This window comes from Lactuca saligna, chromosome 8 (assembly GCF_052625555.1).
Source record: "Lactuca saligna cultivar CGN05327 chromosome 8, ASM5262555v1, whole genome shotgun sequence".
NCBI classification, from domain to species: Eukaryota; Viridiplantae; Streptophyta; class Magnoliopsida; order Asterales; family Asteraceae; genus Lactuca; species Lactuca saligna.
Genome location: NC_136424.1, coordinates 228,627,853 through 228,699,941, shown reverse-complemented (window position 1 = coordinate 228,699,941; position 72,089 = coordinate 228,627,853). Strand labels below are relative to the sequence as shown.

The 72,089-nt window shown below is 39.5% G+C and overlaps 1 protein-coding gene across 6 annotated transcripts; it reads right to left on the bottom strand.

Moving 5' to 3' along the window:
- Nucleotides 1-13,006: 13,006 nt before the first annotated feature.
- LOC145010856 (kinesin-like protein KIN-14K) lies at nt 13,007-41,200 on the bottom strand. Of its 6 annotated transcripts, none has more exons than XM_078969417.1 (26): nt 40,304-41,198; nt 39,438-39,563; nt 38,914-39,071; nt 38,710-38,820; nt 38,397-38,631; nt 38,166-38,293; nt 37,984-38,067; nt 37,793-37,870; nt 37,132-37,224; nt 37,020-37,049; nt 36,249-36,278; nt 35,187-35,234; nt 34,078-34,419; nt 33,910-33,991; nt 33,719-33,814; nt 33,461-33,640; nt 33,193-33,299; nt 32,547-32,722; nt 31,735-31,896; nt 30,421-30,674; nt 17,492-17,655; nt 16,709-17,012; nt 16,550-16,625; nt 13,786-13,856; nt 13,489-13,555; nt 13,007-13,372 (listed from the first exon to the last, which is right to left on the bottom strand). In XM_078969417.1, exons 2-25 carry the CDS (start codon nt 39,526-39,528, stop codon nt 13,527-13,529), a joined length of 3,129 nt encoding a protein of 1,042 aa, XP_078825543.1. In that variant the 5' UTR covers nt 39,529-39,563; nt 40,304-41,198; the 3' UTR covers nt 13,007-13,372; nt 13,489-13,526. The 6 variants fall into 6 exon arrangements, 4 of the variants coding, with proteins under 4 accessions (XP_078825543.1, XP_078825542.1, XP_078825544.1 ...); XR_013663918.1 differs by having other exon boundaries at nt 13,316-13,372; nt 13,489-13,688; XR_013663919.1 differs by having other exon boundaries at nt 13,316-13,372; nt 13,489-13,652.
- Nucleotides 41,201-72,089: the final 30,889 nt, after the last annotated feature.

Sequence of the window (72,089 nt, the reverse complement as noted above, 5' to 3'; positions counted from 1 at the left end):
TTTTAATAGTAATTCAAGCAAACACAACCAACATATATATAATTGAAAAGTTACATCACTTTCATGAATTACATGTTTCAAAATCAATTACAATATGTTGTCAAATATGAAAAGTTTGACACCTCAACGTCCCATCCTCAAAAGCACTTGGTAACACGATTAATGCTTTCCTGTGAATACAAGTTGTTTGAAAAGTGTCAACACAAGGGTTGGTGAGTTCATAAGCTTTTATTAATAATCTTATTAGAAGTCTTTCACATGTAAATGTCGCGTTGTTTCAGAAAAATCCGATATTTTCCTCGAAATCCGAAAAAAATGTAGCCTTACAACCAAAGACTAAAATGTATGAAGAGTCATCGTTTCTTAGTAGGAAAGTTGTGAGTTTAAAATGAATTGGAAAGTAAATTTATTTTATCAACCTAAAACCTACTTTGGTTTTTATGCAACCCCGTAAACTTTATGAATTGTTGTCTCCCTAAGTGAGTCGCTATAATCATACTGTGACTATGTGAACCTGCCACAACGTTTCTCAGGCGTCGCGAAAATGAAATGACATTTGTCACCCGTGGACCTGCAGGTCCCACTGTAGCTAGCAGCGAGGTGTGGGGTGTCAAACCCAATATAGATCTATATACAAGTATCACGTTCTCCCTCAAGGAGATTCTGATTATAACTACCAGGAATTATATCCCGCACTCGGACGTACGGGGAGAGAGAGTCTCACCATAGGTTAACAAGTTTACTTGAAATGTGTGTGAATATAAATCTTTCTTGTATGAATGTACCCTTTTTGTACGAGTGCGTTGAGTGATGTATCATAAACTATACCTATTATAGTTTATCTAAAATGTACGTAATATGTATGAATTCTTTTATGGAAATGTATTAGTATTGTGAATTTATCAAACTATACATTTTATAGTCTAATAATACGTGTTCCAAAATGAATGAATAATATTTAATATTTAATATGAATGTCTTAATTCCAGTTCATAATGATAAACTAACACGGAAACGCATTCAAATATTAGAACTTATGATTATACACTTTGCTCAACATAATACAAAGTGTTATGATATTTACATGCTGTTGGCTAACTTTAGCCATTCTGCCCTGTATTTGGAAAAATCATAGAAAATCATACGAAGTCGAAAACTAGATCCGTAAATTCTGAGAGTTCACAAAATGTGTCTAGTTTGCTCATAAATTTTATCTCAATTTATAATGACCTCTAACTTGGGTGAAAAAGTCCAAAATCACAGACTGGTCCGGATTGTTGTTTGAAATGATAGGCAGTTTTGTAAAAATCGCCATAAATTGTAGAAAAATCGTATGGAGATGTGCAAGTAGCCATTTTAAAGCTAAAAACTTGAACTATTTGCACCTTGTACAGTTTTGAAAACAAAAATGTGTAAGATGCCCAAAACAGTCCGTGAATGGAGTTGAACTTTTCTAATGAAGGCTGTTAGAAAACTTTTGATAGGTTCTTATTGTTTTAACTTGTATTCACCCCCTGAAAACTTGAGAAATCATGAAAATGTAGGGGTATGAACTCACCTTGAGTGATTTCAGTAGATGATTGTTGAAGAATGGAAGTGTTTAATTCAAGAACACTTGGAGATGCCTTGAAGGTTTTCGAGAATCTAACATCATAGTTAGGGAGTTTGTGTAAGCAACCAAAGATTTGAGTAGAATGAAGTGAAATAATAATAGGGAGGATGAATTTTTACTTACTAAGTGTGGAAGAACACTTGAATCCAGCCTTGGATCTCGAAAATTTGAGTAGAAGAGTTTGAGAGAAAAAGTGATGTTTGTTACTTAGTGGAATGAGAGTAATGAGAGAAAAATGAGGAGTGTGGTTGATTGTTCCAGCTCAAAAACGTGGGAGTGAGTGAAATTTGAGTGTAAGGGAACATTGAAGTGACATAGGTAAGGTGGGGAGGTATGGCTGGTCATAGAGTGGGTGTGGGGTGGTTGCTTGTGATCATACGTCTTTGGACTCAAAAGTCAAGAACAATGTCTTATAATAGTTTATATCCCATTTTTAGTTTAATTTTCTAAATATATGTGTGGTTGTCTATGTGTGTGCATCTCTTTAAAAATTCTGCAATTTCATCATTATATGACCCCCATTTGCGAAGTTGAGTATTTATTTCCAAAAATGCGAAACTCCAGGGACAATATTTGAAATCTTCTGTTTTCTTCCCCAATTCGCATTCTACTGTGAAATACTTCGCATCTTCATTCTTACACCCTTCGCATCCCTTCGCATTAATCACCTTCGCATTTTCATTCTTACACCCTTCGCATTCCCTTCGCATTAATCACCTTCGCATTTTCATTCTTACACCCTTCGCATCCCTTCGCATTAATCACCTTCGCATTTTCATTCTTACACCCTTCGCATTCCCTTCGCATTAATCACCTTCGCATTTTCATTCTTACACCCTTCGCATTCCCTTCGCATTAATCACCTTCGCATTTTCATTCTTGCACCCTTCGCATCCCTTCGCATTTTCATTCTTACACCCTTCGCATTCCCTTCGCATTAATCACCTTCGCATTTTCATTCTTACACCCTTCGCATTCGCGTTTTTCTTCACGAATCATCCCTCAATCATCAATCCAATTGCGAATCAAAAACTCATATGTTCTTGCTTTATCGATTCATCGACTACACTCATACAAATGCGAACAATACTCAATTTCAAAATCGATTGAAACTTATAGCAAAGCTAAATCCAACTTCGCATTAATCACCTTCGCATTTTAACCTAATTGATCAAATGTGATTCACAAGTTTTTTTTTTTTTTTTTTTTTTTTTTTTTTTTTATTCCAGATGCGAACATAGCTTAGTTCTTGATTAGTACGAAGGCTTAGGAAATTTTTAACACAGACTTTTCTACTGTGATGTTTTCCCATTAACATAGCAAGTTATACAACACGAACATAACACTAACCCTAATACACAAGGTTTAATAGAGTTGACCGGCTTGACTTGATGACTTGACTTGACTCAAGATTGACGATTGTCACACCAAGGCTTTGCTCTTGGTCCGTAAACATGAAAGAATGGCACCAAAGTGTGCCTAATGTCTTCATATGCTTGGAATAAAAGCCTAGAACTTATACCACCTATGCTTGAGGCTTGAAAACAAAAAGAACACCATTCTAATGGAGTTTACGGCCGTAAACTCCAAAGGAAATGGCCTTAGGTCCGTAAATTCCTAATTGGAGTATTTCTAGACCTTAAACCCTTCCAAGGACTTAGCCACCAAGTTGGAATAATTCTAGGAATCATTAGGGACTTCAAAACACACCAAACCCCCATGGTTGGGAGTTTACGGCCGTAAACTCAAGAGTTTACAACCGTAAACTCCATGTGTGATGGTATAAGGGGAGTAAACTCATATATAGGGTCCTTTGGAACCCTAAACACAAGTGCCTTGTCCTACAATAGCTTAGATGCAATCCTTAGGGCTTAAAACACTTATATAAAGTGTTTATTATGTCTAGGATGTCTTAACATTATCAATTAATGATTTGAGACTAATTGAGTGCATATATGTGTGATTATATGTTCATTAGGATCGTAGTGTGTGTACAAGTCCTCGCTTGACACCTAACAATCCTATACCGTTCAGTTCATCCCAATCACCAGCTACAGGTGAGTTCATACCCCTAATCAATGTTTTAAATGATTTTAAACGTATTAACTGGGGGAATACAAGTAGAAAACAATATGTTATTAAATCAAATCTTATGTATTTTATAACTGTGTTTTCATTCAGCAGATTTCACATACTACAAAATGTGATGCATAAAATGGTTTTCTATCTTAAAATACCTTGATAACAAAAGTATTAGTTTTGAAATGTTTATTAAAATGACATCAATTCATTCTTAATTATTGTTCAAAACTCCTAGATAACTTGAAAAACCATTATTTTACCTTCTTGAATCAACTAAACTTATGCGCATATGTTCATTTATATGATAGAGATTATAGTTTTCATCCTTCGTTCAGTTTCCCACACCCTGGTGTGTCGAGTGTGCATAAATCTACTTGAACTACCACTTACCTTCCAGTTAACTATCATAGGGATAGTTAGAAGATATCAAACATTATTCCTACTACAAGGAATCACACAAGAGTCAGTTCATTCATGAGTCTATACAAATACCTTACATGATACATGAGTACACGTACTTAGGAATACATGATACATGAATATGTTTACATATACTTACCTGTTACATGGACACACTTACATGAATACCAAACAGTAACACTTCTACATAGGTGCATTATCCTGTATTTACTTACCTGGATACTTGTACTTAGAACTATAATGATGATTTATTAGTACTTACTGTGTAAATTATCTTTCCTATCCCGATTCAATGGGATATTTCGGCGGGACTTACCATTCCGAACCCCACTGATTAGCACCAGTGGTCGATGAATGTCTACGGATGTCTAAGGTTGTTACTTAGTTAGTAGTCAGTAACGGGACTAACTATCCCTCTGTCCAACTGTTGCAACAGTGGATGAGATGTGAATCTTAGAGGATCATTAGGTTAACGTTGTTATGGGACTAACCCTCCCTCCACCCTGCTGCCGCTACAGAGGATGAGGGGACACTCTTCGGATGTTCATAGGGTCTATCTTTCGCTTCGGTGATGTCATGTTAATCCTGGTCACCCAGGGATAATACTTACATGATTATACTTTTTCCTGTTTACTTTATTTTGTGATATATTCATATAAACGATGAGTTAGACTAAGCACTTTTAGTACTAGTCAAGAGAGAGGAAAAACTATAATTCTACTTACAAAACATTCGGGTCTTGGTAGAAGACTACATAGTCATAAAAAAGATTCGGGTCTTGGTAGAAGACTACATTGTCATAAACAAAACATTCGGGTCTTGGTAGAAGACTACATCTCAAACTGATAGAAAATAAGGGATTTTCTAGGGTTTTTCATACTTACATCAACATTTTTCATTTAACGATTTACATGGCCTTCATAACAGATTTTCACACACAAGACAATGACACTTAAATACTTATGAATTCACCAGCTTTAAAGCTGATACTCGCTTTCAAAATAACTTGTATTCTCAGGTCATCAGTAGACAGGTACGGAGGCCAGGTTTTAAGAAGACGGAGCTGACAAGTCTCGTCTTTTATTTTGATTGTATATTTTTGGTGTCTTACTACAATGAAAGAACACACATGTATTAAAACTTTACTTATAATGCAATGGAAGATGTTGTTGCTTGTTTATTATATTACACTGTTGTGATACTGTACATGACGTCCTCCACCCCTGAACGTTTCCGCCGTTCGTGGTTTTGGGGTGTGACAGAGGGTGTTCTTCAGAATGAAAGTTGGAAATGAAGAGTTTGTGGAGTAAACTCATGCTTAAGGCATGAGTTTACGGTCTAGGGAGAGTTTACGGACCTAACTCTAAAAGTTTGGCTGTGAACTCCTGGTTAGGGTGGAATGGGTGGTTTTGCTATTTCATGACCGGAGATAGTACTTCCTTTCTTTCGTTCGTTTAAAGAATAAACACTAAAAACGCTCAAACGGACTTTTAAATTGGCTAACAATTATTTGAAATGTAATTGACTTTTAATTGAAGTAATTGACTTTAGAGTTTGTCCGAATGAAAATTTCGGGTTGTCACATCATCCCCCCGTTAAAGGGAATTTCATCCCGAAATTAAAGTTTAAGCAGATAAAATAGTTACAAATAACTAAGCGAATAGATGAGGATATTTCAATTTCATTTGATCCTCGCGCTCCCATGTGAATTCTTGTCCTCGTTTGGTGTTCCAGCAAACCTTCACAATCGGGATACGGCTTTGTTTCGTCTGCTTGACCTCACGGTCCATGATCTCTACAGGTTCTTCCACGAAGTTGAGGCTCTCGTTGATCTCGATCATGTCGAGTGGGATTACAAGAGTCTCGTGAGACAGACACTTTTTTAAGTTTGAGACGTGGAATTTAGAATGTACGTTACAAAGTTCGTTGGGTAGATTTAGTTTGTAAGCTACATGGCCGATTCTAGCGAGAATCTCGAAAGGCCCAATGTACCTTGGATTTAGCTTTCCATGCTTTCCGAAGCGTATCAAGCCCTTCTAAGGTGAGACCTTCAATAGAACGTGGTCTCCCACCTGGAATTCCAAAGGTTTTCTGTGTTTGTCGGCGTAGCTCTTCTGTCGATCTCTAGAGGCTTTCAATCGTTCACGAATCTGAACGCTCTTCTCCGTCATTTCCCGAATGATTTTCAGATATGTGAGAGTGCTATTAGGAACTCATCCTTTAGCTAACTGGGTGTCATCCACTTCAGCCCAGCACAGAGGGGATCTGCATTTCCGGCCATAGAGGGATTCGAATGGATCAGCCTTGATACTCGTGTGATAATTGTTATTGTAGGAAAATTAGAAAAGGGGTAAATGAGTATACCATGCCTTTCCAAAGTCAATCACACAGGCTCTCAACATATCTTCCAGTGTTTGGATGGTTCTCTCACTTTGTCCGTCGGTTTGAGGATGGTAGGTTGTACTCATGTCCAGCCTATTTCCTAGTGAACTTTGTAGTGACTGCCAGAACCTCAAAGTGAACCTACTATCTCTATCAGAGATAATGGATATAGGAACACCATGCAGTCGTACGATTTCCCTAATGTATGTTCTCTTAAGCTTCTCCATCTTGTCAATTTCTTTGATAGGCAGGAAGTGCGCAGACTTGGTCAATCTATCGACGATGACCCACATGGTATCAATTCCACTTGTTATCTTGGGTAACTTGGTTATTAAATCCATAGTGATCCACTCCCACTTCTTTTCTGTTATTTCTAGTTGTTGCAGCAAACCAGAAGGTTTCTGGTACTTGACCTTAACCTTTGCGCAAGTAAGGCATTTACCTACTAAGGTAGCAATCTCTGCTTTCATGTTAGGCCACCAATACAACTTTTTAAGATCCAAATACATCTTATCTAAACCTGGGTGGACGGAATACCGAGTGTTGTGTGCTTCGGTCATGACCAAGTCCTGGAAGCCACCATGTTTCGGTGCCCAGATCCGGTCCATGAAATATAAGGCTCCGCACCCTTTGCTTCTAAGTTCTTATCCATTCCTCTAAGGGATTGAGCCGCCACGTTTTCAGGTTTCAAGGCTTCAAGTTGAGCCTCCTGAATTTGTGTAGACAAGTGTGAATGGATAGTCATTGTCAATGATTTGATCCTTCGACCAGAATATTCTTTCTGACTTAGGGCGCTTGCTACTACGTTGGCTTTATCCGGATGATAACGAATTTCGCATTCGTAGTCATTAAGTAGCTTGACTCACCATCGTTGTCTCATGTTGAGCTCCTTTTGATTGAATATGTGTTGTAAACTCTTGTTGTCTGTAAAGATCGTGCTCTTCGTACCATACAGGTAGTGTCTCCAGATCTTCAGGGCAAGCACAACTGCCCCCAGTTCAAGATCGTGTGTGGTGTAGTTGAATTCGTGTGTCTTCAGCTGTCTCGAGGCATAGGCGATGACCTTACCTTGTTGCATCAGAACACAACCGAGCCCTTGGTTGGATGCATCGCAGTATACAACGAAGTCTTCTATCCCTTCGGGGAGGGATAGTATCGGTGTGGTGCATAAAGCTCGTTTCAGTGTTTGAAACACTTTTTCTTGTTTCTCTTCCGAGTCAAAGGCACTCCTTTGTGGGTCAGTGTAGTAAGAGGCTTCGCAATCCGGGAGATGTTTTGTATGAACCTGCAGTAGTAGCCAGCGAGACCTACAAATTGACGAATTTCTGTAGGCATCTTCGGTGCTAACCAGTTCTTAATGGCCTTAATTTTGGAAGGGTCCACGTGGATTCCTTCTTCGCTAACCACGTGTCCTAAGAATTCAACTCTTCGGATCCAAAATTCACACTTAGAGAACTTCGCATAGAGCTTCTCCGTTCGTAAAGTTCCTAGAACTTGTCGCAGGTGATCGCCATGTTCTTCCTTACTTCGAGAGTAGATCAGGATGTCATCAATGAAAACGATGACGAACTGATCCAAGTAAGGTCGATACACTATGTTCATTAAATCCATGAACACTGTGGGTGCATTGGTCAATCGGAATGGCATCACCACGAACTTGTAGTGTCCATAACGAGTTCGAAAGGCTGTCTTTGGAGCATTCTCCTCTAGCACTCGTAACTGTTGATATCCGGATCTTAGATCAATTTTGGAAAAGTAATTCTCCCCTTGCAGTTGGTCAAATAAATCGTCTATGCGAGGCAGAGGGTAACGATTTTTGACCGTCAGTTTGTTGAGTTCTCTATAGTCGATACACATACGGAATGATCTGTCTTTCTTCTTAACGAACAAAACCGGTGCTCCCTAGGGTGAGAAGCTTGGTCTAATAAAGCCCTTGCTGAGCAGTTCGTTAAGTTGACCGGATAGTTCCTGCATCTCACCTGGTGCTAATCGGTAGGGCGATTTGGCAACTGGGGTACCTCCTGGGACTAAGTCGATTCTGAACTCAACCTGTCGTTGCGGAGGTAATCCTGGTAGTTCTTGTGGAAAGATGTAGGGAAATTCGCTCACTACTGGAATGTTCTTTAGTTCTTTCGTTTCGAGACTCGTATCGACAATGTGAGCAAGGAATGCACGATATTCCTTACGTAGATACTTCTGTGCTTGAATACTTGAGATGATACGAAGACTCGTGTCGGGTTTGTCGTCGTAGATGATGAGAGTTTTGCTAGTCGGGAGATTTAGACGGACTGCTTTCCCTTAGCACATGATATCGGCACGATGAAGACTCAACCAATTCATGCCAACGATGACGTCAAAACTTTTAAGCGAGACCGTCATGAGGTCGATTGGAAATGAATGGCTATCTAGAGTTAGGGTACATCCTATGTATATACAGTTTGTGCTCTCAGTTTTCCTATTTGCCATTTCTACAGTGAATGGTTCCTTAAGTGCGCGTGGTTTTTGTTTAAGTATGCGAGCAAATTTATTATCCACAAAGCTTCTTTCTGCTCCGCTATCAAACAGTATGCATGCATATCAGTTTTCGGGGAGAAACGTACCAGTCACCACCGTAGGTTCAGCAACCGCTTCCCCTTGGCCTATAGCTAGAACTCTTCCTGCTCCACCAGTATTTCTTGCCTTGGGGTAGTCCTTTTTATAGTGGCCCACATCGCCACATCCATAGCAAGCCTGGCTCACGCCAGCGTCGGGAACTTGGATGATCAAACTTGACGGAGATTTGCGTAAACGGATAGTGTGTCCTTTCCTATTACAGTTGGAGCACTGCATTTCTCGGTAGGGGCCGTTGTGGTGGAAGTTACATTTGTTGCACTTTGGCAAACTTCTAGCGTACTGCTTCACCGAAGTAGCAGTTGTAGGTTCGATCGCAGCATGGACCGCCACGACTTTCTGCTTTTTAGCAGCCCATTGTTTCTTCTTGTCATCCCAGAACCTCGGCTTATTGTCAGCGGGTTTAGAGGGTTTTGAGATGGCCAGGGTTGTTGTTGATGATGGGCATGATCGATGAGTCGTTGTGCCAATCATTTGGCACTATCGAAGGTAGCAGGGTGTGAAGCTAAGACATTTCCCTAATATGGAGGCACCATCCCCCAGATGTACCTCTCGATCTTTTTCCCTTCAGTGGGAACCATGTTGGCGGTATACGCGACTATGTTGGAGCCCCTCATGGTTAGGGTCCACAACTCCTATTCCAACTTCTGGATCTCGCCCCTCGGGTAGTACTTCTCAATCATGAGGTCTTTCATCGTTTCCTAGCCCATGTCGTTTGCCACTACAAGAGTTAGTGACTTGACATAGCTATTCCACCATATCAGGGCTCTCCTTTTGAAGGTGCACGTAGCAAACTTAACTTTGCTCGCGGCAGGGCAGGAACAAATTTCGAAGACCGACTCCGTCTTCTCAAACCATTGCGAGAGGGAAATGACTCCGCCAGTCCCAGGGAAATCTCTCCAAAGTCCTTCAAACCTTATTTATATAATTATATATGTAGTAGATATGGTTTTAACAATATATAAGTTTAAAAACTGTAAAGGAAAGGTTTAGTATAAAAAGTAAATTTGATAAAGAGTTTGTCATGTAAAAATGGTTTGATAAACAGTTTGAAGTCATTTGATCGGTAAAACAGTTTAAAGCATGAAAAAACCATTTGCATGTTAGTTATTAATCACATGTGATTGATCTAATAACTAACATGGTTCAACTTGTATTCCCCCCCCCCCCCCCCATAAAGCATTTAAAACATTTAAAAGTATTTCAAAGGTTAATTTAAGGGGTATGAACTCACCTGCAGTGAGTGGTTTGTTCGAAAGTGTCGGAAGTGTTGGATAAGGTGCTAGGTGTCAAGTAAGGACTCGAAACACACAAAATGATCCTAGTTAACATAATAAACATATATGTATCTAATTAGTCAATTAATAACTAATTAACAAAGTTAAGACATCTTAGGACATGTAAAACACCATTTATAAGTGCTATAAGTCATAAGGATTGCATCTAAGTGTTGTAGGGCATTGTTATTGAGTTTGGGGTTCAAGGGAAACCCCATATTGGAGTTTACGGTTTTGTGACCATCACCCAATGAGTTTACGGTCGTAAACTCATGAGTTTACGGTCTTAAATTCATTCTTCTTTGACCATGAGTTGTTTTGAGGTTCTACAAGTCCTTAGAAGCATTTCTCCTTGATGGTTAAGCCCTTGGAAGAGATTAGGGCACCATTTCCTTCCTTTGAGGAGCTTACAACCCTAAGACCATTTCCTTTTGGGTTTACTACCGTAAGCCCTTATGGATTATGGTATTTTGATGCTTTCAAGTCCTAAACATATAAAGGAATGAGTCTAGACTAGTTTCCAAAGCTTGTGAAGGGACTAGGGTCACTTTCGCTCCTAAATTAGGGTTTACGGTCCAAGGTGTTCTTGGACCGTAAACACCTTTGATCTTGGGTTTCAATGGTGTTTTCTTGATGTAAAGAAGTGTAACAAGCTCTATAACACTCTAGGATAGAAGTACGTACTATTTAGAAGCTTGAAAAGGTGCTAAAGGCCCAAGAACACTAGTGTGTGTTCTTGGTGTTTTAAAGATCTAAGCAAAACACGAAATTGCATGGCTGAAATGATGTATAAACACTAGGTGTTATGTTATAACAACAAATCAAGTCAAGAAACACTTACATTTTCAGGAGATCGGGTGAAAGTCGGGATGATAGTTGAGAGAGAATGGACGGTGTTCTTGAGAGTGAAAGTTGGAAATGAAGAGTTTGGGGAGTAAAATCATGCTTAAGGCATGAGTTTACGGTCTAGGGAGAGTTTACAACCCAAACTCTAAAAGTTTGGCCGTGAACTCCTGGTTAGGGTGGAATGGGTGGTTTTGCTACTTCATGACCCAAGACGGTACTTTCTTTCGTTCGTTTAAAGAATAAACACTAAAAACGCTCACACGGACGTTTAAATTGGCTAACAATTATTTGAAATGTAATTGACTTTTAATTGAAGTAATTGACTTTAGAGTTTGTCCAAATGAAAATTTCGGGTTGTTACATATTCCAACCTGATGGTTGACTGGGCCTCAGGTATTCCAACCTGATGGTTGATTGGACCCGACATGCTGTTAATTGTATATGTTATCTATTTATGTGTTGGTACTTTGGGGGAACCCACTAAGCTTTGACTTTCGATTTTTAGTTGTGGTTTTAGGTTGTTCAGATGATCGTGAGAAGGCGAAGACATGATCGTACACATAATCTGTTTTATGTACTTTTGATCTATGGGATACTCTGATATGGAACAATACTTTGAAACAACAATTTTGTAAACATTCTATGATTTGATGTTGTTTTAAAAAGTTTAAATTTCTTATGATTTTTATTGATATTACATATTTTCCACCATCTGCTTTTTAAAATGTGGATTTTACCTCATTACCTTTGAACTTTCTAAAATGTCATTTTCACCTTCTTCATTTTCTAAATTCTCTTGTTTACCCCTATAGTGTACATATTCAAATTCTCTTATAGTTGCCACTCTCGACTTTGTAAAATATCATTTTGACCCCTTGGCTTTGAACTTTGTAACATTATTTAAGTTAAAAAATAACTAATTTATTGCATTTTTACTTTTATGTATGAGTCGATATAAATTAGAAATGCTTAACGGTTTCAGACTAAATTTAGAACTTTTTTTTATATGTCATTTTAAATTTAGGTTTGCCTATGTTTCGAAGTATTTTTTTTCATGCTTATTTTTAATTATTTCATTTGGTGTGGCTTTGGTCCCTTTGGTCGGGACTATTGTTCTACTGGTACCGAAAAACTTCCTCTTTTTAAATCCATTATTGCTGCCCCAATGTGCAGCGGGTAAAATCCTTGTTATAACTAAAAATTAAAAAACATATTATATAGTTTAGATAACATATTGCTATCATCGATAAATAAAATATATGTACATTGTTTCTATAAGTAAAACATGTAAGTATATAGTTAAATAACTCTAATTTCAATAGAAATAAAAAAAATATATCATCAATGTAAAGACACGAGGAACACTTGCGAGTAGGGTTGTAAACGAATCAAACGAACACGAACAAGGTCTTGTTCATGTTTGTTCGTTTAAGTTAGGCGAACAACAAACGAACATGAACTAGATAAACGAAAGAGATTTTCTTGTTCATGTTCGTTCGTTTAACAAATTACCTTGTTCATGTTTGTTCGTTTATGTTCGTCAACATGCTAAACGAACATAAACGAACAAACATAAATGAACAATAATAAAAAAAAACACAATTGAACATAGATGAACATACAATATAGCAATATAATAAAAAAAATTGAATATAAATGCATATAAATAAACTTAAACGAACGAACATAAACAAACATCATATACGGACATTCACAAACATAAATGAACGAATGAGATCATTGTTCATGTTCGTTCATTTAATTAAACAAACGATAATTTTTGTTTATGTTCTTTCATTTATTAAATAAACCAACATAAACGAACTTCCCGCTGAACAGTTCACGAACTTCCTACTTGCGAGTATACACGATATATGATGGATTTACGAAGTCAAAACTAAAAGAAGTCACATGACACTAGAAAACCATATTGTAGAGTTTTCTTGTGTTAGGAACAAACAGACACCTAAAATGCCAATTAAGGGAATCTTTAAAAAGATAACAAGACAAAGGTTAAAAGAAAAACAAAAGGGAAAGATGTGTACAATAAGTATGAAGAGTTATATTTACTATCTATTTTATCACCATCTCTTGGAGGAACTTTTGCCGGTCAAACTGCTACCACTTGGTGATTTGAACAGGCCTGTAAGCAAATTGATTTACTTATTTGGCATGTATTAGAGTCGTACCGATATGAATAGGAAAAAGATTGCAATTTTTTGTTCCAATAAAATAAATGGAACAAGATGAGACAAGAACCTGCTCCGAATTTCTTGTGTGTGCAAAAGATGTTAATTCTATAATATCCTCATCATTATAAATATCCCTAGTAAGAATGTATGTTCCACGTCAGTCCCATTCCCTATAACAAATGTGACCTCAAGGTTGCATTTTTTACACTGGGCTGGATAAGATTCGTAGGCCTATTTTCAATGATGGAATAAGAAGCGCATTCATATCTTTTTTGCACATATGAGATCAAGAACCACAATCACGAGTGTATTACAAGTAAAAAGGCGAGTAATGAATAACCAACATAAAACCAGAATCAAGTACCTTTTGTAGCTTTAGGAAGGTCCTTTGATATCTTTGACAGTGGGCGAGAACTCTTGGCGCCTGATTTTGGCCTACAATTCCATTTTTAATATTAGTGTTCTAGCAAAACACAAACTTATCAATAATTTAAACATGGGGAATCTATACAAGCTATCAAGATGGACTTAATTCATGTTAGTCAAGTAATAATAGATCATACATATAAAGATCTCGCAATGCGGAAAGACTTATTACGTATCCTAATCTATTCATTTTATTGCTTAAATTTATAAAACTACAATAACATAATTTTTTGAACTATGTTAGGTTTGTCTCGTTATCTTGAAGTGGTATGCGTAGTAAAAGTAAAATGTTTGAGTTGTCTATTCCCGAAAAATGAGTATAGTTAATAATGAGATCTACTTTTTTTTTTTCTAGCAATTCCTTTTCTAATATGAAATCATAATAATTGATTTTGTTTTGTCTATTCCATCTATTCTTCTCATGCGAATACTCGTAACAACTAAAATTCCTTACATTTTTCTTTATTATTCCTCATGTACATAATCATCATACAACTGGTTCGTTTCAAATATTTTAGGAACCGACTGAGTCTATCAAATTTAGCTAGGGTACATATCTATGATCACCCTATATATATATATATATATATATATATATATATATATATATATATATATATATATATATATATATATATATATATATATATATATACACACACATATAAACACACATAGTTGTCAATAGCGACGATAGCGGTCGCTATAGGGAATAGCATAGCGTATAGGTATATAATCGCTATCGAGTGCACAACGACAAATAGTGAGGCAAAGAGCAACATTAGGGGTTTTTTTCATTTTTTTTTCACCTTTTTAAGGGATAAATCATAATAAAAGCGATAATGGTTGAAGTTTTGAACGTTTTTAGGTAGTTTAATGGTTTGTTTTCTATAGATCAAGCCTATAATAGGGGAAACCCTTAGACAATAGAAACAAACACGAAGAAACTATAGATCAAGCCTATAACAGGGGAAATCGATGATATCATGGCGAAAGGGGAGAAGTGGATATAAGGTATGGGATGTGGGTGTCAACTTCGATTTTGTTTTCAGAGAGGCATATTAAAGAGGTGCGATCGAGTCCTCCATCTTCTTTCACTCTTATTCATCGGCATCATGGTGACATCGATTCAGATGGACCAGATGATGATGATCGCTGTTCTTCCTACTTTACAGGGCGTCAATTTGATTTTTGGGATTTTTATGGTTTGTTTTTGGGATTATCATCAGGTTTTGTTTTTGGGATATTCATTATGTTTCTAGAACCCTAAGTAATTGATTTCAATAAGCTGAAAAAAGAGATGTTGAAAATTAAAACAAAGATTGTATTTCTTATGTAATAAATGGTCGAATATCTTTGTTTTCTAGGGTAAATCAACACTAATCCATTTTTGTAAGAGTAAAAATGCTGGAAATAAGGAGCATATACTCATTCTTGAACCATACATCAAAAGTGGAGAGATTTATGGTGTTGCAGATTTTGGTGCTTGTGTTTATAAGAGAGAGAGAGAGAGAGAGAGAGAGAGAGAGAGAGAGAGAGAGAGAGAGAGACCTTTTATATAGTTAATTATGTTTATTTTTTTAGAAAAAATACAAGGAAACATCATAAATGGTCTTGTGGTTGTGAAATGACGAAAATACTCTTCAGTTAACGGACAAACTTAACGGAGTTAGCAAAAAGGACCAAACATCAAAAGTTTTGAAAACACAGGGACCATCTATGAGGTTTTTAAACCACGGGGACTAAACTTTAGATTTTGGGTAACCACAGGGACCATTTATGATGTTTTTTCTTTATAATAACTATAGTATTTGAACATAATAAATATTTTTAATTTTTTTATGCCTATCCCTAAATACGAAATAGCATTTGCTATTTCATCGCTATCGCTACATAGCATATAGGTAGCTCGTATCACCGTTATTCGCTATCGATAAGTATGCACACACACACACAAAAGTTCTTTTGAAAACTTAAAGATTTGCAAGAAGTCGAGAACTAATCCACTTATTATTTTACAAAACCAAGACCACCAATATTCTCCAAATGCTGCATCTAAGAGGGATCAATGCTTAATAAAAAGGTTTTATGATTTTTTTTTGTTGAAATATGCATATATGCACATGTAAATATGCATTCATGCATATTTATGTCTTTTTTTTTTTTTTTTTTTTTTTTTTTTTGACATTTTCAAGTTATGATTCTCTTAAACAATGGTATTAGAGTCCGTTGTTATGTTGGTTTGAAAAATATTGATTTTTTTTTTTTTTGACATTTTCAAGTTATGATTCTTTTAAACAATGTTATTAGAGTCCGTTGTTATGTTGGTTTGAAAAATATTGAAAAGAACACACACACACACACACACACACACATATATATATATATATATATATATATATATATATATATATATATATATATATATATATATGAGCATTCAAATGTTCATACATGAACATTTTAATAAAAAAGTCTGTCAAATCTGTTTATTTTAGGCTAGATTTTGCTTAGACGTACTATTTGAAGACTACTGGTGGTCTTGGTTTTGAAAAATGATAGAGTGGATTAGAAGTTCTGGAGTTCTCGTAAAATTTTAAGCCCTCTCTCTCTCTCTCTCTCTATATATATATATATATATATATATATATATATATATATATATATATATATATATATATTTGATGTGTATAGAATCTTACTTGTTTGAGGTGTGGGATGATTTTGAACCTTCACTTGAGGGGCTGCTGTCAGCAGAAGCGGAGTAAATATCAAGGTCTGTTTCCGACAGAAAGACAAGTATCAGCAGCGCCAAATCGAAATCCTTAAATCTGAGGAGCATCATTCTGAAAAATTCTGACCTTCGGCGGCATGACTAATTGAGTGCCGGAAGGAGCCATCTCTTCGAGTGGTAGGGGGTTTATAGGCGGTGCCGTCCAGTGACCTACGGCTATTTTCGGATCGGTTTACCTTTGCAGTACCAACAGAAGAAGACTTTACGTTGCTGTTGCGTGGAGAAGCTCCACCTTTGGAACTCGGAGTTGGGGGAGATGACCCGTACTTCGATGAACGTTTATCGCCGCCTGTATTTTTCTTATCTTTAACACCTTGTAGTCGCTCAATCTCCTCATCTTTTTTTGCAATTGTGTATTTTAGAGAACTCACCTGTTTATTGAGTCAACCCAAAAACCAAATTCAGATAACAATAACGCTAATAGTACTGTAAATGATTATAACTCTTACCTTTTATGCTTATGCAACAGATTTCTGAGATAGAAAAAATAATAATAAATAAAGAACAAAATATTAAGACACTTTACATTGAAAAATATCTACCCACTTATAGCAGTAAAAATTGTTTTGTATGTGAATGATATTATGATAATGAGATGATTGTTCAGAGTACCGTACTTAAATAGGAAGAAATATAAACATGATGCCATAATAAACAAAATGATGAAAGTATGTTGTTATTTCTTGTATATAGTCATATTGGCAAAGAACGAGCATGTACAACACAATGGATTCTTGCATTGATTTACATTGTTGTCATCGAGCAATATGTATGTCCATAAATTTGAGGAGAAAAAGAAAAATTAGATATAAATGCATGAAATTTTCCATTAAACATTTGCATAAAATACCTGTTCCATTAATTCCTTGATGTTACTGCCCTCTTTGCAACTCCGAGCGGGGCCCAACTCCACTCCGGAAACCCGTTCAGCAAACTTTAATGTACTCAAACTTTCACTATAGCAAGGCACTTCTGGATTTAGCTGCACTAACATAAGTGTCTTTGCTTGACCACCTACAATCGAAATCAAGGAGTACAAAAACATTTAAGACACATAACTGCAAATGAGAAGTTAGGGGTTGTTGTTTTTTGACTTAATGGGAACAAAACTTAGGATAGTAAATGACAATTTTATGAATAAAGTGTTGTTTGAACAAAAACTGTTACTTGCCGTTTTAACGGGATGATAGTAAATGACTTGTACCAATATGTCTAAAAAATGAATAATATGTATAAAAAATGAATTCGATTGAGAACATATGAAAACATATGAAAACATATTCAACATATGAACAGGATAAAAACATCAAACATGATGGATACAAATCTCATAATATGCCACCCAAAATGTGTTTTCCTTGCATACTATCCATTGTATGTGTTGAATTTATCATTATAACGATTTTCTTATGTGATCGGACAATTCAATTTAATCAATAGATTCTCCACCATAGATCGGTATTTTAGTCAAGTAAAAGATGTATAGATTGCTTAGGGGCATTGTTTCTTTTTGACTTAATAGACATAATGGGGGCCCGAATTAATCTGTGAGTTGTATATACTCGTCTATGTTTGGCTTAACGCCAAAAGATCAACTTAATATCAGGAGCAAGAGGACATTCCCATTTTATCCTAACCAAACTTTCCCTCATTTATTTTTCCTTCATTTTCCCTAAATTTGCCAGCATTATCTCAAATATCTTTTATATATCATCTATCCATAGATAGAAGTAATGTGGGTTTATAATTCTTGTTGCAATTGATATAAACATGGAGATCGTAATACCCAATATTTTCACTCTTTAGCTAGTGCAAGACGGAAGAGAAATAGGATTATAAAGCTTCATAATGGGGAATGGTCATATGACTCCAAGGAAATCATGGAAATAGGTATAAAGTGATTCGATACTCTTTACACGGATGAAAGCGATCGGGATGTGAACTTCTCTTTTGGATGCACCTATCCATGTGTTGATTAGCACTTGTTAGTTTGCGTTGGGAGGGGAAATCAAGTAAGCTCTTTTCTCAAAGCCCCGATTGAATCACACTTAATGGGAAAAAAGAACATGCAAATGTTTTATCTCTATCCCTCACATTGAAAGCTCTACCATAATAGTTCTTGCAAATGGCATTAGAAAGAGAGAGGTCTTGAAATACCCAAATTTTGTATCCAACATATATCCGAATTTTGGTAGATATTTGTAAAGTGAAAAGTATAAAAGTCTCTCTCTCTCTCTCTCTCTCTCTCTCTCTCTCTCTCTCTCTCTCTCTCTCTCTCCCTCCCTCCCTCCCTCCCTCCCTCCCTCCCCAAGTCAGAGATTTATTCTTAGAGATAGAGAAAGTGTAAATAGACAAACCCTTGTATCTATATATGATTATGTACGATGAGAAGGATCGACAATTTTGATCGAGCATAATCTATTATGGTATCAGAGCAATCGTGATGTCCCTCTCACAACCTCCCTACAAACCCTAAACGCCGCAAGAACCTTCTTCCTCTAGTCGGCAATCCTTCTTTGTCTCTATTCATCTCTTTATCCTTTTTTTTCTCTACCATGGAGAAATTACACCCTGCTGTAACAGTCACCAACACCAAGAATTTTATTCCAATCATTCTAGAGATGGAAAACGCTCAATACGCGTCATGGGCAGAACTATTCAAAATTTACTGTCAGGCATTTCAAGCAACCGATCACATCCTTGCAAACGAGGCGCCAAATCCGGAAAAGCCAGCCTCCAGAACAGATGCCGCCAAAGACAAAACAACCACATCGACACCCGACTCTTCTTGGTCAACAGTAGATGCTATAGTACTCCAATGGATTTATGCCTTCATGGTACAATTTCTACTGACTTACTTCACACCATTCTCAAGCCAGGTTCCACAGCTACTCAAGCATGGACAACCCTAGCCAATATATTTCAGGATAATGCTAACTCCATAGCTCTCTTCCTTCAAACCAAATTGAAAAATACAAAACTAGCATCATTTCCAAACATGAGTGCTTACTGTCAAGAAATTAAAGTATTGGCAGATTAATTAGCCAATATCAATGCCCCTGTTCTCCATCTCATTGCCGAACTCACAGACGAGTTTGATGGAGTAGCAACTTTTATTCAACAGAAAGACCCTCTTCTAGATTTCTATACATCCCGGTCCAAACTTATTATGGAAGAGGCCAGAAAAGCAAATTAGATCAGCCCCAACACATCATTCTTAGTTGCTGCCATACCCACTGCTACCGCCATCGGACAACATCCAACTGCTACTGCTCTTCACACCGCTGTTGGATACTCTCCGTCATAGCAACCTACTTCCGATAATCGGCATAACCACCAGCATGGCAGAGGATATTCTGAATCCACACCTCGTGGATGTGGTAGGGGCGTCCGTGGTCAAGGTTGCGGACGTGGTCAAGGTCGAAGTGGCAACTTTCATGGTCATCATTTTTATTCACAGCAGTGAATTCTAATCCATATCAAAATTGGCAGCAATGGTTTCCTCTACCATGCCCCTATCCAACCACACCTCCTTCTCGTCCTCTACGCCCTGGTACACCGGGCTCGGGTATTCTTGGTGCTCCTCCTGCTCATGCATATGCTACTTCCGAAAGTTATTATATGACCACCAACATTGAGCAAGCCTTGCACACTATGACCTTGAACCCAGATCAAAACTGATATCTCGACACCGGGGCTACGAATCACATGACTCATTCAATAGGTACACTCTCCTCTTATATCAATAATAGCTTTCCAAACCATATTGTTGTTGGAAACGGTTTCAAAATACCTATCAACGGGACGGGACACAAGACACTTTCCCCACCTATTCCACCTTTCAAAATAAACAATGCTCTCGTTGCTCCGCACCTTATTAAAAACCTTTTATCCGTTCGTCGCCTTACAACAAATAATCATATTGCCATTGAATTTGACCATTTTGGTTTTTTTGTGAAGGACTTATAGACCAAGATTCCTATCCTCCGATGTGATAGCACCAGAGACCTCTACCCGCTTTCTCTACCAACAGCTCGTACCCGTCCTTCCACTTTTGTAGCTCTTCCTCAAGACTTATGGCATCGACATCTAGGCCATTATGGCGTTTCTTTATTACGTATTTTGAATAAACATAAGTTTATTTCTGTTTCTAAATTTTCAGATTCAAAAATATGTCAATCTTGTGTTTTTGGGAAACATATTAAATTGCCATTTAACGATTCGTTTTCTACGACAATGCTCCCGTTTGATATTATACACAGTGATTTGTGGACCTCCCCAATTCTTAGCTAGGGTGGTCATAGATATTATATATTGTTTCTTGATGATTATAAAATTTTTTGTGGACATATCCTATTACAAATAAATTATCTGTCTTCTCTATTTTTTCTTCTTTTCACCGTCTCATCAAAACACAATTCAATCGCGATATCAAAACTTTTCAATGTGATAATGGAACGGAATACAATAACAAAAGGTTTCATGAGTTTTGTACCACAAATGGCATGTTATTTCGTTTCTCTTGTCCACACACTTCCTCTCAAAACGGTAAGGCCAAACGCAAAATTCGGTCTATTAATAACATCCTTCGTACTCTTCTCACTCATGCTTCCGTCCCTCCCACCTTTTGGCATCATGCTTTACAAATGACTACTTACATCTTGAATATCCTTCCAAGCTCCAAACAAAATCAAACACCCACCTCACTCCTTTATCACAAACACCCCTCCTATTCTCATCTTCGTACATTCGGTTGTCTTTGTTACCCACTCCTTCCTTCTTCTATCTACAAACTTCAAAACCGGTCAATTCCACATGTTTTTCTAGGGTATCCCTCAAATCATAGAGGGTACAAATGCTATGATTTATCTTCCCGTAAAGTACTTCTCTCTCATTATGTAATCTTTGAAGAAAATGTTTTCCCCTTCCAATCTATCCACTCTGCTCCTCCAAAATATGATTTCCTCCACTCTCAAATTTCCTCCGACCCTCGCCCTTCTTTGTGGGAATCAGTCGCTCCTACCACTACCACCCATACTCCTCTTTCGACAAACTCAAGCCCAACTCCTTCCCCTTCCCCTCTTAGTCCTACACTAATTCCCTCGTTACAAATTTTGGTTCGATCACTCCTCCACACTTTACTACCATCCCCCTATCCTCAACCAATCAGTCAAAACCAACAACAATAGCCTCTCCCTCACTTCAAACTTATAGCCTACGCCCTAAACAAGCACAGCCTACTCCACCCTCAACCAACTCTACACCTCCTTCAGCCAACCCCCCACCACCATTAGCCCGCACAATGACAACACGTAGTATGATAGGCATTACTAAAACCAAGCTTCCCTTTAATCTAAACACCACTTCCACCACCACTTTTAAACTGGTACCGTGCAACACATTACGCAGACAGATGAGTTTAATGCTCTTATTGACAATAAGACATGAGAGCTTGTACCCCGACAACATGACATGAATCTAATTCGATGTGTAGATATTCAAACATAAAACTAAATCGGATGGCTCACTTGAACGCTAAGCACGTCTAGTTCGTGATAGCAGGTCTCAACAAATTGGGGTGGATTGTCATGAAACGTTTAGTCTAGTAGTAAAGCCCGCTACCATCCGTACGGTACTTAGCATTGCTTTATTTAATAGGTGGGAGATTAATCAACTCGATGTAAAGAATGCATTTCTCCATGGCTATTTATCTGAGACAGTGTATATGCATCAACCGTTAGGTTTTCGTGATTCCTGTTTTCCACATCATGTGTGTCGACTGAAAAAGTTTCTATACGGGCTCAAACAGATGCCGAGGGTTTGGTACCAACGGTTCAAAGATTATGTAACCACCTTGGGTTTTCACCACAACTCATGTGACCATTCTCTGTTTATTTATCGTATATATCGCAACGGGCAGGAGACAGCCTATCTACTTCTTTATGTAGATGATATTATTCTCACCACTTCCTCTCCGAAACTAAAGGCGTATCTTATGTCTTGTCTCTCTTCCGAGTTTGCAATGAAAGATCTCGGCCCTCTCAGTTATTTTCTTAGCATCTCTGTCAGCCGAGATCATCCACCTGTTTCTCTCACAATAGAAATATGCCCCAGATATTTTAGTGCATGCAAAAATGACCGACTGTAATCCTGTTCATACTCCGGTTGATACATCCGGTAAGCTCAGTTCGACTGGTGGGGAGCTTCTATGATGTGCAACAAGTGTGCATGCACATACATGCCCCGCGTACCTCACTTCAAGGAACTAAAATGAATTCTTCATTACATTAAGGGTACGTTATCGATGCATCTTCATATGCGATGCAACCCACACAATTCTCTTATCTCCTACACTGATGCAGATTGGGCCGGTTGTCCTGACACTAGACGTTCGACATTCGGATATTGTGTATATCTTGGCGATAATCTTATTTCTTGGTCCTCGAAAAGAAAATCTACGATATCTCGTTCAAGTGTGGAGACAGAATACCATGGGGTTGCACACGTTGTAGCCGAAGTCTATTGGATTCACAATCTCCTCTTGGAGCTGGGCCGACCTCCCACTCGCACTTCTATTTTTTACTATGACAATGTGAGTGCCATTTACATGACATGGAATCCTATTCAACACCAACGAACGAAGCATATCGAGATTGACATCCATTTTGTGCGTGAAAAAGTTCTAAGAGGCCAGATTCGTATTATACATGTACCTTCTAGGTACCAGTTAGCAGATATATTCACCAAGGACTTGCCACGATTTCTATTCACTAATTTCCACAGTAGTCTAAGCATCTAAGAACCTCCTCCTTAGACTGAGGGGGTATATTAGAATAGAAGAGGAATCGTATAGTTTATATTTTATAAGGTGCAAAAGTGTAAATAGACAAACCCTTGTATCTATATATAATCATGTACAATGAGAAGGATCGGCAATTTTGATTGAGCTCTCTCTCTCTCTCTATCTCTATCTCTCTCTCTCCAAGTTAGAGATTTATTCTTAGAGAGATAAAGTGTATTTTTTTTCTAGAGATTGAGTGTTAAATCTCTCCAACATCCAAGAATTAATGTTGTAGAACTTGTAGAGAAGAACAACTTTTATGAACACCACTCCTATTTTTTCATGGCGGAAAAGTTGAAGGATGAATGTGTGTGGCAACTGAATCATTTTGAGAATTTATTGTAGCATATCTAATGATATAGGAACATTTATTAGCTTCATTTTGAGAATACATTCCTAAATCATTTGATAAATCATTTCGGGTTTTAGCTTCATTTGAGGGATATATGTATTTATATACCAAAGTATGTTGCATGAAGTATTGGAACCCTAAATATTTAGAAGTAAGGTTTTAGTGAATAAAGGTCGGTCCCATTTCGTATGATAGTGTACATCGAAGCATACCTTATCTATCGTTTTCTTGGTGTAAGACTAAATACTTGAAAGTTCCCAAAGCAAATGGTTGTGTACGGATTAGGTTAAGGATTATCAAGAACTTCCTAATTCTTGATTATAACAGAGAGTGTTTACAAGATAGATATACAATGACTGTTTGTAATTAGAATACATGCAAAATCTTACTAAGAGTTCATTATTTATAGCACATGTTTTATAGACTTATATCAGTACAACCATAAAATAGGAGAGTAACATGTGTGTTTTTGATGAAAACCAAAGTGTTTGATCTTCAAAGTTTCATTTTTCCAAAACTCTCAACAAGTATCTAGACTTCTCTAGAATCAATCTCTCTCCGGAATTCTTCTTGTTCTAGAAAATTATGCATGTAGAAAGGACTACTTTTCGTCTTTATGTTTTATCGAAGATCACTTTTTATGATCTTAATTCTTACAATACCGATGAAAAAGTTGTTGAGAAGAGCAAACACCATGATTAAGGTGCTCAGGACTTACTCAAGTGGGGATGACTAATAAAATGTGTATTGTTGGCAAGCATAATTATACGTGCATAACATATTTTTAAAGAATATTTGTGAAGCATATTCGTAAAGCATTTGTAAAGTTTAACCACTATATTTCCATGTGCATTAAATAAAGATAGAAAAAAAGCTATGCAACCAGCATGAACATGAAATTTGCATCGATTGATCCATTGCATGGGATGAAGTAGGTTGTGCTCACTTTGCGGTTAAGTTTCCAAGCCTAGTAAATCGGTGATTATAGATTGGACCTTTCCAGCCTATAGGAAAATATGATAGGAGTAAAAATTTTTGTTGTTGTATAAATTGTTAAAGCATTTTATATATATATATATATATATATATATATATATATATATATATATATATATATATATATATATATATATATATATATATAGTAAAGTAATGTTGTTTGAGATTTCAAGAAAGAAATGAAGGATTCCTCGAAATATTATCTGTTATTGAGTGTTTATTTCAATTCTCAGGGAATTTCAAGAGCATTAGACATTTATTGGTGATTTAACATTTGCACATGACTACACGACACATGCTTTGTGTTGGTGAGTTTGATGTCACCAGGTCATTTTGTGTAATTCTAACTTACATGTGAGGTAAGGGGCTTCGTAATTTCTACTTTAATATATGTTTGGGTGTGTGTGAAGTGCATGCATGCATACGATCGAATTACAAGCTGGTTCGACGACAAGTCGGGGATCCGAGGGATTATCTTATGCTGAATTTCTTGTAACCCGGTCATAGGGTAGAAATATCATTTCAAAAAGTGTTTACATGATCCAAAAGGTATCCAGATCTCCACTATAAACCCTACCCAATTTCTAACACTTTGAGCGCTATTTTCAAACCGCTTCTAATGAGTCACTTATTATCCATTATGGAGCGCTTTTTGTTACAAAAGAAGATCCAAGGTGTAGGGGTAAATCTGTTTAGGGATTCATTTCAAATACAATAGACATTCCGGTTTATACTGTAGTATTTCTACCTTTTGTTTTGAGTTTATTGCCTTTATATTTGTAACTATAAGCACTTTTAGAAGAAGCAACAAATAATTTCACAGCAAACTTAAAACGTATTATATTTTCGGTAATTAAAAAAAAACATTATAACTTGTTTTTCAGAATAAAAACACCCCAACAGACAGTGTTGGGACCAACATCAATAGCAACCACAATTGCTACGCATGATGAGTGACCAGAAATATTTCTAATATGCGCTTTTAAAGGTCGCAACAGATAATGTTCTTTTATCTCACAGCATTGAACCTGAGATTCTTGATTGAATCTGCACACCAACTTGTTGAAAAGATCACAGATGCTCAAAAAGTGAGAGTGGATGCTTAGATGTATTCTGATTTTTTAATGTTGAAGTTATGTATTGAATGAGTTGGTTGATGGGTTGTATAACATATATTGCAAAGCATCACTGACAAAATGGCATAGGAAGATTCACGGAATGGGTGTACAGAGGTTCCTTGGTGCCATATGGTTTGGTTCGGCCAAAGTATCCACTGTCAATCTTTTGTTTTATTGATTGTGAATAAAGAGAAGCTAAAATGCAATATAGACTAAAGTTTCGGAGCACCATGTGAAGTTAACATCTGTGTTATAAAAGTCAACAAGACCCTCATCACCATCTCTTTTCTAATGTACTTACTGATACATCTATGACACAACATTGTCAAGAAGGCAGACTTGCAAAATATATTCTGTGTTTGGCAAAACATCATGGCTGGTTTTAAGAACTCAACCAAAGATAAGACTCTTAAATCCATTTTTAAGCGATTAATGCTGACATGGGTTGTCTACCATATGAGGATGTAGAGGGATGACGTTCTTTTAGAGATGGGAGAAGAAACACTACAAATGTGGTTAAGGTCAATCAACAATTACTAACACACAGTGTGATGTCTGGAATACATTCCAAAACAACCGAAGCAAGTGTATGCATACATTGGGATAGCCAATCAATAATTACTAACACACAGTGTGATGTATAATATTAACTTCCGACAAATTTTAGTAAACATAGTACCATCAGACAACTAATCTCAACTTGAATTATCAATGTTGACCATGTGATGTCAAAGGATAATATTGTGGATGCGCTTAAAAAGGCTCAAGCAAAGAGTTAGTAAGTTGACTAAAGGAATGGGACTAAAGACCTTGATTGTATTATGCAAATGAAGGAAACCTAACCTAACTAACTGGAGATCCTCTAGACAATGGTACTTGCAGTTTGATAGCCTCATGCAATTAAGTGGTTACAGGAGATGTGAGATGGACCATTGTTGTCATCTGAAAAAGTCCGACCTCCCAATACATCATTCTTTTATTATATGTTGATGACATGTGAGATGGTACCACTTTATCAAGAAGTGATAAATGATGAGACTCTAAACTTGAACAAAATCCTTAGTATGAAGAAACCAACATACATGTTTAACAATGTGGTGACTATAGAGATATTAGAACAGTATATGGCTTCAATTGGCCTTCATGGTACTTTAAGAGAAGGTGCAAACTAAATAGAGCGATTAGGGTTACAGAGTTTAAGTTTGGATGTCAGCATATTGGTTCATCTACCTCTACGCAAGAGATTATTGAGTTGTAGAGTCCGATCACCTTTTTTTTTAACCCTATAGCCGATAGGCAGACCAAGAAATAGACAACGCCCCAAGAAGAATTTTTTCGTGGGCTAGTTCTTATATCATATTTGTCGTCAAATTCGTCATGGGCCATTTTTTGTCATCAAAATTTTCTTTTCTTGGCCTTATTGGTAATTATAGGTCAACTTAATATACACTTTGAATTCGTGTACCTAGTGTATAAGAAAGCCATTATATATATATAACCCTCACACACACACTCTCTCTCTCTCTCTCTCTCTCTCTCTCTCTCACACACACACACACACATGTTCCTTATAGACATATCTAATCATCCTAATTGTGTGAACCATATAAAATAATTGTCTTTGTTTTCCATTTTTCATTCACTCTGTGAAATCGTGTATCATTTATTGAAGTTCTTAAACCCTAACAAGAAAATTTCCCATAGGTGGGAACGTAAACGTTTATCGGGTTTATAAACGATCCATTACCATCTAAAGGAGTGAAAGTTCAAGTGGGGTACCCCACCCATGTAAAAGGCTATAGACATAAGTTGCAAATATTCAGGAATTGTGCATGTAAGTGCACTTTTCACATACATAGTTCAACATGAGGAGCCTTTCATTTTGGTCATGATAGTTGCTAGCGTCAACCCATCGAATTGACTAGCCACTAGTTGATTTGATTGACTTGTTAAGCTGATCGACAACTGATGCAGCCGAGTTGATTGCTCAGCTACTAATATTGAATGATATAAAACCTCGTCCTATCCACTAGACTGACCGGGCAATTGATGCTAACCGGCCGAGTTGATCACTCAGCTACTACTATTGAATGATCTAGAACCTTGTCCTATCTACTAGATGTACTTCTTGAGCTTACCAAAGCTTATCGATTAACGTGTTGACTTGCAATTACGGTCTTAGATTAATTTCCACCATCAAGTATCTTTTAACACTCGTAAGTTCTTAGTAGTAATTGTCTTTTAGTTTTGATTAACAAGAACTTACTTTCTAGATTAATAGTGGCAGATTAGCTTGAATTTCACCGCTATAAATTAAGATCTACACTTATTACAACAAATATAGAAACATGGGTAACAATCATGAAATTAAGAGTGGTACACGTCAAATAAGTATCAAAAACATGTTCCCATCCCAATGACTTTTCAAACAAGTTTGGATCAAATTTCACAGTACAATCTACTTATGAGACAAACCTCAGATATTCCAGCATATGATTAAGAGAGAAGTTTGCCTATAGTCCTTTATTTAGAAGGAATTTCAAGCTAAGGATCTAGAAAATTGCCAATACTTTTTAGTCATTGAGGTTTCTAAACCTTGTAAAGAAATCTTCCTTTGTTAGGAAGAATAGGTTTTTGAAATCCTTCTCGAAATTGGTATGTTTAATTCTCATGATGCCGACTCAACAATGATTCCTATGAAAGTAAAGAAAACTTATGTATAATCATTATTTAATAATGACACATTGTACATGTATTTATACCAAAAAAATCTAATGATAATGATAACAAAGATACGTTCCTATAAATATATAATTATTTATTAAATGTATCTAAAATTTTAAAAAAATACAGATTAAAGATAAAAATATAATATTCTAATTATCGTAATTAGCTAACACTCCCTTTCAAGATTGCGCATATATATTATATGCTCTAAGCTTGTTGCATATACATTCAACCAAATGAATGACTTTGTAATCATATTTGTTAGCCAATCAATAAAGACAACGAGCACAGTCAAAATGATATCATTAAGAAGCTTTTCAAGTGATGAAGTGAATAAATTTCTATATGTTTTATTCCTTATGGAAAATGGGATTGGAGGCAATGTATAGAAACTTGGTTGACACTATGAGCTTCCTTGGAGTAACCTTACTAAACTTTAATTCTTTGAGAAATTATTGATCCTTATAACTTCACATATTACATTAGTCATTATTGGATACTTGGCCTATGTAATTAACCTTGCTACCACATTTTGTTTCTTGCTTCACAAGAAATCATATTGCCTTCCATCAATACATAAAACCATGAGGTTGGCCTTTAAGTAAAAGGACATCCATCATAATCCGCATTTGAATAACATTAAATCTCCATGAGGTTGGCCTTTAACTAATAAGAGTCACGAGGAGAATTCAAAACTGACTTGCTACACTTACAATAAATATATCCCTTGGTCTACTAGAGCCTCACCTATTCCTCGTAGGATTTTAATATTTGGATCTATGTGAAATCTACGAGACCAACTTCTTCAAGAATGTCTAGGGCATATTTATGTTGAGATATTGAAATCCCATGTTTTTTATATTAAGCAATTTCAATATCTAAGTCTTCCTATGTCCTTAGTTTGGAAATATTTTAACACAAGATCCTTTAGTTGTTGGATCTCGGTGATATTGTTTCCAATGATTACTATACCATCAACATAAACTATCAAGTAGACACAAATAACCCTGAATGTCAATAGAAGACCCAATGATTTGCCTCACTTCGTGTCACCCCAAAACATCAAGTTGTACCGAAAAGAAGGAAAGTTGTTAGAGGGCCCATGAATATATAGATATTTTCTTTTCAATTGAGTTGGATTGGTTCGTCGGTTTATGTCATCGCCTCACTCTCGTGATTAGGATGTAGTGTAATATATACTAAGCTACCTCAAAAGTGCTCCTAGAAAAGGACTTCTGTACACAAATCAAGGCGGCACTAAATAGCATGATACTTGGATGGAAGTCACGCTATAGTCAAAGGCTAACCGCAAGATATTTGCATTCTCTTTGGCGGAAATCTAGTATCTTGGAATAAATAAGAATAAAGATCTAGTTTCCTTATCTAATGTAAAATTCGAATATCAAGTTATGGCCGAAACAAGTGTGAATTGACATGGATTCGTCGTCTACCTCCATAATTGGGGAACCACACAAGTGAGGTAATGGATATGCATTGCAACGAGGAAGTTACTTTCTGACAAATTAAGCCTATATGAAACAAGTTGGGCATGTATAATATTTCTGCTCCAACTTAAGGAGTGTTAAAAATAGGGTGAACTAGGGTTGCCATGTAGGTATGCATGGTAGTATATATACATCGGAGATTGTATAAAATATTAGAATAACAGGGAAGAAAGAAATATGTATATAGTTATTTTTAACAGCAATAATGAAGATATGAAAAGAGAATTGAGATGTTACCTAGAGAGGTTTGAAGGACCTGAGTAAGCTTGCTATTTCTGAATGGAACATGAACACTTTTTGCTGACAAGGAAAAGATGACATCACCAAGGGCAGCTAAAGACTTGTTAATATGTTGTGCTTCCTTGAGTCGGTCGGCAACGACATCAGTAGGATCTACTCTTTCGCATCCCGCGAGATCTACCAAATGAAGACCAGCATTCAACGAGGCACCATCCTTAAGATCCGTTCCGTGAACATGGATCGTTACAACACTGTCAATTATACTTAATTATTCATCAACCATATTCTATTTCTTTTCTACTATGTATGGTTCTCAAAGCAGATGCATTATTACTTTTCTTTTCAAAAATGGAAATGTTAGGCCCTGTTCTATTTTGTCTCGATGATTATCTGCAAAACTGATGGCAAACTTGGGGAATTCAAGGAAAAGATAAATGATGGAAAATTTTAAAAATGTTACGACTTAATGGGGAAAGACTTTCTCTGTTAACTTCTTCTTCCTGCACAAACTCTATATTTAAGGCCCTGTTTTTCATTGCACACTGCCGGAAATAGATGGATAGCAAATTTGTAACAAGTTTATGACTTTTTTTTTTTAGTTTCAGCATTAAGTCAAAAAGAAATACCTGCATTAAGTGTTGTCTATAAACGATGCTTAAAAGATATCTAAAAAATGACGGTAAACTTGGGGAAAAATACAAGTAAAAAATAAATCAGGGAAATTTGTAAAATAGATACAACTTTAATGGGAAAGACTTTTCTATTAAATCATTGTATCTGGATTAGGTCAAAAGAAACACTCATATATAGCTTACTAAATTAGGTTAAAAAAACAAAAATAACCTTAGCTAGGTCAAAGTGGCCAACTTTTACTTCAATAAACATATGATGACATTAAACTTATGTCTAGAGGCAAGAACTAGGAATGTACTTTCATATATTTTTGTATTATTGTATCCTACTTCCATTTCATTCTATTAAATCACTTTTTTTCTTATTAGGCGTTGTACTTTTAAAAAAAATGTAAAAAAGTATAGCATTCTACTTGACATTGCTATAATTGGGTTTTTTTTTCAAAGTACAATGTTGTAATTAGACCTGGAAATTCGTGTATTCGTGTCATGAAAATGTGCCAGCCACGAATTTGACACGATACGATTACACAACGAGAAATAAGCTTTATCTCAATTTTTAAGATGTATTCGTGTCGTGTCGTATATCTCACAGATTCGTGTCTTTGTGTCTGAAATTGTCAGGTCTAGCTGTAATACGAAGAAATGAAAGTAGGTTGCTCTAATAAACAAATCAAACCTGTGTGATCGGCTGCTTCTTTCATTCATGGAAGTAGATCTTCTAGCTCGGTTTTTAAATCCAATTTCCATTAACCCCAAAACATCAGCTGGATCGCTGACCTGGCGCACATTAGCATCCGGGACAGCTAAACTGCTTTGTGTGGTTGCTAAAATCCCAAGTGTGCGCAAGTCAAGGATTAACATAAGATGCTATTTTCTTCAATTTACTAGAAAAACTATTTTAAATAAAGCTATAGGTCTGCAGGTGGATCCAATATGATATTGGTATCTCCATGTTGATAGGTAAATGATAAACATTAGAACCTTGTCTTTTTATATAATGCTAGATGCAAGAAATAGCTACGTACTTACATTATTGGTTTATTATAGCATCGTGCTTACATTACTTTTTGCTACAACATTGTACTTTGAAAAATCCATCAAATTATAGCATTTTACTTTCTATCTTTTACTTACTTAGGTAGATTATTCAAAGTACAATGCTATAATAGAAAAAATGAAAGTAGGATGCTAGAATGAAGAAATCACTGGAAGTATGTTGCTATTTCTTGCACTTAACCCTATTATAAAATATATTTCAGCATCGGGAAAATCCACCAAAAAGTGCATATTTTCGCCACATAAACATGAATTAGATAATAAGAAAGTTAAATTTCAGAAATTATGTCAAGGGTTTGAGAGCATTCAGCTCATAATGAAAATCTAGGGGTTAGGGTTTGGTGAGTGTTTATTTTTTTAGGGGGGGGGGGGGGGGGGGGTTGTTAAACATGAGACAATAATATACCAATAAACCGACCAATAGAAGGATATTTTTTTTGAGAAGTATCATTTGCTAGCAAGTCCCTGACTTGTTCATTATATATTTCAACCATTTGAACCCTCACATCATATTTGTAAGTGCTTCTACTTTGAGATATTTTGAAAAGATCATTTAAAGCGCGATAAATGACTCCCCATTCTTCTGGAGATCCTTTGTCAGGACCACTCTATGGAAAGAAACCATTCAAGAATATTTCACATGTCTAAGAAACTAACAATATAAACATGATAAAAAATAGTGCTAAAGGCATAAAATAGCAACATACTTGTGTTTATTTGTTTATTATAACATCCCACTTGCATTTCTTGCTATTACAAAAGTGTACTATGAATTTTTTTTTTCTTCTTCTTAAGGCATTGTACTTTAAAAGATCTATCCAGTTAGAGCATTGTACTTTCAACTTTTTGGTTATTAGGACATTATACTTGGAAGATTTTTCCCAATTATAGCACTGAAAAATTATTTTTGGATGACAATGCTATAACCGGTAGATTTTTCAAAGCACAATGTTGTAGTAGAAAGAAATGAAAGTAAAATGCAACAATAAACAAAAGAAGGAAAATACATTGCTATTTTATTGCATTCAAACCCTAAAAAATAACATGAATTCATGGATATACAAAGAAAGGACTATACCATTGTGTAGGTTTTCCCTGATCCAGTTTGACCATATGCAAATATACACACATTGTAGCCATCTAAAACCGATTGCACCAGTTGTTGTATATCTCCATACACCTCAGCTGCCAACATCCATAGAAAAATGTTAGCGAATCCATATGTTCCCAATTAAATATATACTCATAATAATAATGGTACTAAAAAAATCATAAACTTCACTTAATAGCACAAGTCATAAGTAAAACTTATCTCACAAGATTGCAACTACAAAATTAAAGTAAACCTTGAGTAGCACGTGGACCATAGACCTTATTGAACTTGAAATTCCTGCGACTTTCTTTCCCTGGTTTGGAGGGATTAGCAACAATTAGCTCCCCATTTTCCCCGATATAATCAATAATTGATTGTTTTTCCTTTTGACCAGGAAGAAACGGTCTTATTCGACAGTAAACCCGGATATTTCCTGTTCACCAGAATCCCATGAGTGTTCCTTCACACATATCAAAACATACAAATATCATATCATCATAAACAAATCAACCTTTTAGTTCTTGAATTTCATTGTTTAGCTTCTTGTTTTCATTAATGGCTGCTTGATAGCTTTCTGCTGCATCTTGCATTACTTTAAGCTTTGTCCCTAAACAAGACAGAAATAATCATGAGATTAACTATGCTGTTACATTTACAGATCACTCAAGAATTTTTAAGAAAAAATAAATAAATAAATAAAACCTAATTGATCAAAATCCTCGGAGTAGCTCTTTTGAGTTTTTAAAATTTCCTGGCGGACTGATTGAGAAGCAAATCTTAGTTCCTGAAATATACATAACTTGGATTATATCAAAATATAAGACGCAAAACTCTTTGTTTTAGTGACGTGACATAATAATAATAATATACCTTCAATGCACCAAGTTGGAATTCTGTAAATGTTTTGTAAATGTGTTCTTTTTTGTTCCACCATTGACTTTTTGACCGAGATTTAGCCTCAAGCTCTTGCACATTCTTCTTTGAATCATTCAGATGATCTTCAAACTCCTTTAATTTCTTCTCAAGATCTTGTTGAGTCTTTCTAGCACTTGCTTCTATTTGTGAGCAGTATTCTTGATGTGCTTTTCTAGCATTCTCAAGTTCTTGCTTCAAATCTGCAATTTCAGCATTTCTGCTATCCTTCTCTTTTATTATTTCTTCCACTTCGTGATCCTCAATTTTCTTTTCCATAGGCAAATTCGTCTTTTCAGGCTGAAACAAAACACAAAACATAAGCGGCAAAAACAGTGTAAGGGAAACAAAAAGAATTTGTATTAATTTACACTTATACATGGAACTGTATAGTCGTGAATCACCTAGAGAGCATTTCGTTATTGGAATGAATGGATTCTGTCAAAGGAATTGGAAAGTGTCACATGTTTGGTTTGCAGAAATGGATTTATTTATAGTTAAACTATAACAAATAGTAGGCCTTTGATGTTCAGAGTCTATAAACATGTACCAATATAAAACTTTCATGCATCTAAGTGTAGAGAAAATTGCAAGAAATAACTATGTATTGTACTCTTGCTACAAATATAGGAATCTTTTACCTATAAAGCCAATGTGTTTACAATTCTTTTCCCATAATAGCAATGTACTTACCAATAATAGAAATACGTAAACTAAAATTTTATTAGTGTACTTTATTTTTTAACCATACTCATAACATACATACATACATTTCCTTACCCAAAACAACGGCTTCCTAATATTTACTTACAATAATAGCAACACGAATCTAAAAATAGTAAACATTTCATAAGTTTCACGTAACAAATTGCTATTTATGACAAAAAGTACATACGTTGTTGTTATATGCAAAAAGATGTAACTACAACGCCTATTTTGGGTAAAAAGAAATGAAGTGATTTTCCCATTAAATGTACACCATAAACAGTAAACATATTTTATATGATTTCATGCTATCCAACTTTTATGGAAATTGTAATTAGTTTGAGAATGAGAAATGAACTCACCTGCAAAACTACGCCCTTCTTGCCACTTCCGGTTCTTGTCACATCAACCTACAACAATAACAACAATCTTTAAGCCTTAGCCCAGTTTGCCATCTTTTTCTTGTTAATTTTAGTTCAACTATAACTGATTATATATATTTTTTAACTAATACAGAAATCTAAGTTTTAACTTTTAACAAATTACATATATGGTTGACTTTTCAATAGGGATGGTTCACAGTTAGGAATAAGCTGGTGCAAGCGCATGCAATGTGTTAAGAAGTAAGTTTGAACTTAGTGACTTTGATGTGTACCATCAACTAATGACATTAAGTGTCAACAAACATAATGGAAAAGTTTGAAATAGAAGTTTTGAGGTTTGTTTATGTTTTATGTCATAACATTTTCTCTCAATCATGTAAGCATTGCAAAACTTGCTAGGCACTACTAGAGAGGAAGGGATTCGTCGGATGACCTAAGTTGTAAAGAAATTAGTTTACAAAAATAAAATATGACCAAAATCATAGAAATATAAGTAAATTACAAGTTCAAAATAATATATGTTCAAGTCTTTATCACCTCATACAGTAAGTTGTAAACATGTTCAAATGGCAGGTTGCTCCATATTCTTCTACGATACGGACTTCATCTTCTTCATATTAAAATTCATTCCTTTCTATCGAACTAGAAATTCTTCGAGGTTCATCGACTCCTATAGGCATAACTTCACTAATTGCCTATGTGGGGATTAAATGCCTATATGTCTGGATTTTCACAACACTTTTTTTTCTTTGTGTTTAAAATGCCATGGTCTTGTGTCCTATGGGATTCTTTTCTTAACTTCTTTTATTTATTCTACAAGATACATAATGCTTTCAAAAACTGGCATCACCGCTTCCTTAAAACTTATGTTCATGAGTGGTAGTGTCGAGTAGAGCAATAAGCTTCATCCTAGCTTAAAATGCAAGATCGTGATCTCATCTAATATACAAAAATGCAAAAGGAGGACCATATACAATTATTGTGTGCACACATCAATCATACAAAAGCAACACAAGATAATAAAAGATATAATAAACTTACCTTTACCTGGTCAAACGGGCTCATCATCATCTGTAACAATGAGAATCGAATCCAGTTATTGTGAGGGAAAGTTCAAATGACATGACATGACATGATGGCGTTCTACTAATTTTGGCATGCATTGGATTAATGGGACAAATTTTATAAGTTTTGTTCTATTTACAAGGTGGGACAAGGACTCGCCCTCAATCTTTCATCTGCACAAAAGAGATGAATGCCCTCCCCATCCTAATCATAGAAAATAGGGTAAATTACACGAATGGTCCTTGTGGTTTGGAATAGTTTGTATAGTTGGTCCCTAACTTTTTTTTTTTAACTCGGAACATCTTTATAGTTTAGTTTTGTTTTGGATTTGGTCCCTAACAAACCTGAAATAAGTTTTGTTTTTTTGTTATTTGAGAAGTTAAATATCCTCCTACAAAATCTTCCTACTCATAAGATTATGACAAGTGTCATAATAACCAAAGGATAAGATGAGGAAAAAGAATTAGTGGATTACACTTGGCAATCAATGAATAGGAAGGGGGTGAAGTAGGAGGATAAAGTAAGAATCAATTTAATTTTCCTTTTTCTTCACTTTTAATTATTAGCAATATTAGTTTGAATGGCCCACTCTACACTACAACCACAACCACATAACCATAATGCTCAACCGGTTTCATCTCTTTGTGGAACCCATCATCTCTTTCCGACATCAGACTCATAAATTCAGCCATGGGGAGGGAGACCAATGACAAGTTGGGGAAAACAACTACATCTAAGGAAGCTTACCTTCATTTGATCAAAATGATTGAGCACCAGCTGTGAAAAAAACACGTACAGATAAGTAAATAAATAAATATGTATTATTTTTAAGAGCATATAAATAACAGATGCTACCTACCTTTGACTCTCCATTGTTCCCGTTTGAAAGGGCTTCAAGGACTCTAATCCGCGACTGGTATTTCTCCTCACGTGTTTTGAAAAGATTGTTTTGCTGCATGTCAAAAGAATATATATATATATATATATATATATATATATATATATATATATATATATATAGATATAGATATATATATATATATATATATATATATATATATATATATATATAAATTAAGCTGTAAAAAGGGAAAACCTATAGACTCATTAAAGTGTTGTTTGCTTTGCTATCGCTTTTTGTATACGTATTAGTATACAAGGGTAAATTTGCAACTTTAGTTTCCCTTGATAAGTAGATTCAGATGTATTTATCAGTTCTTAAACTCAGGGGGTGTTTGGATAGGAAAAAAAAGAGAATGCTTATTGCTTATTGCTTATTCCCACCACAATAAGCTAAGTTAAGTGTTTGGATAAAATCCTTAAAAATCAGCTTATTGTGTTCGGAATAAGCTAAATAAGCTAATTTTAATAAGCATCTCCCCCTTTGCGTATTTCTTATTCCCACCATAAATAAGCTAATAAGCTAATCCAAACACCCCTGATCAATAACATAATTTAAAGATATGAAATAAAAATTTCGGTATTTTAACTCGGAGGTACAAGTTATATATGACTCTTACAGTTCGTAGATGTTCAGCTTGAGTGGAAATACGCCGTTCAATCTCCTGCACGACTTTCCTCATGAGGCAAGCAACACGCTGGAATAAAAACATAAATATAGTAAAAGAGAATATTAGTTTTATATTAGAAAAAAGCAAAGCATATTTCAGGTTCTTTTACAGAAAGAAGAAACTTTTCTGTAACAGCATACATGAGGTATTTCACCACTCTTCCTGCTGATGCTTTCGTCTAGAATCCCATTTACCATGCTTAGAAGCGACTGTGTAGGGGCAATCTGGACAATAAAAGATTCTGAACTTATAGAAGCACAATAGTGTAAAATCTGAATATTGATGAATTCACAAGGGACAAAAAAAGCATTAAGGAAATCACATCCAAACTGTTAGATTTCATCAACTCTGAGATTTTTGCTGCAGGAAGATCAGAATAGCCACCATGTTTCATCTGAAACACTTCATGAAATCTATGTCCAGCATGATGCATCATGGCACTCGTAGCCTCTGCAGGAAAGTGCAAGGAAAAGGAAAAGGGTATCAATCATTACTCGCAATGGACAATATTACCCCTCTTTAGTCTTAACTTATAACAATGTAATATTTATACCGGACATCATAGGGCTGCGTAAAGCCCGGTGAAATCTTCGAGGAGATACATCTTCTTGGTAACTATCACTGGTTTCACTGCGCTCATCTACATGTTGATTTTTCCATCTCACAGACACGGACTCGCTTCCCCAGCTTTTTGGTGACATGGCATTAGGACTACCTACTACTTCAGCCTTTGTCATGAAATGTGCTTTAAGCATTAAAAGGCTTTCCAACACTATTTTCATGGACCCCTGAACAATGTAAATTAACCCCAGTAATCAGTAATGTCACACACATGTGTGTGTAGTGTGTGTATGGTCGATTATTACCTTCTCTAGCTCCGAGATATTAAAATGAGGTAGATTCATGTCATCCATGGCTGCAAGAAACTTTTTTACATTATCTGATTGTGCTTCTGACGAATGATGAGGATTGCCATACTAGATCAAATATATGATGACAGAAAAAAGCATAATCAAAACTTTGATCAACATTCTTCAAAATTTCATTTCAACTGAGTCAGAATATTCTACCTCAATAACAGGTCCTTCTCTAAGGTTGTTCATCAGTCGACATAGAATAGTACCATCAGCTAAAAAACTTCTCAACTCCTCATCTGAAGCATTCACTGGTAGATTCAAACTGGGAAGAGTGCTATTCAGCCACTCTATCACAGATGTTCTCGTCTTGGCTATATATATTTACGCACAAAAAAAACTAAAATCACTTAAAAGAACAAAAAATCAACCTACTTTTACTTATATGTTTTCATTCAAATGCAAAATAATTTTACTGGTATAATTAAGTAGATTTTTCAATGTACAAGGTGCCAATAAGAAGAAGAAAATAAAAAATCGGGTTAATTTTCAAATCACATTGCCATAACAGGAAAAGATTGTGCAATATATACATAAAAATGTAAATACGTTGTTGTTTCTTGCATTTAGCCCAATGAAAAAGTGTGAAAGTAAGGAAGGTGATGCCAAAGCTTGAACCTGACACCTCACCTCCTTACTTGTCTGTCAGGACACGCATATGGGAAGTACAAAAAGGTTACCATCATTAAGTGATGTAGGCTCAAAGATATCACTGCTAGCAGATGAGTTTGAAATGTTGTATCTACCATAATCATGTGCCTCATTATCCATTATACAAGTTGTTATATACCACTTGGTTTGGGAATCTGGCAGAAAAAGAGCCCGTGTATTGAAATTAGAACACATGATCCTTAAATATCAAATGAAAAAGTTAATAGACATCCAAAAAGGAGAGTTTATCAGGCTAGAAGCTTGCATAACATATTAGGAACAACTTTTTCGTTCATTCATTAATTTATCCAATGTCTACTCACTTTTCACCTGGCTAGTCATGCAGTTCTAAGTTTCTTAATTTTATGCATTTTACTTCGCTTTACTTTAGGAGAACAAAACTGAAGTTATTTGTACTTTCTGAACAGCAACTCACTACTTCTAATCAAGCTTCTAAACACATGTATCTCTATTGTAACGAATATTCTAATCCAATTGGAACCAGAAGTTCCCTTAACTAACAATCATCCGAGTATAATCAACATGCTACACTTCCAAAATTTGAGTGATTATGATTCAATTCTGGATAAGGGGATGGATACCATGTTTATAAAATTATATTCAGAAAGCATCCCACCATAATGTAAGAATGTTTTGACACCAAGCAATAGGAGATCATCCGGCCATAAACAAACAAATCTCAAAAATATACACTTCCAATCGCTTGCACTATAGAAAAGCATGCAAATAATGAATTGGAAAATACCAGTTTAAATAACAAACAGTTGGTGAGCATCACATGTTTCTATCATATGAAGAACGAATTGGAGAAAGATTCATAACAAATACCAAATTTTGATTAAAGCCCACGATGGAATAAAAATAGTGAACAAACCTGATGGAATTTGAAACAAAAAGAGAGAGACCCATCAACAAGCGCGAAGCAAAAAACACAAGCAATTTTTCTCTTTCTTCTTCTGTTTGGTCTTCGATGCACCGGGTACGATTGTGAAGATCGTTGAAATTCTAAGCGTGCACCGCGAAAGTAGGAGGATGTTATGATAATTTATTTGGAAAGGACATTATCGTCATTTTTAATGTTGTTTATTTCATTTGTACTTAACCCCGATTTCATGAGATCGTGGGCAGTTTCCTCAATTTCTGCTCTTTTGTAATGTATTCGTTTTCTTCTTGCCGGTTATGCAATGAAATAGACCTTTCCTCCTCTCTGTTTCTCTATCTCTTTTATCGCATCTTAGATACCTTGACATTGGTATCAGAGCCAGTCCTTCCTCGGCTTAACCATCCTTGCTTCTGATTCTATCTCACCATGACGCGTAATCACGACCTCGAGAAAACCCTAGGCGAACATACTCAATCATTGTCCGAACTGAAAACTTTTGTCACTGAAACCAGGTGAATCCTAGCTGCTATTCAAGCGTCCTTGGTTGAATTAACAAAGGGACCACAACACGGCTCGTCCTCAGGCAGTAGCGACAAGGAGGGTTCTGGTGGCTCCTTCTTGAACGGTTCCTTTCGACCTACCCGCTTCGGGAAGGTTGAATTCCCTCGCTTTAACGGTGATGATGTGGAGAGTTGGTTACTTCGATGTGATCACTTCTTTCAGGTAGACAGGTAGGGGACGCAAGATTTCGTTGCACGATAATAGAAAAAATAAAAATTTTAAAAAATTTCGAAAAATTTTCCACTACGATCGGAAAATTTAGAGGTTGCCGGTGCCACCCCGGAACCCCCTAAATCCGCCCCTGCAGGTAGATGAAACTCCAGACAACATGAAATTGAAATATGCAGTCATTCACTTGGAGGGGGACGATATGCAATGGCGTCAGTCCTACATGAAAACAAGGGGTTGCGCCATACGAGATTTATCCTGGCCCGATTATGTTCGGTCCATCACCAGCAGATTTGACACATCAATGTATATGATGATGCTATGGAACAGTAAACATCCTTGTACCAGACTTCATCCCTCCATAATTATTGTCATGCATTTGATCTTTTGCTAAACAAGGTTACAATTTCTGAAGAGTATGACATCAGTATTTTCCTAAGGGGGCTCAAACCAGAGATGAAGGGTTGGGCACATTAAGATGTTCAAACCCAAGACACTTCGGGATACTTATGCTCTAGCCCGACTACAGGATGCAAATCTAAACGCCCTTGGATTGAAACTCTCTCCTGTTACTACTACATCAACACCCAAGGGCACCGCTTCATCTAAAATCACAAACCCGAAAGGGAGTCAACCTTCATATGCTACCAAATTACCCTTACTTGCAACCCCTCCTGTCAATAGTGTTCCAATGGCGCGAAATCCGGGTACTAAACGGTTGACAAGTAAGGAATTAGAAGACAAACGAGCCAAAAGTGAATGTTTTTGGTGTAATGAACGGTTTACCCCAGGGCATCGGTGCAAATCCAAGCAGCTTATGGTGATCGAAGTTGATGGGGGTGATGATGAACCCATACCCGACACAGAGGTTCAGAGGACGAACAAGAGCCTCAAATCTCGATTCATGCTTTAACGAGAGTTCCCTCTTACTCCACAATGCGGGTGCGGGGTGCTATCGGAACTCGTTCACTTCATATCCTCGGTGACTCTGGCTCAACTCATAACTTCCTTGATGAGAAACTAGTTACCAAATTAAACTACCCTTTACAAGAAATCAGAGAAACGAGGGTCAAGGTGGCTAATGGCAATCAGGTCCCTTGCAAGAACGTATGTCCCAATTTTAAATGGCTGATGCAAAGCTTATGGTTCTCTACAGACGTATTGGTGCTACCATTAGATAATTATGATATGGTTCTTGGAGTCCAATGGCTTTTCACATTGGGCAACATCATATGGAATTTTAAAAACCTTACCATGCAGTTTGACGTGGGGGGAAAGCCTTTGGAATTAAAAGGGCTTGATAGCAATTCACTCCAGTTTTGGGACAAACTCAATACGTAGTTGTCCAAACCAGATCAGTTAGCCTCATTCCAATTATGTAGCATGCATATAACCCCACTCTCTCATGATGATGTTGCGGGTGATTTCCAACACACATCACAGGTCACAAAAGTTTTGTCCCACCCTAGGTTGCAGCAAATTTTAATGGAGTTCGAGGATGTTTTTCAAGACCCACAAGGGTTGCCTCCTCAAAGATACTGTGATCATCAGATCCCTCTCAAGGAGGGTACTTCTCCTATACATCAGAGGCCGTATCGCTACCATACAGCTCAAAAAGACATGATCGAACGAATGACTAAGGAACTTCAGGCCACCGGGTTCATACGTGACAGTGACTAGGGATGAGCTTTAGAACCGGACCGGTTCGGAACCGGAACCGGTTTTCCTATATTATAAGAACCGGGAACCTGACCACCGGTTCTAGCGCCGGTTCCGGTTCCGGTTCCGGTCTCGGTTTTTCGGTTATTTTTCAAATTAGAACCGGTTGAAATATTATAGATGATATGCTATCTTCCACAACTTGTAAATAATTCAATACTTAACAAAATTAAGACTTTTTACATTCTAAATTGAAGTACAAACACTAAATTATACGATGAAAAAAGAATAAAGTAATTCCAACTTCATATGAGTGAGTTATGCGCATTTTAAAAGTCGGACAGATTCCAAAAAACTGCTAAAGCAGAAAATACGCAGCATTGATATGCTGTCTTCCAGGGTCTATAACTGATTCAATATCTAACCAAATTAAGTGTTTTTATAGTCTAAAATGAACTACAAGCACCAAATTACATGCTAGAAAAAAAAATTAAGTAATTCTGACGTTATATGAATGAGTTAGAATGAGTTATGCTTATTTTAAAAAATTGGACAGATTCAAAAAATAAAATAAAAAATGCTGAAATAGAAAAAATGTAACATCGATATTCTTTCTTTCGGGGCATGTATCCGATTCAATATCTAACCAAAACATATGTGTGTATAGTAAAAAATGAATTACAAACTCCAAATTACATTTTGGAAAAAAAATCAAATAATTCCGATTTCATATGAGTGAGTTATGTGCATTTTAAAAAACGAGAAAAATATTAAACCGGGATCGGTTTTCATAAAAATGAAGAACCGGTAACCGGACCTTATTACCAATTCCGGTTCCGGTTCGGTTCGGTTCCGGTTCCGGCAGTTCTAATGCTCATACCTACGTGACACTATAGTCCATTTGCTTCTCCGGTCATTCTTGTTAAAAATATTTAATACTTGGCGTATGTGTATCAATTACAGGCGACTCAACGATGCAACGATCAAAAATAAGTTTCCTATTCCATTAATCGACGAGCTGTTGGAGGAATTAAATGGCACTACAATTTTTTCTAAATTGGACCTCCGCTCTGGCTATCATCAAGTTCGTATGCACCAGGCTGATATTCAAAAAACCGCCTTTAGAAACCATCAAGGGCATTTTGAGTTTTTGGTGATGCCGTTCGGCCTCACCAATGCACCGACAACTTTCCAATCTTTGATGAACCATACGTTCCAGCAATTGTTACATAAGTGCGTACTTTTTTGACGATGTTCTAGTTTATAGCAAGGATATGGATCACTACATGCAGGATCTACATGTTGTTTTATCACTTATGAGACAACATAAATTTTTTGCTAAACGCAACAAATGCACTTTTGGAGGCTTACAGATTCCTACAACACGACGTGTATGATTTTTTTTGTATCAATCTATTCCGGTAAGGATTGTTTGCTGTAAGTTATTATTTAGTAAATTGCAAGAAGGTAATTATCATAAATTTTTGATTTTGATTATTTAGTCATTCTATTTACACTTTTGTTACCAAATGACCGGTTTTTCTGCTCTCTCAGTAACAATTTTTTCCGAATTACAATAAAGTCACTATATTACCACAAAAATTTTGATTTTGATACCTTGTTTTTTTTCAATTATATCACTATATTTACAATTTTATTGCAATATTAATTAAATATCATTTCGATGCAAACCTTGTATTTGAAATTTAGTCCTACCATATAAAGATCTAGCGTGGCTTCCATAACATAATTGTAACATCCCAAAATACGACCCAAAAATTTTGTTTAATAATTACGAAAAACATCATGTCAATATCATAAAATAAAACTCATACGTCAATATCTCAAAACCATAGCAAAGTATCACGAGAAAACTGTATCAAATCACATCTATGAAAAGCTAAAACAACTCCCAGGACAAACTGAAGTTGTGGTGTGTGCGATGCTATCATCCTGAACTCTTCCCTTTACTTGCGGAAGTACCTGAAACCAAAACTAAAACTGTAAGCACAAAGCTTAGTGAGCTCCCCAAAACTACCATATACCATACAATAAAATAGTTAACATACTGGGCCTTGCCCATTGCATCGGACCGAAGTCCGGAACTAACCAGGGTCTTGCCCTCTGCATCGGACCGAAGTCCGGGACTAACTGCATCGGACCACAGTCCGGAACTGACTGGGACCTTGTCCCCTGCATCGGACCGAAGTCCGAAACTAACTACATCAGACCGAAGTCCGGAACTAACTGGGCATAACGTAGCATAGCATAAACATATCAATTAGCATGAACACATAAACTGCATACTGCATCGGGTCGTAGCCCGGAACATATAACACATAAACCCTGTATGAACCACGAAGGCATCAAACATTCTAACTACTGCATCAAACCGAGGTCCAGAAACTACTACTAATTAAATGGGCCGGTATTGTGGCCTTAGACCCGTTCCTGCTGGAAGGAAACTCACCTGTGATGTTGACTGCTGAACTCCTGAATGAGAAATCCCTGACTACTACTCCGGCTGCTTCCCAGCTATAGTGGGAAATAAATACTAAATCAGAATAGGGATTCCTCTATGGGTAAAATGACCATTTTACCCCTACTATGGTGTGGGACACAACATGGCCCAAAACCTCAATTCCTTCTAAGTCCATCTATAGCCCCACTATAGGCCCACTAATGGCCCAATTTGCTATATTGGGCCTAGAACCCTTTTATTGGGCCTTACTCAAGCCCAATACTAAAAAATCCTTGGTCCTTAGCAACTGAATTTTGATGGGCCATAAAGGCCCAAGGACCCTAAGCCTGAAACCCAGCCCACACCGAGGCCCAACACTCGAAGCCTAAACTGGTAGCGTACGCGGGGCGTACACCAAGGTACGCTGAGCGTAGTGGCTGCTGGCTTGTACGCGACGCGTACTTCCTTGTACACCCAGCGTACAGCTCTGTTAAGCTAAAATCTTGTTAAGTGCTTATTAATCCGATCTAGAAGCTACAAATCCAGATCATAAGCTTATTCAATGAATTAAGCCATAAAGTTGCTTACTTGATGGCTTATAAGTCTCATAAAGGCTCAAACTCCTACAAATAACATTCTACTTCCATAAAACCAACTAGATCTCATGCATGGTTCCATATAAGCCACAAAGATCGAAACTTTACTGCTATGGGGACACTTGAGCTTCAAGGATAGCAATCCCAAGCTCCAAAAACAAAGTTGCAAGATAAAGGTCCCTCCTTTGGACCTAAAAGGTCCAAACTTCCAAAAACTCTTAGATCTAAACTTACAAGAGGAAAGTTGGAAGCTTTATACCTCTTTTGAATGCTAAATGAAGGAATAATCCCAGATCAATGAGCTCAAGGTGCTCAAGTTCTTCTTCTTCCACTTCTCTTCTTCTCCTTCTTCACAAAAATAAGTTCAAAGATCAAACACACACAAGCAAGGAGCAAAAGAGGACGAACTAGGGTTTGTCTGGAGTCAATGATAAGTGAGGAGGCCAAATGGGAGGCTATAATGGGGTTTAAATACGTCTCAACCCTTAAAATTAGGGTTTGCCACCTGGTCGCGTACGCTGGGCGTACCATAAGGTACCCTTGGCGTATGCTCAGCCTCCCCGCGTTTCATTTAAGCAGTACGCCCAACGTACAAGGGGCTTACGCCCTGCATACAACTTATGGGTTGCTTACACTTCGGCCCAAAATAAAGGTCCACTCACAATATTAACTCAATTATGGCCCAAAAACTGAAGAATTAAATAACTTTTATACCTCGGGAACGATCGTTACAAATCTCCCCCACTTGAATCAGACTTCATCCTCGAAGTCTGCTGCTACTGAATTTGAAAATAACTCCGGCTAATGCTCGTCCATCTCCTCATATGATTCCCATGTCCACTATGAACCCTTCCGGTGCTGCCACTGCACCTTCACTAGTTGAATTACCTTGTTCCTCAAGGTCTTTGTCTTCCGGTCCAGAATCGCGATCGGCCTCTCAATATAATTCAGGCTGCAATCAACTTAAATGTCCTCTAAGGGAACAATTGCTGACTCATCCACCAAGCACTTCCTCAACTGGGACACATTGAAAGTGTTGTGGATCTGGCTAAGCTTTGCCGGAAGATCCAACTGATAAGCAACCCGACCCACCCAGGCCAAATGTAACATCCCGGAATAGCAAGAGGAGAGTTGAAGGGCTAAAAGTGTAAGTTTTGGAGGGCTAAAAGTGTAAGTTTTGGAGGGCAACTCAGCGAGTCCATGGATGGACTTGGCGAGTAGGGTCACGACTTTGGTCGCGTGTCAAGTGGCCTACTCGGCGAGTCCAAAGATGGACTCGGCGAGTAGGTGCTGAGTGGAGAAAAACCCTAATTCTCGGGGTTGAGCTCTATATAAAGAACAATATGTTTCCTCCCCAGCCTCTTTGATTCCCCTTGAGCCCCAGAAACCCTAATTTCGTGGAGGAAGACCATTGTTGGGCAAATTGGAGCTTGGAGAAGTGCTAGTTGAAGAAATCTTGAAGGAGAAAAGGCTTGGATCAAAGGGTTTTGCTTGGATTCGAGTTTCATTGCTGTTGGGGCATTATTTGAAGGTAATATCTCGATCTTTAGCTGCTATTGTCTAGATTCTTCATTTTTGGGGGTGTTGAGATCACATTTATTGGTGTTTTGGAGTCTAGAGGTTAGATCTGAGGTTGCTACCTCAGATCTGGAATAGAGAAGGGTTGGAATGCTTGAAAGTCCCTGTGATTGAGTATGTAGTGAAGCTATCTTGTTCCAAACCTTAGCCCTAATGTGTATAATGCCTAGATCTTCATGGATTCACGTAAAGTTTGCCACTTTACGTGATGGATGGGTCGTAGGAGGCTACATCTATGTTTTGGATCAATTGCATGGCCTAGGATGCTTCTGTATGGATTGGGACCGGTGGTACTCGGTGAGTCACAAGGGTGGACTTGACGAGTTGCTTGAAGATGAGCTGGAACTCGGCAAGTTGGATGAACAACTCGGCGAGTAGGTTGAAGATAGCCTTAGACTCGGCGAGTCTGTTCAGACTCGCTGAGTCTTGTCGAAGAGTCCCAATATTTTCTGGTTGAGTCGAGAATCGGTGAGTCAAGGGATGACTCGGTGAGTTGGGTGCGAGTAGACTCAGAGTGGTTGGACCCAGCGAGTCTCGGGGTGACTCGGCGAGTCAGGTCGCGGATTGAGGGAAGTTCTGAACTTGGGGACTCGGCGAGTCATCGGGTTGACTCGGTGAGTTGAGTCAGTCAGGGGTTGACTTTGACCTTGTCCAAGGGTTGACCAGTTGTCTTCTAGGGGTATTTTGGTAAATAAGGGTGTATATTGAGTTGAGTGTTTTGGTGAATAGTGGAGGAGTTCGTGTCGGAGTTCGGAGCAGCGGGATCTTATCCTTTCAGCCGGCAGTTTCGAGGTGAGTTATCCTCACTATATCAACAGGGTCTAAGGCACCAAGGCCGGCCCTTTATTGGATTGAGATTCGGGTATGGTTATGATGTTATTGTTTGATATGTCTGCATCCTGGTAGCTAGGATGGTATATGCTGGAGACCTAGTTAAGGTTAGTTTCCCGATATGTAGAGTGATGTTATGCTAGTGACCGGTTAGGTCAGTAGCCTGGTTAGGGTAATGATATGCTATGTGATCTGCTTGCTCGGTTTGTTGATTATGACTGTTATATGATTGTATGTTATGCGCACATGGTTGTTTGGACTGGAGATGGGTTGAGGCGGGTCCTGCTTTGTGCTGTAGGCCAAGATACCCAGAGTGGACCAGTTATTCCGAAGGCCCAGCGAGCGGTCCGGATAGGCTGTAGGCCCCACGAGGGTGGACCAGACGTGCCGAGGCTCGGAGAGTGGACCAGGCCGACTGAAGGCCCGATGCGGGCGGACTAGTCACACTGTAGACTCAGAGAGTGGACCAGGTGGGTTGAAGGCCCGGTGCGGGCAGACTAACCACACTGTAGACTCGAAGGACATGACTAGACTCGGAGGGTGGATTCGGTGGACTGAAGGCCCGATACGGCGGACCAGTCACACAGTAGACCCGATATGCATGGCTGTTCTATGTTATGTTATGTTATGTATGCTTTTTATGCTATGGGCCGGAAGGCAATATGTTTTGGACCGAAAGGTCGTAGCCTGGAAGGGCGTATATGTGGTTGGTATTTTGGGGGTATCTCACTAAGCTTTCGGGCTTACAGTTGTGGTTTAATGCTTTTCAGGTTCTTCGGGAGACCGTGGCAAGGCAAAGGCATGATTGTACCGACCCTCGCATTTATGTTTTATGAAATGGACCTGGGAATATTCTGATAAATAATGTATTGAAAAACTTTTTGTAATAAATTAATGAAATCTGATTGTTTTTGAAAATTTTAAATTAGTTGGACTTTTCGGTCGTTACAAGTTGGTATCAGAGCCTTGGTTTGAGTGAATTGGAGGAACACTTGTGTGACTCCAGTCTCTAATTGAGGAGGGTTTTCAAAAGAGAATTTAAAATGGTTTTCAAAATAAGTAAAGGAGGACACGGAGGTATGATCAGCCGGAGCCAGTAAGTAACCCCAAATTACCTTTCATGACATTTGTTTATTTGAGCTTTAATAGAACAGCATGCTAGTGATAGGCTAGGGATCTTCATGATTTCATGATAATGTTGCCTGTTATGTGACGCCTGTTAGCCTAGGGTTCCTCTATTGAGGGTTCCAGTGTTCCTCTAGGAGTGAGGATCTAGCGCTTGCTATGTATATTTGTCACTAGGGTGTTGTGGTAGTACTTCATACAAATCTGGGTAGGTGTGGAAGGTAGTATGGGCCCGTACTACTGAAAGCACAGGACCCATACGCGTATCAGGGAAACCATGACCTCTAGGGTTGGGTTGAGAGTTGGTTCCCGGGATAGTGGGAGGTGTCTGAGATTTTGGTGTTTTATTTTCAGTATGGAGATTTTAGGGCATGCTGGGAGTGGATCCGGGTTAGGATCAGGAGCAGGAGAGGGAGTTCCGGGTGGGTCTGTACCGCCCGAGGTTGTCGGTCAGATGAGTACGCGCGAGTTGGATGTGAGGATTCGTGAGATCCTGCATGATGAGGTTGCTGCATTGTTCCGGGCTAAGCTGCCGGAACTGTTTGGGTCGATCAAGACCGTCATGGTGGAGTATTTTGATGAGCGCTATGCGGCTCTCACGGAGACGGCTGCCGCAGCGGCTACAACGGCTGTAGCAGCGGCAGGGGGAGGAGCTAGTAGAGGTTTTCAGTATCGGGACTTCGATAATACGAAGCCTCCCACCTTCGACGGAGTTCAGGATCCGATCGTTGCTATGAGATGGATATCAGACGTGGAGGGGTGTTTCTTCACGTGTTCATGCCCTGCTGATCAGAGGGTGAGGTGTGCTCTGAACCTGTTAAGGCTCGGGGCAATGGATTGGTGGAGATTAACCACGGGGTCATACTCGGATGCGTAGAGGGCTGCGATTTCATGGGATCAGTTCAGAGAGATGTTCAGCACTCGCTATGTTCCGCAGGTTGAGAGGGAGAGGTTGGTTCAGGAGTTCCTTGAGCTGAATCAGGATACGGAGTCGGTGACGGAAATCACCAGGATGTTTACTGAGAGGGCGATGTTCTGCCCTGAGTTCACTTCGGAGCAGGCTCTGATGTCCCGATATCTGAGTATGCTAAAGAGGGACATCAGGTAGTTTGTGTCCGCGCAGAGGTGCGAGACCTTGTTGGAGTTACAGGAGGCCGCCAGGCGGCGTGAGTTAGAGATTGAGTTGTAGATGCGTGAGCTGAGGCAAACTCCGGTTCAGTCGCAGCCGGCGACGAAACGGTCTAAGACCGTTGATTCCAGGATGGGAGATCAGGACAGCCACGTTTGTGGAAAGTGTGGGAGGGGTCACGCCGGAGTTTGTCGGTCCTGTGGAACATGCCGCAAGTGCGGGAAGGAGGGACACTATGCGAGGGATTATCGGCAGTCAGTGCCGGTTCATGATTTGAGGATATGTTATCATTGTCATTAGGTTGGACACTTGAGGGTCAACTGTCCACAACTTGCTGCAGGATCGGTGCAGGCTCCAGCACCAGCCACGTTGAGGATCAAAGGTGGAGGTCAGAGTGGAGCAGAGCCCCCAAGGGCTTAGGATCGTGCTTTTCAGCTTGCTGCTGCGGGTATGTTTCTCTCCTGTTGTTTTGATTATTTATGATTATTGTAGAGTATCGTTATCTGCTAGTCTCGTTGGATGGTTATGGAATTGCGTTTCGGGTTTTCGTGTGGTATCCGTTGTTCCTTGAGGGTTTGGCGAGTTGTGTTCGGGATTTCGTTTTGGTATCCTTTGTTCCCTGAAGGATCGATATGGTTATGGATTAGTGCTTCGAGCTATAGTTGATTATCTTTGTGAGGATTAGTGGCGGATGCGGCGTTGGTTTGAATGTCGGGTAGCCTCTACAGTCTGAAGAATGGATATCTGAAGATTGGGTTCCTTTCGAGCGGGTTGTTCAGTGTGGAAATATGATTTTTATGAAAGTTGTTAGCGCTGGTGAGAAACGATTTGCATATAAGTGTTGGTTTTTCTGCAAGGTTGTTTTGGGAGATCGGTGATGGCGACCAGTGGTTAATTATGTCTTAAGTGGGGGAGAATTGGAAATTCTCCGGATGGTCGTTAGGCTTGAGAGGTTGTTTAGCTGCTTGGGGAATTCAGCGGTATTTCTACCAGCCGAGAGCAGGCTCGTATTGGTGAGTAACAGACGTGCTGGGCGGAATACAAACCTAGGGCATTTGATTGTGGAAGGCCTGGGAGCAGGCCGGGATCGAGTATGTATGATGGAGATAGAGTTCGGAACCCCTAGAGGGCTAGAACGGTATGCACGGGAGGATTTCCCGAAGAGATAGCTCGGAATGATGAATGCTAGTTGAGCGGTCCGGATAGACTGAAGGCCGGTAGGCGTACCAGTCAGGCCGAAGGCTCAGAGGACGGTCTAGCCAGACTGAAGGCACTGAGAGCGGTCCAGATTGGCTGAAGGTTCTGAGAGTGGTCCAGATTGGCTGAAGGCCTGGTGAGGCGGTCCAGTCATGCTGAAGACTCTGCGAGTATTGTTGGATCGGTTCAAGGTTATGTATTGCGTATGTTGCAATGTGATTGCATTGGAAGGTCTGGCCCCGGGTAGTGATCTTGATTAGTGAAGATAGTGCATGGGCTTGAGAGTCCCTGCGATGAGAGTCAGAGTAGTTGTGTTGAATGGATATCGGGTGCGCTTTAAAGAGGTGGTGTAGCGTGGGGTGAACACCATAGTACTTGTCGTGGTGACAAGGCGGTCGAGTGGTTTCCTTGGTAAGGAAAGAGGGAGGAATGAAATTCCGAAAGGGAGTGCAAATTCACGGAAGTGAAAGCGGCAGTGTAGAGTTAGGATCGGAGTGGTCCGACGGTGGTCATTGAGCAGCGTGTGCGGCGGCGGTTTGGGATGACATCATGAGGGGATGCCTGTCGGGGTTGCAGAAGGGATTTCCGAGGCTGTAAAGTCAAGAGGCTCGTAAGGGATGCAGATATTGAGTTTTGGGTTCCCAGTTTGATTTCAGTGGTTCATCCTGAGGGATGTTTTGAGGATTGTCAGAGTGATGGATTTCCTGACCCGAGGGTGCTAGAGCTAGTTTAGCATGTGCATGTGATTGCATGAAGAGAACTCATGGGAGTTGCTCTGAAGAGTGTGTCTTTCTGTCAGCCTGGAATGGATAGAGTTGGACTCGGATCGGGAATCGGGTGGTGCAAAGTTAATTATAGCTTATATGGGCCAAGTAATGGTTGTGATTTGGAGCAGTAATGGATTACGGGTAATTCTCGGTTGTTGACTACGGTTATCGGAGGGTACAGCCGGTGCCCGGCTTAAGACGGTGGTCAGGACACCGTATGGAAAGAGAAAGTGAGTTTGAGATTCGTTGGGTATGCCTTGAGGGACCTGGTCCGGTTAAGGCCAGGTGGCGTGTTGTGGGAGTATTTTTGGAGATGAATTGCCGTAGGCTTCGAGGACGAAGCCTAATTTAAGTGGGGGAGAATTATAACATCCCGAAATAGCACGAGTAGAGTTGAAGGGCTAAAAGTGTAAGTTTTGGAGGGCAACTCGGCGAGTCCATGGATGGACTCGGCGAGTAGGGTCGCGACTTTGGTCGCGTGTCAAGTGGCCTACTCAGCGAGTCCAAAGATGGACTCGGCGAGTAGGTGCTGAGTGGAGAAAAACCCTAATTCTCGGGGTTGAGCTCTATATAAAGAACAATATGTTTCCTCCCCAGCCTCTTTGATCCCCCTTGAGCCCCAAAAACCCTAATTTTGTGGAGGAAGACCATTGTTGGGCAAATTGGAGCTTGGAGAAGTGCTAGTTGAAGAAATCTTGAAGGAGAAAAGGCTTGGATCAAAGGGTTTTGCTTGGATTCGAGTTTCATTGCTGTTGGGGCATTCTTTGAAGGTAATATCTTGATCTTGAGCTGCTATTGTCTAGATTCTTCATTTTTGGGGGTGTTGAGATCACATATATTGGTGTTTTGGAGTCTAGAGGTTAGATCTGAGGTTGCTACCTCAGATCTGGAATAGAGAAGGGTTTGAATGCCTGAAAGTCCCTGTGATTGAGTATGTAGTGAAGCTATCTTGTCCCAAACCTTAGCCCTAATGTGTATAATGCCTAGATCTTCATGGATTCACGTAAAGTTTGCCACTTTACATGATGGATGGGTTGTAGGAGGCTAGATCTATGTTTTGGATCAATTGCATGGCCTGGGATGCTTCTGTATGGATTTAGACCGGTGGTACTCGGCGAGTCACATGGGTGGACTCAATGAGTTGCTTGAAGATGAGCTGGAACTCGGCGAGTTGGATGAACAACTCGGCGAGTAGGTTGAAGATAGCCTTAGACTCGGCGAGTCTGTTCTTGGACTCAGCGAGTCTTGTCGAAGAGTCCCAATATTTTCTGGTTGAGTCGAGAATCGGGTGCGAGTAGACTCAGAGTTGTAACATCATAGAATTTCCAACCAAAAATTTTCACTTTTTTTTTTTTTTTTTTTTTTTTTTTTTTTACAACCATCAAAACATGAGTAATTAGTTTAGCTTCCCAAAATAACGTCGTAGTCTCAAACGATTACATAACAAAAGATAAAACAGTTTCCCCGAGTGTATGTACAGTCACGCTGGCGCCTTCCCACGGTCCTCACTCGTACCTGAAACACATAAAGCAACAACTGTAAGCATAAAGCTTAGTGAGTTCCCCAAAATACAATATACGCACATACGCCTTTCCAGGCCTTGACCTTCCGGTCCATGTGTCTCAGGGGACTTCCGTCCCGTCTGGGTAAACCTTCCGGTCCTACCCACATCAACCTTTACAGTCCATATGACCACGCCTTCCGGCCCATATCAAACATATCATACATGACACATATAGCAATTAACTTAACACACATAAAGCATATATTCCATATCATATTCGACCTTCCGGTCACATAGCCAAAACCCTTCCGGGTACAGTATAGTGAGAAGACTCACCTCGTATGCCTCGCTAAGTTGCTAATCGTAAATCCTGGAATCACTCGGGCTCGAACCCTCGAGCTGCAATCCTCCTACGATATTATAAATTTATAAATATTTCTTGCACCACTAAGGTGGACCATCCAAATCAAGTCAACACAGGTTGACCTGGTCAACAGTCTTTACTCAATTTGGACTAGACTCGGCGAGTGCACAATAGTGACTCGGCGAGTCTACGCGTTTTTACCAACTCTCAAGAATTTTCCCTTTGACTCGTCGAGTACTCCCCCGACTCGACGAGTTCCACCTGGGCCTGAATCACAGGGCCACCGCGACTCAACTCGCCGAGTCGAAGGCCAACTCGGCGAGTCCCATCCTGACTCGGTCCACCTGTCAAAACCTTTCCAACTCTCTGCGATTCACTGAGTCGCCCACAACTCGGTCCAGTCTACACACAAGATGGTCTCAAGGACAATCTTCAAGTGACTCGTCGAGTCTGTTCTTCAGACTCGGCGAGTCCGTGCCATGCACTAGTTAAAACTGGCTTTTGCGGTCAGATCCGTTCCATAAATACATAGATCTGGCCTTCCCAAGCTTATTTGTCACGTAAAGTCTCAGTCTTGGTTGCCATGCAATGCATACAAGGCTTATTTTGAAGAAACAACCTTTAATATGGCAAGTTTAACTTCTAACTCAAAAGGATGGGCATAAAGCTTGTCATAAGGGGTCTCCTGGACCTGCTAAAGTCCAGATCTAGGTCCTATATCCCCATGGGACCTCTCATACTACTTATTCAAGCCAAGAAATACAAGAAGAAACCCTAGATTTGGCCCATCAACACAAAACACGAAGGTTGGCTCAGAAAGTTACCTCAAGAAGACCCCCTTGATGAAATTGCAACAGATCTAAGCTCCCCAACACTTCAAGCTTGCTCCTCTCCCTCCTTTCCTTGCACTAACACACAAAATGAAGAACAAAAGGCCTTCAAACACACACACAAGGGCTTACAGACGTATGGAGGCTCTTAGGGTTCAAGGTGGCCGCATATGAGGGCCATAAGGTCCTTTAAAAAGAGCTTAGGACCGGGAAATTAGGGTTTCATTAAACAGCACGGACTCGTCGAGTCCATCCCTTGGACTCGCCGAGTCCGGACGCGAACCCCTGCTAAAAACCGCGACCCGACTCGGCGAGTTCAACCACCGACTCGCCGAGTCCCCTCACAGAATGCCAAAATATAAAAGAAATGAAGATACCTGGGGATCCGGGCTGTTACAAGAGTGGTTGGACTCGGCGAGTCTCGGGGTGACTCGGCGAGTCAGGTCGCGGATTGAGGGAAGTTCTGAACTTGGGGACCCGGTGAGTCATCGGGTTGACTCGGCGAGTTGAGTCAGTCAGGGGTTGACTTTGACCTTGTCCAAGGGTTGACCAGTTGTCTTCTAGGGGTATTTTGGTAAATAAGGGTATATATTGAGTTGAGTGTTTTGGTGTTCAGTGGAGGAGTTCGTGTCGGAGTTCGGAGCAGCGGGATCTTATCCTTTCAGCCGGCAGTTTCGAGGTGAGTTATCCTCACTATATCAACAGGGTCTAAGGCACCAAGGCCGGCCCTTTATTGGATTGAGATTCGGGTATGGTTATTATGTTATTGTTTGATATGTCTGCATCCTAGTAGCTAGGATGGTATATGCTGGAGACCTAGTTAAGGTTAGTTTCCCGATATGTAGAGTGATGTTATGCTAGTGACCGGTTAGGTCGGTAACCTCGTTAGGGTAATGATATGCTATGTGATCTGCTTGCTCGGTTTGTTGACTATGACTGTTATATGATTGTATGTTATGTGCACATGGTTGTTTGTAGTGGAGATGGGTTGAGGCGGGTCCTGCTTTGTGCTGTAGGCCAAGATACCCAGGGCGGACCGGTTATTCCGAAGGCCCAGCGAGCGGTCCGGATAGGCTGTAGGCCCCACGAGGGCGGACCAGACGTGCTGAGGCTTGGAGAGTGGACCAGGCCGACTGACCAGTCACATTGTAGACTCAGAGAGTGGACCAGGTGGGTTGAAGGCCCGGTGCGGGCAGACCAACCACACTGTAGACTCGAAGGACATGACTAGACTCGGAGGGTGGATTCGGTGGACTGAAGGCCCGATACGGCAGACCAGTCACACAGTAGACCCGATATGCATGGCTGTTCTATGTTCTGTTATGTTATGTATGCTTTTTATGCTATGGGCTGGAAGGCAATATGTTATGGGCCGGAAGGCAATATATTATGGGCCGGAAGGCAATATGTTTTGGACCGGAAGGTCATAGCCTAGAAGGGCGTATATGTGGTTGGTATTTTGGGGGTATCTCACTAAGCTTTCGGGCTTACAGTTGTGGTTTAATGCTTTTCAGGTTCTTCGGGAGACTGTGGCAAGGCAAAGGCGTGATCGTACCGTCCCTCGCGTTTATGTTTTATGAAATGGACCTGGGAATATTCTGATAAATAATGTATTGAAAACCTTTTTGTAATAAATTAATGAAATCTGATTGTTTTTGAAAATTTTAAATTAGTTGGACTTTTCGGTCGTTACACCAAAACCCTAAAAGGACCAACGAACCTGGGGCCCAGCTTGCCCCTCTTCCGAAACCTGATGACATCCTTCCAAGGTGATACCTTCAGGAGGACCATGTCGCCTTCCTAAAACTCCAAGTCTGATCGCCTCCTGTCGGCGTAACTCTTCTGCCGACTCTGCGCAGTCTGCAGCCTAGTGCGTACCTGCTGGATCAACTCTGTCGTCTTGAGCACCACTTCGGTGCTCCCAATGACACGCTGACCGACCTCGCCCTAACAAATCGGGGTCCTATACTTCCTCCCACATAACATCTCAAAGGGAGGTCGGTCAATACTCGCATCGTAACTGTTGTTATACGAAAATTCAGCTAACAAAAGATACGTATCCCAACTGCCACCGAAATCTAGGACACATGCCCGAAGCATGTCCTCCAAGGACTGAATCGTCCTCTCACTCTGTCCGTCCGTCTGGGGGTGGAAAGCAGTGCTGAAATGGAGATGAGTACCCATCTCGTCATGAAACCGCTTCCAAAATCTGGAAGTAAAACGGACATCTCGGTCCGACACCACTGAAACAGGCACCCCATGCCGTGCCACCACCTTTCGTACATAAATATCGGCTAGCTTCTGAGCTGATATGCTATCCTGGATCGGTATAAAATGAGCACTCTTCGTCAACCGATCCACTATAACCCAAATCGTTTCCACTCCTCAAGCGGTCCTGGGAAGCTTAGTGATGAAATCCATGGTGATATCCTCCCATTTCCACATAGGAATGTCTAACGGCTGCATCTTGCCGTGAGGTCTCTGGTGCTCCACCTTAACCTTCCTACAGGTCAAGCATCTTTCCACATACCAGGCCACATCCCGCTTCATGCAGGGCCACCAATAATCGGGTCTAAGATCTTTATACATCTTTGTTGCCCCTGGATGGATGGAGAATCGAGACTTATGAGCCTCGTCCATCAGCACTTGCCGTACTCCACCCCAGTACGACACCCAGACCCTCCCATGAAGGGTCAAAAATCCTCGAATATCATGGTCAAAGGAAGCTACTCGACCCACGATCCTCACACACTTCTGCCTCTCCTCCTTGAGGCCCTTGGCCTGCGCCTCTTTAATTTGCTCCAGCAATGGAGTAATCACTGTCATCCTCAAACAAATGTCTCTAATCGGGGCTGCTGCTGCCTTGCGGCTCAGGGCGTCGGCCACTATGTTGGCCTTCCCTGGGTGATAAAGGATCTCACAATCGTAGTCCTTCAGCACATCTAACCATCGCCTCTGCCTCATGTTCAGATTCGGCTGGTCCATGAGGTACCTCAAGCTCTTGTGATCCATGTAAATGGTACAACGGACCCCATAAAGGTAATGTCTCCAAATCTTGAGGGAAAACACCACTGCCCCCAAATCTAAATCATGCGTAGGATAGTTAGCCTCGTGAGGCTTCAACTGTCTCGAGGTGTAAGCTATCACACGACCTCGTTGCATCAACACTGCTCCCATACCTGCGATCGAAGCATCACAGTAGACTACAAAATCCTCTACTCCCTCTGGCAGGGTAAGAATCGGTGCCTTGCACAATTTTCGCCTGAGGGTCTCGAATGCTTCCTGTTGCTCAGGCCCCCAGCGAAACACAACCGACTTCTTAGTCAGTCGGGTGAGCGGTACAGCTATCTTGGAGAAATCCTGGATGAATCTCCTGTAGTACCCTGCTAAACCTAGGAAGCTCCTAATCTCGGATGGAGATCTCGGGACTTCCCACTACATCATGGCCTCTATCTTGGTCGGATCTACCAAAATACCCTTCTGGTTGACAGGATGTCCAAGGAACTGCACATCGCGCAACCAGAACTCGCACTTGGAGAACTTTACGAAAAGTCTATTCCTTCTCAAAATATCTAGCACCTCTCTTAGGTGTTCCTCGTGCTGCTCCTTAGTCTTGGAATACACCAAGATATCATCTATGAATACTATCACAGACCAATCCAACATCGACCGACACACGCGGTTCATGAGATCCATGAACGCGGCTGGAGCGTTGGTGAGCCCAAACGGCATCACCACGATCTCATAATGACCATACCGGGTCCTGAAAGTAGTCTTCTGCACATCCTTGCCTCTGACTCGCATATGATGATACCCGAAGCGTAAATCGATCTTGGAAAACCAAGACGCTCCCTGCAGCTCATCAAACAAATCATCTATCCTCGGAAGTGGGTAACAGTTATTCACCGTTACCTTATTCAGCTCCCGGTAATCTATACACATACGATGCGACCCGTCCTTTTTCTTCACAACCAAAATCGATGCACCCCAAGGCGAACTGCTCATCCTGATAAAGCCCTTGTCTAGTAGCTCTTGCAGCTGCGTAGATAACTCCTGCATCTCTGGGGGAGCCAACCGATACGGTGCTTTGGCTATCGGAGCCGCGCCAAGGATCAGGTAAATCGTAAACTCGACCTGTCTTTCGGAAGGTATTCCAGGCAATTCCTCTGGAAATACATCCGGGTAGTCTCTCACTATCTGAACATCGTCAACCGTCATCCTGCCCTTCTCTCGAGCATCTATAACATAGGCAACATAACCAATGCAATCTTATTGGAAATAGCGCCTCGCCCTCGCCGCTGAACACAAAACTGGTCCACGTTGTGGTCTCTTACCCTGAATCACTAACTCTCCCCCACTAGGAGTGCGAACCCTCACTAACTGCAGCTCACAATCTATCACCACCCCATTGGGGTTCAGCCAATCCATGCCCACTATGACTTTATTCCCTCGCAAGGGAATAGGGATCAAGTCCACTGGAAACTGCTCATCGAACAACTGTAGAGAACATCCTTTGTGTACTCTTGCCACCCTAATGGTCCTGTCAGCCGCTATCTCAACCTCAAGTGGACAATCTAGCTCCCTCAGAGCTCTGCTAAATCTCTTGCTAAGCGCAAGTGAAACAAATGATCGGGTAGCCCCCGAATCGATCAATACTGTAGCTGATATGCCGTTCACGGAGAACGACCCTATACAAAACATATAACCATAAGAAACAATCATAATAAATGCAGAGGTAAGGAAAAAATACATACCCATCACCATGTCAGGAGTCACTCGCGCCTCCTATACTGTCAGCTGAAAATCCCTACTCTTTGCCACTGGCGTCTCAGCTCGGCTCTGACGGCCATCTGTAATCCTCAAAGTAGCAGGAGCAGGTGCTGACACCTTTCCTGCAGTAGCTAAACTCGTACACTGGGACTTTTTATGTCCCCTCTGATTGTAATGGAATCAAATCAGGTCTGATGCCGCAAGGGCGATAGTAGTGGTTGTACAATCTCTGCTCAAATGCCCAGTTCGACCGCACTTGTAGCAGCCGGCACTCCCTGCCTTGCACGCCCCATGGTGCAATCTCTCATACTTGTCACACCGAGCGTGGTTCTGCTGACTCCTAGCTCTGTGATCTGAACACTTGGGCTTTTTGCCCGCACTCCCTGTACCTGGAGCCGCCTCCGGCTTCCACTTTCTCTCCATGAAGGTCAATCTCTCTCTCTCTCTCTCTCTCTCTCTCTCTCTCTCTCGCCCTGACAATCATGTCATCTAGCATTTTACAGCTGGACCAACTCACAAACTAGCAGATATCACTCCGCATCATCTCATGGTAATGATCCTTTTTCATTTCCTCATCAGCCGCGTACTAAGGAACAAGAAGAGCCCTTTCCCTGAACTTGGCGGTAATCTCTACAACTGTCTCTGTAGTCTGGGTAAGATCCTGAAACTCTCTGGCTAACTGTTGCGCCTCAATGACCGGTGTGAACTCAGCTCTAAACCTGGTAGTAAAATCAGTCCAAGTCATAGCATCCAAAGCTGCGTCATCTCCAATGGCATGACCAACCTCCTCCCACCAATCTCGTGCTCTATCCTTCAGAAGACAGGATGCCAATCTGACCTTGTCCCCCTCGGGACATCCGCTAGTGCAGAAGGCGTTGGCCACATCTGCCAACCATCCAGTACTCGCTACAGGGTCCCGCGCCCCATGATAATCCAGAGCTCCGCATGCCCGGAACTCCGTAAAAGTAAGCGTGTGCGACCCCATCATAGCCACCACCTCAGCACGGAAGGTGTTCAACCTCTCGTCCATCAACTCTAAGATACCCTCCTTGATCGAACCGAAGATCATAGGAGTCTGCTCAAGTATGGTGCGAGTAATCTCTGAAGAGAGAAACTCCCTAGTCTGCTCATCCAACTGCCCGGCCTCCGGGCCTGATCCTGATCCCCCTCTGGCCTTTGAACTACCGACTGCTGGTCTAGGGCATAATACCACCATTTTGAAACACAACATAATAAACATCAGGAACACTGATATATCTCAGGGAATCACTACTACCACAAGTTTCCTGGTCTCATCTCAGCTTTCCTCGATTCGAGTACGGATACTCTGCTTTCAGTAGTACGGGCCCATACTACCTTCCACATCTATCCGTACTTTCCTCAAGTATTACCTTGACTCTACCAATTCACTATTATTGCTGATAATCTCTGCTACCCCATCCTAGGCTTTCCCTAGGAAATCTCTTACTCTACCCAATCCAGTCCTCAGCTGCTAAAAGCCTCCTTGTAATGCCAATTAGCCATCACCTGAATACCATCACATGCGGCGAGACTAAGATAATCCTTCGAGTAAAAGACTCATCCCTACAATGGTGAGACTCAAACAAGAGCTTCGCAATATGGCCTAATCTAACACTCTGAAATTATTCAACCCTGTTCACATATGACGTGACGTATTCACCTAATGGCTAACTCCTATCACCCAGAGTCCCGCAAATCACAAAGCAAGCAACATTCAGACACAGGAGACTACTCAAGCAATTCTATCCTCTTAATAAGAAACTGTACTAGCATACAATGCTAAGCTCCTACTATCAAGCATAACCTAAACATGCTATCGTTCTGCTGTATACTCAAAACTAGCATGCACATAAGGCACATAAGGCATCCTCCTAGATCCTTAGTCGTATTCTAGCATACTGTTCTACTGAAACTGAAATAGATAATCATAATATAACTTGTATGGTAATTTGGGAGTACTTACTTGATCTCATTTGATCGCATGCACCACACTCTTCTGCTTTTATAAAAACTCTTCTTCTTTCTAAGTTCTTTTTCAAAAATCATTTTCGAAAACATTTTTCTTTTGAAAATCTTTACCGTTTCCTTAGTTTGAGTTCAGACACACCCGGAAGTGTATCTGAATCGCTCAAACCAAGGCTATGGTACCAACTTGTAACATCCCAAAATACGACCCAAAAAGTTTGTTTAATAATTACTAAAAACCTCATGTCAATATCATAAAACAAAACTCGTACGTCAATACCTCAAAACCATAGCAAAGTATCACGATAAAACTGTATCAAGAGTGTATCAAATCACATCTATGAAAAGCTAAAACGACTCCCAGGACAAACTGAAGCTGTGGTGTGTGCGATGCCATCATCCTGAGCTCTTCCCTTTACTTGCGGAAGTACCTGAAACCAATACTAAAACTGTAAGCATAAAGCTTAGTGAGCTCCCTCAAACAACCATATACCATACAATAACATATAACACATAATGGGCCTTGCCCACTGCATCGGACCAAAGTCCGGAACGAACTGCATCGGACCGAAGTCCGGAACTAAATGGGCATAACGTAGCATAGCATAAACATATCAACTAGCATGAACACATAAACTGCATACTGCATCGGGTCGTAGCCCGGAACACATAATACATAAACCCTGTAATAACCACGAAGGCATCAAACATTCTAACTACTGCTTCGAACCAAGGTCCGGAAACTACTACTAATTAAACAGGCTAACATTGTGGCCTTAGACCCGTTCCTACTGGAAGGAAACTCATCTCGTGATGCTGAGTGTTGAACTCCTGAATGACAAATCCCTGACTGTTGCTCCGGCTCCTTCCTAGCTATAGTAGGAAATAAATACTAAATCAGAATAAGGATTCCTCTATGGGTAAAATGACCATTTTACCCCTACTATGGTGTAGGACACAACATGGCCCAAAACCTCAATTCCTTCTAAGTCCAACTATGGCCCCACTAATGGCCCAATTTGCTATATTGGGCCTAGAACCCTTTTATTGGACCTTACTCAAGCGCAATACTAAATCATTGGTCCTTATCAATTGAATTCTGATGGGCCATAAAGGCCCACGGACCCTAAGCCTGAAACCCAGCCCACACTGAGGCCCAACACTCGAAGCCCAAACTGGTAGCGTACGCGGGGCGTACACCAAGGTACGTTGAGCGTACTGGCTGCTGGCTTGTATGCGACGCATACTTCCTTGTACGCCCAACATACAACTCTGTTAAGCTAACATCTCGTTAAGTGCTTATTAATCCGATCTAGAAGCTACAAATCCAGATCCTAAGCTTATTTAATGACTTAAGCCATAAAGTTGCTTACTTGATGGCTTACAAGTCTCATAAAGGCTCAAACTCCCACAAATAACATTCTACTTCCATAAAACCAACTAGATCTCATGCATGGTTCCATATAAGCCACAAAGATCGAAACTTTACTGCTATGGGGACACTTGAGCTTCAAGGATAGCAATAAGAAGGTAAGTCCATTAATGAAATTTATATTTATTTATTACAACATTTATTGTAATTATTACTTTAAAGTATTATGTTCAATTTATTAAAATAGAAAAATCCGTAAGATGATATGTGAAAAAAAATTAATTCAAAATAACCACAAAATGACATTTGACAATTTGAATAAAAGTGTGACATGTGGCCAAAAACCTTCATTTATTAGAATACCCTATGATATATGTTTGTTTATGTTCATATATGTTTAATTGTGTTTATTTATGTTTGTTAGTTAATGATCATTCGTCTAGCATGTTCACGAATATAAACGGACAAACATGAACATGGAATTTGTTAAAAGAGCGAAGATGAAGAAGAAAACATGTTCGTTTATTCGTTCGTATTCGTTCTGTTTGTTCGACTATCTTAAATGAATGAAAATGAACAAGCCCTTGTTTGTGTTATTCAGTTCGTTTACATTCTTTGAAGATAGTAGAGGAATAACAAGTTCAACATCGTTGATGTTGGTATACCCCAGTGACATGAACTCCAAAAGAATGTTAATCATCCTTGGGTAAGTCACATAAGTAGGTATTTTCGTGTAGCCAGAGTGAAGACATTGTCCGAGAACAAAATTAGAACCATCTCGAGTACCTTGAAAGGAAAGATCATAGCCCTAACCTGACAAGCATAGACTTGGACTTCTTTTCTATCAGAAAAGCATAAAACGCCGCATAAAACAGCTCGTCCTCAGGCAGTAGCGACAAGGAGGGTTCCGGTGGCTCCTTCTTGAACGGTTCCTTTCGACCTACCTGCTTCGGGAAGGTTGAATTCCCTCGCTTTAATGGTGATGATGTGGAGAGTTGGTTACTTCGATGTGATCACTTCTTTCAGGTGGATGAAACTCCTGACACCATGAAATTGAAATATGCAGTCATTCACTTGGAGGGGGACGCTATGCAATGGCAATAGTCCTACATGAAAACAAGGGGTTGCGCCATACAAGATTTATCCTGGCCCGATTATGTACGGTCCATCACCAGCAGATTTGGCACATCAATGTATGATGATGCTATGGAACAGTTAACATCCTTGTACCAGACTTCATCCCTCCATAATCGTTGTCATGCATTTGACCTTTTGTTAGACAAGGATACCATTTCTGAAGAGTATGACATCAGTATTTTCCTAAGGGGGCTCAAACTAGAGATGAAGGACCGGGCACATTAAGATGTTCAAACCCAAGACACTTCGTGATACTTATGCTCTAGTCCGACTACAGGATGCAAATCCAAACGCCCTTGCAAAATTGAAACTCTCTCTTGTTACTACTACATCAACACCCAAGGCCACCGCTCCATCTACAATCACAAACCCGAAAGGGGGTCAACCTTGATATCATACCAAATTACCCTTACTTGCAACCCCTCCTGTCAACAGTGTTCCAATGGCGCGAAATCCGGGTACTAAACGGTTGACAAGTAAGGAATTGGAAGACAAACGAGTCAAAGGTGAATGTTTTTGGTGTAATGAACGGTTTACCGCAGGGCATCGGTGCAAATCCAAGCAACTTATGGTGATCGAAGTTGATGCGTGTGATGAAGAACCCATACCCGACACAGAGGTTCAGGAGGATGAACAAGAGCCTCAAATCTCGATTCAAGCTTTAACGGGAGTTCCCTCCTACTCCACAATGCGGGTGCGGGGTGCTATTGGAACTCGTTCACTTCATATGCTCGTCGACTCTGGCTCAACCCATAACTTCCTTGATGAGAAACTAGCTACCAAATGAAACTACCCTTTACGAGAAATCAGAGAAACGAGGGTCAAGGTGGCTAATGGCAATCAGGTCCCTTGCAAGAAGGTATGTCCCAATATTAAATGGCTGATGCAAAGCTTATGGTTCTCTACAAACGTGTTTGTGCTACCATTATATAATAATGACATGGTTCTTGAAGTCCAATGGCTTCTCAAATTGGGCAACATTACATGGAATTTTAAAAACCTTACCATGCAGTTTGACGTGGGGGGAAAGCCTTTGGAATTAAAAGGGCTTGATAGCAATTCACTCCAGTTTTGTTCAGGGGACAAACTCAATACGTAGTTGTCCAATCCAGATCAGTTAGCCTCATTCCAATTATGTAGCATGCATATAACCCCACTCTCTCATGATGATGTTGTGGGTGATTTGCAACACACATCACAGGTCACAAAAGTTTTGTCCCACCCTGGGTTGCAACAAATTTTAATGGAGTTCGAGGATGTTTTTCAAGACCTACAAGGGTTGCCTCCTCAAAGATACTGTGATCATCAGATCCCTCTCAAGGAGGGTACTTCTCCTATACATCAGAGGCCGTATCGCTACCATACAGCTCAAAAAGACGTGATCGAATGAATGACTAAGGAACTTCAGGCCACTAGGTTCATACGTGACAGTGACTAGGGATGAGCTTTAGAACCGGACCGGTTCGGAACCGGAACCGGTTTTCCTATATTATAAGAACTGGGAACCTGACCACCGGTTCTAGCGCCGGTTCCGGTTCCGGTCCCGGTTTTTTGGTTATTTTTCAAATTAGAACCGGTTGAAATATTATAGATGAGATGCTATCTTCCACAGCTTGTAAATAATTCAATACTTAACAAAATTGAGACTTTTTTACATTCTAAATTGAAGTGCAAACACTAAATTATACGATGAAAAAAGAATAAAGTAATTCCAACTTCATATGAGTGAGTTATGCGCATTTTAAAAGTCGGACAGATTCCAAAAAACTGCCAAAACAGAAAATACGCAGCATTGATATGGTGTCTTCCAGGGTCTATAACTGATTCAATATCTAACAAAATTAAGTGTTCTTATAGTCTAAAATGAATTACAAACACCACATTACATGATGGAAAAAAAATTAAGTAATTCTGACGTCATATAAATGAGTTAGAATGAGTTATGCTCATTTTAGAAAATGGGACAGATTCAAAAAATCAAAAAAATGCTGAAATAGAAAAATGTAACATCGATATTCTTTCTTTCGGGGCATGTATCCGATTCAATATCTAACCAAAACATATGTGTGTATAGTCAAAAATGAATTACAAACTCCAAATTCCATGTTGGAAAAAAAATCAAATAATTCCGATTTCATATGAGTGAGTTATGCGCATTTTAAAAAACGAGAAACATGTTAAACCGGGATCGGTTTTCATAAAAATGAAGAACCGGTAACCGGACCTTATTACCAATTCCGGTTCCGGTTCGGTTCGGTTCGGTTCCGGTTCCGGTTCCGGCAGTTCTAATGCTCATACCTACGTGACACTATAGTCCATTTGCTTCTCCGGTCATTCTTGTTAAAAATATTTAATACTTGGCGTATGTGTATCAATTACAGGCGACTCAACGATGCAACGATCAAAAATAAGTTTCCTATTCCATTGATCGACGAGCTGTTGGAGGAATTAAATGGCACTACAATTTTTTCTAAATTGGACCTCCGCTCTGGCTATCATCAAGTTCGTATGCACCAGGCTGATATTCAAAAAACCGCCTTTAGAAACCATCAAGGGCATTTTGAGTTTTTGGTGATGCCGTTCGTCCTCACCAATGCACCGACAACTTTCCAATCTTTGATGAACGATACGTTCCAGCAATTGTTACGTAAGTGCGTACTTTTTTGATGATGTTCTAGTTTATAGCAAGGATATGGATCACTACATGCAGGATCTACATGTTGTTTTATCACTTATGAGACAACATAAATTTTTTGCTAAACGCAACAAATGCACTTTTGGAGTGTCACACCCCAAAACCGGAACGGCGGAAACGTTCTGGGGTGGATGACGTCATGTCAAGTATCACAACACATGCATTATAGTAATCAACGTACAACAAAACATTGCATTAATAGTAATAGTTTTTATAAGGTTACATTACAACACTTTAAAGTAATACAAGTAATAGTATAAATACAGCGTGGTACAAAGCTATCTTCATCAACAGCTCCGGGGATGTACCTGTCTAATGCTAACCTGAGAATACAAGTTATTTGAAAAGCAAGTATCAGCATTTTTACAAATGCTGGTGAGTTCATAAGCATTTAGTGACATTTCATTCAAATAACTTAAGAAAGTAGTAGTTTAAAAGATTTCAGTGTACTAGAGTCCTTTCCAGAAAATCCTATATTTTCTTTAATAAAAGCAGCCTTCTACCAAGACTGGTCAGCGATGTAGAGTAAAAAGTAGTTTTCCCTAAATTGCTAACATTATCAAAATACTGAATTTGATTATTGAGGAAAGCAACGACATCAGGGAATATCATATGCCTCAGCAGTGAGGACTGCTGACTAAGGCAAAGTGTAACAGCCCGGAATTTCAGGTATTTCTTTAAATTATTTTTGGGGCATATTTAGGAGGGGACTCGGTGAGTTGGTGCCTGACTCGCCGAGTAGGACCACGGTCTTGGACACAGATTCGCGACTGGACTCGGCGAGTTCATTAGGGACTCGACGAGTCGACGCTGTTCAGCTGAAACCCTAGCCGTTTTGATTCTGGATCGTATATAATGCCTTTAGGGCCGTCATGTCTCGTCTTTTGGCCGATTGAAGATAACCAAAAAGTCTGTGGGCATCTGGAACAAGGGTGAAGGCTAGTGGAAGCTTGAAGAGGTTGTTAGGCAAGGAGAGGCAAGGTGGTGATCAAAGGAGGTTCAAGGGGATCGAGCTCTGAAGGTTGGGGACTCAGGGAACACGTTTTCCAGGTAATCCTCGGATCATTTTCTGTAGTTTTGGCGTTGTATACGAATCTAGGGTTTAGGAAACCCATTTAAGGATTTGATAGATTATAGTGTTGTTACAAGTGTTTAAACCCCTGTAATAGTATATGTGAAGGTCCAGGTAGTCCCATATCTATATATTACGGAATCATGCGAGTTACAGGAGGCAGTTGATTGACTGCATGGCGAGGACTCGCCGAGTCCAATGATCAGACTCGGCGAGTATCTTGAAGATTCACTAAGACTCGCCGAGTTGTTCTTCAGACTCGGTGAGTAGCTTGAAGATCTACTGGAACTCGTCGAGTCGTTCTTTAGACTCGGCGAGTGGAGTCGGGGTGTCTAGACTCGCCGAGTTGCCTTTGCACTCGACGAGTCCGGTCAAGTTGACCGTTGACTTGTATGTAATTTAGTAGGGTCAGTTGTCTTGTTTGATAAGATCATTAATAAAGGTATGTGGTATTATAGGGAGCCTGCAGATTAGCGGATCGAGTGCGAGGGGCTCGAAGGGTTTATAGCTTGCATATTACGAGGTGAGTCTTCTCACTATACTGCACCCGGAAGGGTTTGACTGCGTGGCCGGAAGGTCGTATGTGTTATATTTATGCTATGTCTAGAGAGGTAGATGCTTTATATGTGATGTATGCTTATACGGACCGGAAGGCGAGACTTTATGTGATAGAAAGAACGGCATGATGTATGATTTATGTGTTATGTGTGATATGTTATACGTGTTATGTTTATTACTATTATGGGCCGGAAGGCAAAATACTATGGGCCGGAAGGCGATATGTTATGGGCCGGAAGACGATTATGTTACGGGCCGGAAGGCAATGTTATGTGGACCGAAAGGTCCGGGCCGGAAGGCGTATGTGGGTAAGTCGTATACTGGGGAACTCACTAAGCATTTATGCTTACTAGTTGTGTTTATGTTTTTCAGGTACTAGTGATGACCGTGGGAAGGCGCCGGCGTGACACGTACACACTGCCATTGTTGAAGATCTTGAGGATTCGTTATTTATATTTTGCAATAAACTTGGAATAAACTCTTTTGTCGAATAATGATGTTTTATTTTAAATGAAAAATTTATTTGAAAATTTGAGCTGTTACACAAAGAACCATAGACTCCAGGAAAGTATCAAACATACGACACGCCTGGTTCAGTCTAACAAGTGGAGACACAGACCCCAGAAGGTACCAAATGAAAAGTACATCTCGCAAGGTCAAAACAGTGAAGACAGACCGCAGACGATACCAAATGAAGGGTACATCTCGCAAGGTCAAAACAGTGAAGACATACCGCAGACGATACCAAATGAAGGGTACATCTCGCAAGGTCAAAACAGTGAAGACAGACCGCAGATGATACCAAATGAAGGGTACATCTCGCAAGGTCAAAATAGTGAAGACAGACCGCAGACGATACCAAATGAAGGGTACATCTCGCAAGGTCAAAACAGTGACTACAGACCGCAGACAGTATCACATGAAAGACACGTCTAGCAAGGTCAAACTGTGTGACTCTGAAAAAGGTGACATCAGCATACAGTGTAAATTGCTGACGAAATACCATTACCTTAAAGCCATGAATTATAAGGCAACCCAGGATACTCGTAACCATACTGACTAGAGTACTAGACGCCCTACAAGCATCTATATATTGTGACATTTGTCACCCCTTGGCTTGGTAGGCCGTGGACTGTAGCTAGCAGTCAGGGTGCGGGGTTGTCAATCCCGTATAGGCCTATACACACAATGTCCGCTCTCCCTATAGGAGACTCTGGTTACCAACTAGACGACAGAGAAGGCCGCATCTCGAAGATGCATCCCAAATAGAGGATAGTGTGTTACTAAGAGGGAGTGGGTTTCTAATGTAAGTGTAGACTAGAGGTAGAGACTCTTAACAGACTGAAGAAAACTCGTATGTCTATGCTCGTATACATAATATATAACTAATGAATCGAACGACCTTCAGATGGACATCCGATCCCACCAGACCACATCTCAACGAAGAAAAGGAAATAGGGCGGAAAAGCCTTCCTAAGTCCTTCAATCATTATTTATATGCATCTATACAAGCATAAACATACATCTAACTACGCTTGAGTGTGTATCATACAGTGAAGTATAAGTGTACAGTGGAACATCTGAGTCGTGAAGTATAAGTGTATAGTGGAACATCTGAGTCGTGAAGTATAAGAGTACAGTGGAACATCTGAGTCGTGAAGTATAAGTGTACAGTGGAACATCTGAGTCGTGAAGTATAAGTGTACAGTGGAACATCTGAGTCGTGAAGTATAAGAGTACAGTGGAACATCCGAGTCGTGAAGTATACGTGTACACTGTGGGATAATCGAACCATGAAGTATAAGCGTACCAAGTATAAGTGTATCACGAAGCAGAGACGATAATAAGTGATGTAAGAACGTCTATCAAGTATAAGTGGAGTAAAGTCGTTATCCAGTATAAGTGAAGGAGAAATCGTATCACTATGTAAGAGCGTGAATAAGTATAAGCATCATCAAGTATAAGCGACTATAGGTATAAGTGAAAGTGTTACCGAGTCAGAGTACAAAATAAGTATAAGTGAAGCAGCAGTGTTTAACAAGTAAAAGTATACGTCAAAAAGGGAAATCTTTAATGAAAAGCCTTTATGTACAGAGAAAATCACAAATTGTATTCCTTTGTAAAATACGTTTAAAACCTTAGAGGATCTTTCATAAACCAATTTAGGATGAATTTGAATAAATCTGGATAAGTAAAAGTTATGAAATAAGTAAAAATCATTATAGTGTCCCACTTGGTAAAACAGTGTAAAGTGGTTAAATCTTGTGCATGCGGGTTATCAATCACACGTGATTGACATGATAACTGGCATGTTTAACTTGTATTCCCCCTATAAAACATTTAAAAGCATTTAAAAGGTTCATTCAGGGGTATGAACTCACCTGGTGTAAGTAGGTCCGACGAGAGTGCCGATTGGGCGTTCGGGGTCACGCAAGGACTTGAACACACACAAGGACCTATTTTAACATATGATAACATATGTTCACATACAATTAGCATATAATATACTAATTAAACAATTATACACACTCAAAGGAGTGGAAAAACACTTTTGGTTGAGTGTTTGGGGTCCCGGGTAGCGTTTACGGGTGCTAAGGGTCTCTTATCAGTTGTGGGACTTTGCTATACTCACATATCAAGTGTGTAAATGGATTTAAAACACCAACATGGACCAAACAAGGAGTTTACGGCCCAACCTAAGGGAGTTTACGGCCGTAAACTCCCAAGGTTAATTTCTTGGGTGTTTGATGCTTCTAGCTTGTTCATGGGATTTTTCTAAGGACTTTTCATAAAAGGCATGAATGGATTTGAGGCTTCTAAGGGCTTGATCTATGAGTTTACGGCCAAGGAACTACTCCCAAAGGAGTTTACGGCCGTAAACTCTAATCCTTAGAGTTTTGGGAAGTTTAAAGCCCCTAATGCCTTCCTAGTGATTTCTAATGAAGTTTGATGCTATTTTGGGTGATTAAAACCAACATTTGAGTGGGTTTTGGGGAGTTTACGGCCTAGATAAATGCTTGGGCCATAAACTCCAAATCAAGCCTCATTTCATTGTGTTTAAGTCCTTAAATCCTTCCTAGCATTTTATAGAAATAGTCTAAGGCCATTTGGGGGGTAAAAACCACACTTTTGGGCACATTTAGGGGTGTTTACGGCCAAGGTATAGACCTGGCCGTAAACTCCTTTTAATAATTCATTTTGGAGTGTTTCAAGGGTCTAAACTCAAGAGGATAAGTTCCTAAATTATGTATGAAGCCCTAGGATGAGTTTGGAGTGCAATTGGGACCATGACTTGGGGAGTTTACGGCCTAAGCATGTGCTTGGGCCATAAACTCTTCTTTGAGTCCTAAATCCATGCATTTTAGTGTTTAAACACCCCAAGGCTATATCCCCTAATAGTTTCTAAGCTTGTGGTCA

Coding starts and splice junctions, on each gene's coding strand:
- LOC145010856 (XM_078969416.1), bottom strand. CDS start 39,528: ATGGATAATGAGGCACATGATTATGGTAGATACAACATTTCAAACTCA. Junction 39,072..39,437: donor GCCTACATCACTTAATGATG/GTAACCTTTTTG, acceptor AAATATATATAG/CCAAGACGAGAACATCTGTG. Junction 31,897..32,546: donor AATGATACTTCTCAAAAAAA/ATATCCTTCTAT, acceptor TGACTTGCGCAC/ACTTGGGATTTTAGCAACCA.